At 40.7% G+C, this 59,554-nt stretch overlaps 1 protein-coding gene across 7 annotated transcripts; it reads right to left on the bottom strand.

Annotated features, from left to right (window-relative positions):
* Positions 1-1,462: 1,462 nt before the first annotated feature.
* WIPF3 (WAS/WASL interacting protein family member 3) lies at positions 1,463-39,917 on the bottom strand. 7 transcript variants are annotated; one of them, XM_063153755.1, is made up of 9 exons: positions 39,860-39,889; positions 37,199-37,305; positions 25,814-25,986; positions 11,791-11,923; positions 11,046-11,174; positions 8,815-9,561; positions 7,067-7,213; positions 6,245-6,346; positions 1,463-5,331 (listed from the first exon to the last, which is right to left on the bottom strand). In XM_063153755.1, the coding sequence occupies exons 3-9, from the start codon at positions 25,931-25,933 to the stop codon at positions 5,291-5,293; spliced, it is 1,419 nt and encodes a 472-aa protein (XP_063009825.1). In that variant the 5' UTR covers positions 25,934-25,986; positions 37,199-37,305; positions 39,860-39,889; the 3' UTR covers positions 1,463-5,290. The 7 variants fall into 7 exon arrangements, with proteins under 7 accessions (XP_063009825.1, XP_063009861.1, XP_063009816.1 ...); XM_063153791.1 differs by lacking the exon at positions 39,860-39,889 and adding an exon at positions 38,363-38,734 and having other exon boundaries at positions 8,815-9,558; XM_063153746.1 differs by lacking the exon at positions 39,860-39,889 and adding an exon at positions 38,363-38,733.
* Positions 39,918-59,554: the final 19,637 nt, after the last annotated feature.

Below are 59,554 nucleotides of genomic sequence, written 5' to 3'. Positions count from 1 at the left end.
AGTAACTCAGCACCTGACATTATGCCTGTACAAATTATCAGAATTCAGTCCCCAGGTTAAGTTCTGCCCTCACCCTCAGCCAGCTTGTGTTTGCAGTGCACCTAGCTGCTGCTCCACAACTGAGTCCTGAAGTGCAGAGCCAGCCTGGATCTGCAGAGATCTACACATACTGGCTCTTAAGATGCAATTAATAATGTGTCAGATTTATATACAAGCTACAGATTTGGAATCTTTTAAAGGAATAGATGCTGGACATTGATAAGTACCTGGCTATTCTCCATCTTTCTGCCTTTGTACTGCTGAACAGTTCCTAGTAATCTCTGCTGTGAGCCACATGGCTGATGAATCCATTAAGTACCAGTGAGTTGCTGGTGGGTAGGGCAATCCAGCTGGTTAGGCTTAGAAATGGCTGTCCTTACCTTAGGTGCTTCCTTACATTAGGTGCACTGCTGCAGCATGCTTCCCTTCCTCCACAGTCCTACAGGCAGACCTGCTTCTCATTGTACTTTCTTCTTGTGGAAGTGAGGTAGGGCAAACACTGAGAATTAAACCAGTAAACACCGTGTCCAGTGAAGATGGATGGTGGGTTTTTTTCATACATGAGGGTTGAAAGAGGACGTCCATGTCTTTAGTAAGTGGAAGTTAACATATGGGGTTAAAATTCTTCACTGTTTGAGAAAATGGATGGTGAAGAACTACAGGCTTCTGTATTGAGGAAGTAAAAGCTCCTTAGAAAGCAGAAACACCTCAAGTTGAAACTGTAAAAGTTGTGCATCAGGGAAATAAGTCATTGCCATATTGGCACACTGCATTCTCAGGATTTTTAAAATGAAATTGTTCCATTCAGACTCATTACTTTGGTATTGCCTTATATGACAAATGGCAATTGGACAAGAAAACATGGGGCCTTTTCACTTACAGAAAACAAGGAAGAATATATTTTCTCTTAAGGCTACCTAATAATCTCCCATTCACAATGAAATCCTCCCATGCTGTCTATCCTAGGAGCAACTCCTGTGTCTAAGTATTTTAAAGTGTAGACAATAGAAGGAAATATTCAAGTAAGATCCCTGAAATTTAGCTGCTCTGTGGGGCAACCAGAGGAGGGGCTGACTGCAAGAAGCACACTCAATTTCAGAAAGTATTGGGGGTATGAAGCCCACTGAAAGAGAGATGTGCGTTTTCCAGCTGCCCATAACTGAAGTAAATAGATTTCCCATGAAATCACATCTCCTCATAGGAGTAGCTGGGTATTTCTGCACAATCAGGGAACTGGAATAAAATGATTACTCCAGTAAGACGCCAAAAATTAGGATGTACTACTTCTCACAGTTATTTTGCACGACTTGGATCTAATCTTTGAGAGCTGGGAGGGAGGCAAGATGAAAGAAGTGAGTGCTCCTGTTTAGAGTATGTATCTTATTTGCCTGTTTCTTAAGAAAGAAGAAAGCAACACTTGCAATTATCTCATGGGCGTTTATGTCCTTATGTGGAACTGCTTATGTGACAGAATGAATAAATTGTTTTGAGCACAGTGATGCAGGTAGTAATTTTCTAATAGTGTGTTGATTTTGCTTTAGTTGTATAGTGCATTTAAAAACCAAAAGCAGCTGTGGTACAGCAACATGGCTGGGTGCAGTCACTAGAAACCAGAGCAACTGCATGGTCTTAGTATTTGCAGTGGTCTTGAACAGAGGTGTGTCTCAGTGGAAGGGCACAGTGGCACTTGTGGGATCAGCTGCCTCAGGATGACAGCCAGTGTGATCCTCTGTATCTCCAGATGCTTCAATGGATCTTGAATGACGAATGTATGGAAACATTTCAGAAATGCTAGCAAACAGGCACAGGATTTCTCATTTCATCCCTGAAAGATGTTATTTCTAAAATACCCAAACCATAATAAAAAATTGAGTTAAAATTTCTTCTCCTTTATATATCTGCTGGCAGGTAGTCTAGAATTAGTTTTAAAATCCTTAGGAAGGTACTTACTACAGAGCAGTACACAAATTCCAGAGTAGATGAGAGCCAACAATATGCCACTTTTAATAATACTGTAACAAAATAGTTTTTAAAACAGTATTCAACTTTTCCAGTTGTTCGAGAAGCAATGTAGATGTAGACCCCTGTTTGTTACTACATTCATGCATATTTATCAAGTAACTACAGTAAGTGACACTATTGGTCAAAGCATCACTACTTTTTTTTTCTTTTTTTCTTTTCACATGATGTACAGCAAGTTATCACAATAGGCTAAAAAAAGACTAATGTTGATTTAGGAGTTGGTTTAGGAGTCCTATGGGTGAAGAGCTTCTTACCCCTACACCCTCTCACACCACGAATGTGCATGTGTGGGAATAGTTACAGCATAACTGAGCTACTGTAACAACAAAGAGAAAAGCAGGGACGTAAAGATGCACTTAACTGTCTTTTCCAAAAAGTTTTGTTCAAAGGCAACACCATGGGGAAAGATCATCAATGATCTATAACATTATTACACCTCTAACTGAGGGGAATTGATGGCAATTATATAAATTAATACCTTAACTGTAATAGCCTGGCTGTTAGCACCAGACTCACCCTGGAACAGCAGTATTCTTTTTCAGACTGGTGAATCATAGAATCATTTATACTGGAAAACAGCTCTTGAGATGATCTAACCCCGCTTTAACCCAGCACTGCCAAGTCCACCACTAAACCATGTCTCTGTGATGCCGGGTGAAGGCTGACCTAGAACAGAGACTAGACAGAGTTAAAGAATAAAGCAGGTATTATTAGAAGGCCTCGATGACTACACCTTGGGAAATACACCCAAGATGAACCCAAAATGGTCACAAAATGGATGACCAGTCATGCAGTCTCTCACTTTTATAAGTTCTGGTCCATTAGCATATTGGAGTTAATTATCCAATTATAGCTTTAGATTATGAAGTCCCATCCTTCTTGTTTTTCTCTCTTCATTCCACTGTTGTTTATACTCTTGGGCCTGAAATTTGGATCATTTGCCCTTGGTCCCCAGAACCAAGGGTCCTTTGTCTACCTATTCTGTGAAGAGACCTTACTATTCCCTAATATGAAGCTCAGAATTACGCACTAAAGTGGTACAGAATCTGAAAAATGTAAAAGCTAAACCCTGAGGCATCACCTGAGTGCCATATCTACAAGTATTTTAAATACCTGTAGGTATTAAATGGTGACTTCACCACTTCCCTGAGAAGCCTCCAATGCCTGACCACCTTCCTGGTGAAGATGTTTTTCCTAATATCAAATCTAAACCTCCCCTGGCACAGCTTGAGGGCATTTCTTCTTGTCCAGTGCCTTGTTACTTGAGAGAAGTGACTGACCCCTACATTGGTACAGTATCCTTTTGGGTTACAGAGAGCAATGAGGGCCCCTCTGAACCTCCTCAAGCCAGCATGTTGTTGGCCTTCTTGACCACCTGAGCACACAGTGGCCCCTGTTTAGCCACTGTCAGCCAGCACACCCCAGTCCTTCAGTGTCAGGCAGATTTCCAGCCACTCTGCTCCCAGCAGTGCCTTAGGGTTGCTGTAACCCAGGTCCAGGAACCCAGAAAAGCTGTAAAAAGGGGAATCAAAGGGTGGTTGGGATTGAAAGGGATGGCTACAGGTCATCTGGTCCAACACCCCTGGCCAAACAGTCACCTACTGCCAGTTGCAGAGGACAAAGTCCAGATGGCTTTTGATGATCTTTAAGGAATGAGATTCTACAAGTTCTGTGGGCAACCTGTTCCAAAGCTTAGTCACTTGCACACACTTGACAAAAGTGCTGTCTGATCTTCTGACAGCACCTCTTGTGTTGCAGCTACCCATTTCCTCTGGTTCTGTCACTGGACATCACTGAAAAGAGTCTGGCTCCATCTTTATACCTCCCTTCAAATATTTATATTCATTGGAGAGATCCCCTCTGAGCCTTCTCTTTTCTAGGCTGATCAGTCTCAGCTCTCTCAGCCTTTCCTCATAGGAGAGATGGTCCCAGCCCCTTCATCACCTTTGTAGGACTGTCTCTTCAGCATGGCCATGTCTTCTTTGCACTGGGGAGCCCAGAATTTGGACACAGCACATGTGGCCACACACCAGGTGTGGCCTCACTACTGCTGAGCAGAGGAGAAGAATCACTTCCCTGACACCTCCCTGGCACCACTCCTCCCAAGGCACAAGAATAAGGGTAATAAATGCTAGAAATAGACATCTTAGGACCAGATTTGAACATCTGTGATCCAAATACCTTATCCAAGGTCTGAATATTAAAATCAGTAGTTCAAGTCTTGTCTGCTGCTAGGCTGCTACTTTTCCCAACCAACTCTATTTGAGACAAGAACCACTTTGGGGGCTGAGCATTCCACGTGGTGTGTTTTGGACAATGAACCTTCACTGCTAGTGAACAGTAGTAGCTCTAAAATGTAGGTTTTGGACCCCTCATGCAAAGGCTTTGTAATTGCTGGGTAAAGGCAATCTATCACAGAAAAGGTAAATCCCCACTTTGCCAGCAGGAAAAGATAGGACATGTGCCCTTACATATGCTCATCACGGCACATGCGGTCACACACACCATTTCTTCTTCTTGCTTACAGTACAGCAACTTCCTTTTCCTCTACTTTGGAAAGGTTCTGTCATCTTTGTTAAGTCCACGACCACCCTACCCAGCTGGGCTTCTTCAGACACTATCCTATAAGGATATGTAATCATTAGGAGGTAGGCTCATTAGCAGCCACAGCTCCTTGGCACCTCCTCTTCAAGCTTCATGAGAAAAGGGTTGTGGGCCCATCCCTTCATGAAAGTGACATCCTGCTGCAATCTGAGGCCAGGCAGAATGGAAGAAGTGAAGAAATATAAAAACAGACTAAAGATAGCATATTAGTTTGACAGTTCATTGAAAAAAATGTCTAAATAATAACCGGAGAATCTCCAAAAATTATGATGGAAGGGGAAAAAAGAACTACAGGCACGTAGCACAAAACATTCTGAGGTAACATTGTCAGCACAATAAGAATGAGAATTGTTTCAACACTACAAAGAATTTAAATTTTATGCAGCTTTGCTTAAAAAATATTCACCTATATACAGTAATTTAAAAGCCTGTACTAACATTCCTGTAGTATGTAGGCCAGTTCAAAAGGTATAATTTATATTGTTTTACAGTTTATGGAAATGTTAATATTGCAGTACTTGTGACTCAAGTACAATCTATCACTGCAACAGGGACCCCTTCTGTCTTATATAATATCTTGATATTCTTTTTTAATACTAGTCCAGAGAACATCAGAAGACTCTTCTCATCTCACGTGTGTTCTTAATGGAGGATTTTTAGAGGGATCTGTAAAGAGATAGGAGAGATTTTAAACAGGGATTTTTGGATGCAGTTATGTAGCAGAGATGCTGCATTTATCTGCTACCCCTGGTATATACATCTATATGTTTACATACATACACACACATATTGCTTGTGCTCTGCAGCCCTTCAGTAAAAAGTCAGAATATACAGCAGACAATTTAGCATTTAGCCTGACTGAGGCTGCTATGAAAAGTCATGCAAAGTACCTTAGCATGGAAACAAAAAAAAAAAAAAAGGTTAATTAAAAGTTGGAGATCTAATAATACAGAAAACTGGGTTTTATAAAAAAGCAGAATATGGGCATGAGATCTTTTGGCACTTTAAACTACCCATTTTCAAAACTGGATAGCTGAACTGTTCTTACAACAGTGACCTGATTCTAAGTTGCTAAGTTAAGAAAGGAGGAAAAAAATAAAGCAAGGTTCAGCCATTTATCACTTCCTGACAAAGTTCAGGTACTAAGTCTCTTTGTTATTCAGGTGTGTAAAACACCATGCATAGGATTCAAGTCACAATACATAATGGAAGACATGGATCAAGTAATCTTTCTCAGTGATTTCACAAGTTAGTGAACAAAAAAAAAATCGAACTCAGTAGCTGCCCAAATCTGTTTTTCCAACATGACTGTTTTTAACATCAAAAGTTTTGCAAATTTACCTATCTGAAAACACAGGCTACATGTCCAGCCACATCATTTGTTTTTACCTAAGACTCTAAAGTAACTAAGTGCTTTTCATTATATCTTTAGTCCCTGTTGCCACTGTGACAAATCTCATTCTTCTCTATGCCAATACCAGCAGTCCAGCTATGCTAATGCTGGTTCAGTTCTTTATTTTGCATCCCCATTTTTAAACCTCTTGATAGTGATCAGATCTTTCCATGTTTACACACTTACCTCTGGGTATCTTGCTGGGATATGTTTTCTGAAATGGTTTGAATTCATCAGGTGGGGGGAAATCTTCCACAGAATGGAAAGTAAATTTTGATTCAAAGTCATCTGGGAAGTTTCAGGGAAACAAACATTAGCTGATGCTGTTGTTAAAACAACAACAACCAAACAAAAATACCCAAAAAAACCTCCCAAAACCCCCAAAACCCAACAATGTTGCCACAAGTACTTTCTATTAAAAATGTTGGCTTATTTCCTCCTGAAACTGATAGTGGCTCATTCTATAGAAAACATCTTGATGAGTACTTCTGTGAGCCATCCAAGCTTTTTGCCTTAATTGCAATCACTGCCTGCTGTTAAAATTGAAGTTAAGTTTCTGTCTGCTGTTCCACTTTTCTGCATCGATGGTATTATGGTAATTGAGGTATTCATTGGTAGTTTGAGACATGTAGCTGTAAACAAAAATGGATGGCCAATTCATCAGACCACAAAAATAATTCTTACTGGCCGTTGCCCTATAGGAGTGAAACCTCTAAATGTCCATGATCTGGTTTGAGGAATGGTAATATAAGCACACTATGGGAACTCTTCATATTTTTAAGTAACTCTGCAGGTAGTGTGTGCTTTCTTTTCTATTGACTGAATTCAAATCTTTGAAAAAGTCTTTATTTTCTATAATTGTATAAGCTTGTACAAAAATGTTTCTATTATACTACCCTGTTATTGCTAGAACAAAGTCTTGAGTGAGTTTTTGAGGTCTGAGACACACACAGGCTTTTGTACTAAAATTATTAACTAAGGCCAAGAGATTTAATTTAATGGTATTACCAATGATGTGCATATTTCCATTTTTAAGTGGTGTGTAGGGGTCATGAGCTGTAGCCCAGGTTGAGACTCCAGACTTGCTTGTAAGTTCAGTTGTTGGGGATCTTGCAGGTGGCTGTGGAGGTGTGACCAGCTTCCCAGCACCGGTTCCTTTAAAAAACAAACCGGGAGACCAGCACATAAACATCATCATGACTTAACCCAACAGTAAACTACAAAAAAGTAGAGGGGTGTAGAAAGGATTGCAGTATTTGGGGCAAACACACCCACAGCTGTTGTTTGCCAAGCCTGACCACAGATTTGTAGCATGAAGTATTAAATTCAAGTCGCTACTGGAATTGGCTGGGGCTTTCCATTTCCAGTTCTAAGGAAAAGTGTGACATTCTGAAGTGTGGTTTTGTCCCAGTCTGGAAGGGAAGATTATCCTTCCACTTTCACAAGAAGAAGCAGTCTCTTTAAGCAAAGGAAATCAACAGAACAACCACACTAGGTGGTATGTCTAAAAGAAAATTTCCTGATGCTTTGGCAGGAAATGCAATAGAATTATCATTAGTCTTGTGCATTTCACTGAGGAGTTGCAAGGGCCATCAAAATTTACATCTGGAAGAATGCAGGAGTTGAGTGACAGGAAGGGAGCCCAAGGCCTCCAAGTTAGCAGCCTCTCAAAACATAACCAGGGACAGGCAGGGTAATTTTATGGAAAACACAAATTGAACTACCATGAGAAATGGGCAGCTCAGCATAGCAACAGTTCATCAGAGAGTTCTGAGCAGCATTAAGCACCACCACAAGGCACCTGACCTGCTGTACTTACATGGCCTTTCCCCTGGCTCTCAAAGGGAACCTGTAATCTTTCTCCTGACATCTGGCTGCTAAAATACAGGGCACAGAACATTCTCTTTCAGATGTTCCCTGTTAAGTAGCTGTCTCCATTTCTCAAACCCACACAGATCTAGGCTCATGATCATCTTTTTTATTATTTTCATTACATTAGAGGAGTCTAACATAATTTCCCTCTATCATCTACTCAAAGAAATACTGGATAATACCCCATTTCCCAAGTAGTTGGAGAAACCTTCGGCCCAACTACCTTGACTGCAGGAGGCACTGGCTGCTTCCTTTTGGTGAACAGCAGAGGGCTGCAGCCAGATTTGCTTTTGCTCACCTATGGCTGGTAGCTGCCCCATCTCCGTTTCATTATGTTCTCTGGTGTTTCCCAGCTGTTGCCAATATTGCTCCTGCATGGGTACAGCTGCAGATTGGTATCCTAGGCAGGCTGGCACATGAGCAGCTGCTGACCTGGCACACACCATGGTGTGTAGTCTGCTCCCCCACCTGAGCCTGTCAGGTACCACTGCTGGAGACACACCATGGCCAACACAACAGCAAGAAGCAGCCCAGCAGTCCTAAGACTTGTCTCCACTGATCAGCATGTCACTTCCAAGAGCGGCAGCTTAAACGATAAGGCATGTGTGCCCAGTGCTAAGAACTGCCTGGCATCTCAAAAAGCCGAGTGTTTCGGGTGTTCATCACGAGCCGTGCAACCTACGGGTATTCCTCCCATGTGTGCTCTTCATCCCCACCCCTCCTTGCTCTCCAGTCACCAGTGCAATAGAATGGTTTGGGTTGATAGGCGGCCTTGAAGAACGAAGTAATCTTCAAGGTCCTGTTCCAACCCAAATAATTCTGTGATTTTCCCCGCTAGCCGAAGGGAGGGAAAAGCCTTCTTCCTCCGGAGGTGCCTCTCTCACCTGCGCCTCGGCCGGGTCTCTTCTTCCTGATCTCCCCCACGGCTGCGGGCTGAGGAGGGCCGGGGGTGGGTGGCAGCGGCAGCGACTGGATGTTGCTCGGCTTATGGAACTGTGACAGCAGGTGGGGAGACTTGGGGGGCAGCGGAGGGGGCACGTCGGCACCGCTGAAGGCCGGGGAGGGAGGAAAGGAGAGCCTGTTCGCGGGCGGGGGGTGCGCGTGTGGCGGCGGAGGAGGCGGCGGGGGCGGCGGCGCGGGAGGGGGACAGTCCCTTCCCTCAGCCGGAGCGGCGGCGGCCGCAGAGGCCTCGGCGGCCCTGGCCGGCAGCCCGCAGGGGGGCACGGGGGGCAGCGGGGGGGGAGGAGGAGGAGGAGGGGGCGGCGGGGGCGGAGCGCCTGCTTGAGGCTTGGCGGGTTTGTCAGCCTGAGGGGGAGGGAGCGGGGCCGGGGGAGCAGCGCCGGGGGTCACCCCTTTGGCGGGGCGATCGGCCGGAGGGGGCACAGGGGGAGGAGGAGGGAAGGTGAGGGAAGGCTTGCTGGAAGCGGGGGGCGGCGGAGGGGGCGCGGGCAGGCTGGGCCGCCCGGGACCCGCTCCCGCTGCGGCTCGGGAGGTGCCGGCAGGCTCCGGTGGGACAGCTGCCCTTGGAACCTCGGCCGGCTGCGAGAGGGTGCTGCTCGCCTTGGCGGCGCCGCTGCTCGGCGGTGCGGAGGGTCTGGGCGATGCTGCTCGGCCTCCGGAGAGCTTCCCTGCTGGAAACCAGGTATCACATGTTACACACTGGGATTGCGCTCCCACTCCTCAGACAGAGCACCCATAAAGGCAAGCTCTTCATCTTCCCCTCCCCAGTGGATACCCGGAGGGATCAAACTCATTCACCCCGGCTGCCCACGCTGTAATACGACTTAGGAGGTGATGCATTCCAGTGGGCACCAGGGATTCTGCTTCGTTATATGACGACCTGCTGGGAGACCTTGCTCCCCCCTCCCTGCTCCTCAGCTTCTGCAGAATGAAACAGTTAAAGGAGAAGGAACTTTTCTGTAGAGCCTGGGGCCCTTCACACCAGCCTCATCTTGCCTGGTACAGCCCGCTGGGTATTGAGAGTCCCGGTGGAAAGTACACGAGCAGTGTGACACACATCAACTGGCATCCTTCAAGTTAAGTACTTGCTTAGGATCAAAAAATTCACACAAATGTTACAGAAACCTCAGTTCCACGGATAAAAGGCAAGTTTTTAAAAGCAACGCCTCAAAGGCTTTCCGGAAGGCACAGGTTCTGGTATTTCCTTTTTAACAGCAAATGCCTGAAAACTCTTGAACTTACAAAATGTCTTTTCCCGAGTAAATGTCAAGGATTTATCACAAAGCAAGATGTCAAAAAAGGCATCTCATTCGACACTCACATAGTCTGATAGGCATGGCCTGTAGTTTTAAGAACAACTCAAAGTAGTTACTGCCACTGAAGCTATGTCAAAAGCCCCACCACACACAGTGCTATGCATCTTTGGCTTGCCTTTTGGGAGCAAAAAACCTTCAGGAAGAGCCAAGTTCTGTCTTTCTCTACAAAAATCTACTTTGCTCTGTGCTTCCTGAGCCGGCACCAGCTGCTCAGCAGTGCCAGAGGTCATTACTGTGACTATAAAAGTAATTTCTTATTGATGCTGGCACTTCTTGAGGTGAAAGCAGCAGTGGGGCTCCCCATGTGCCTTCCTCCTGTCACTGTGAAGCAACAATACCTTTATTTTTTGGATCAGTAAATTACCTTGTTGGATCAAAGCTATACTCTGTAAAATCCAGAGAGCAAAAATCTTAACTATGAAGCTTTAAAGTCATACACAGGACTGTAATACCATAGAAATATACACTAGTGGAGGGAAGGAATATAACTTTGCCATTTGTTCTGAAATTGATAAGCTCAGATTTCAATACTGTATTCAAGACACAATTAAAAGCTTTCATTAAAATAATGTAAAAACCCCAGCTACAGAGATCTTTTTAATCTCTGTCTTACCAAGCGTGGAGATAGCTTTTTATTTATGTTTTAAGAAATAAGGCACCTGAGATCTAGAAAGGTGGCTTCAATCACATTATTAGTTGAGCCCTCCCTAGTCACAGGATGAACTAAGCATTCACAAGAAAACCCCAATAAAAATCAATCAGTAAAGCTCATCCCAAATTACTTTTCATCCCAAATTTCTGCCCACCCAGTTCTGCTTTCATACAAATGAAGCCCTTACCTGTCATGTCCCTCTGGCCTGCTGGTCTGAGAACAGGAAAGCCACCAGCAAATAAACCTCCCAGAGGCTGCTGAGAGCCACCTTTATCAACAGCTGGGTTACCTCCATCTCTGTTAGCTCCTTTGGGTTCTGTTAAAAAGAACGAAAAATGCAGGATATATCAGAAAATCATTTCATCCTTGTCCTGAGACTGCTAAGGCCTGGTGGCATAGAAGCCAAGGCTAAACTTTTCCCTGTGCTGTTATACAGGAACTGCTGTTCCTCTCTGACCTGTACCTTGGAGCACAGCACCCTCTGGTGCTCTTCAACCTCATGCAAATCATGACACCAAGAAGTAGCTGTGGTAGCTGTGTTAGGCCTAATACTGAATTTACGTTTCCAGAATTTTTCAGTGGTTTTTTTTGTTCTTTTAATCTAATAAAGAACAATGCTTCTGCTAGAGCCAACAATTCCCACCTAACTATCTAACTGAAATGCTCTTAAGGATTTCATAATTCATTATTTATTTTGGAACAAGGAATGCCTGTTAAGGTGATAACTAACATGAAATGTTAACAGTCATTGATCTCAGAGCAGGATGCAGGTTTAGAAAGTGTCCCCTCTCTAAATCCTAAATCCATACAATGATGCAGACCTTTGCTGATGTTAAACCTGCCCTTCCATTTGGAACTGTCCACCTGACCTCCACCCACACCCGAGGCTCAGCAAAGCTCCCCCAGGGCCTTGCTGAGGAGCCCATGCTCACTTTCGATCTGTGGCGCACTGCGGTCGTTGATTTGGGTCACTTTCCTTAGGCGAGTTCCCTGCTGGATATCGGCCAAGAGCGCGTTCCGTGCTTTCTGCTCGTCCTTTCGCAATTTTGGTACCTCTGAGCTTGCCTGTTGACAAGAAGAGCTTTAGATGGGAGGTACAGACAAAAACACATGTTTAGAAAGGATACACAGGCAAACACGGGATAGAAGATTTGAAATAAGCCCTCCCTGGCAGCTGTCACTCTCAAGCCTTTGAGTCGAATCAACAGGAGCAGCATTCGGTTGTGCAGGAGGCAGGAAAGCTGAAAGTTTAAATAAAACACAAAACCAATACTAGTTAGGCTAATACTGTTGAAAGCAAATAAGGAAGCATGCTTAAATGAAATGTGACCTCATTTGGCCATTTATGGCCTTTGTCCCACAACTCCAGCTCCAACTGCCTCTGGCAGCTCTTATCACGCAATTTACAATGCTTTACATCAAAATTTTTATATGTCAAAACATAATAAATACCTGGTTTATCCACCTTTCTTAGGGAAATAAGATAAATGCATGCTGCACTTGTATTTGAATGTGATCATTAATTATTTAGACTCTCTGTACTGGAGATTAACACCAGTTTAAGCAGAATGCCTTTAGAATAATACAATTATGTTTTTGTAACGTTTCTATCCTAACCAAACTTGGTAAGTGTAAAGTCAAGTTGTAGTTTAAAGTTCTTTAATAAAACAAACAAAATTTATTCTTTATTCTTACTTCAAGTTTATCGTTATATATATTAAAAAGGCATATATTTAAAAAAATTGGATGTTTCACTTTTTAAAAGCAGATAACAAAGCTGTTATTCCTAAACCTATTGTGATTAACAGAGCAGTCTAATAGAGGAGAATCTTCACATCAGAGGAGCAATGTTCTGCTTGCTTCCAAAATTCCCAGAGATTAGACAACTCCCTAAAGAGAACGAGTACCAGAAATGTTTCCATAGCCCTTAATTTTAGCACCATAGTTGTAATAAAGCTGAACAATACCATCACACTTGAAAAAACCCCCTAAGCCAACCCAGCTTGGTAATGGCATTCTGAAAGCAAAACAGAAACTTGAAAACACTTAACCAGCTGCTGAATTAATAATGTGTCTAACTCGTTAATCCCAAGTGAAGAATCCTATCAGCACGATATTATTCGTGGTTATTTTTGTACTTGCTAAAAAAACCCAAACCCAGCCAGCAGGATTTGCTCCGCCCCGCTAGATGGAGCTCCAGACCGCCGCTAACGCCACCGCATTCTCGAACCCTGATGTAAAAACTCGGAATTACAACCTGCTGATATGTAACCACGTGCTATTTTAAAATGTTAGGAAAATCCCCATTCTGTTACATTTTCCTCGTTTGAAATAGCGCTGCCTGCCCTCGTACTTGCAGAACAGGGAGTCCCACTGCCCATTACGAGGCCCCAGAAGAGCTGCCCGTGTCAGCGGTGTTGGACTGTGTACCAGCCACAAACCATTTCCACTCCCGTTCTCTGGAAGCTGACAGTACTTACTGTGAAAAATGGAAATACCATAACTGGAACAAGGGTGATTCCCTTCCTCACAAATGCTCTTTACCAGTATCTTCAACTTCTTGTGTCCCTACTCCCACTAATGACTTTGCTGTGGCAGGACAAGAGCTACGTTTAAAATTAGACCTAGCAGCTGTCTTTCATTTCCGGGTTCAAGTGTCCATTAATTATGCCAGCTGTCCACTTCACCTCCCAGATCTACTTTTCTGGGCAGACAGGCTATTAGAATACAAAGTCTTGATACCCAGACAGCTATTAGGTTAAATTAACCAACTTGTGGTGACTTGTGGCAAGTGACCCATAACTTGGTAGCAATGTAACATAAGCAAGACAAAAATCTGTGGCATAAAAAAGCAGGACTATTGTTCTGCCATCCCATAATGCAGTATAACAAGCTGCCTCTCTCTTACAGCAGATTCCCCTACTCCAAGCATAACTCCATCCCATGCCCCAGCTGTTTCTTCTTCCTCTTCATGTACATAAGAGATTCAATCTTCACTGCCCAGCCTGGTGGACTCAGATAATTGATTAACTGCTGAGGAGCTTGATATGGATTCTCTTTTTTCATTACAAAGTCAAGATGGTCTGGGGTGTAGTGTGCCTGGTTTCACAGCAGGCAGAGCTCCTTTGGATGTTTTGTTTGCTGCCCGCACTTCCAAGGCCAGTGATAATCCTTGCCAAGCCTCTTTTCACCGGGTAAGTATCTCACCATCTACTGGTGTCCAGCATTTGCAAATTTCTGAATTTACCATATTGTTTTTTGAGACAACCTTCCTTTCTTTGATGAAGAAATAAATCTTGGATTCACAATCATGCTGTGCTTGCATAGCACAAGCACAGACAACAAACACATAAGTTCTGCATCAAGAGAAAGAGGAACTCTTATGGCTGTCAAATCTTCAGCCCTGATCACATGCAATAGAAGTGTTTCAGCAGGAAGACAAATACATTTTAAGTCACAGAGGGAAAACAGCTGCAAGACAAAAGATGTAATTCTTAGGCTACTTTCTACCCCACTATCTGCAGGGCAGCCTCACTTATTTATAAAAAGAAAAACATCTCAGTATTTCAATGAAAATCAGAAGGGAAGTGGAGAAGAATGTGAAGATAATTTTTTTTATCAGATGCCAGAGCTGCCTCAGGTAACACAGAGTGAAATTAAATTCCATACTTTATTTACAGGAATTGGTAAGGGAATGGTTGGGTTCTCATTACCTTAGCAACCACTAGGTTATTCTGCTACTATTTCAGACACAATGAACGTCACGTTGAGTACATACTTAGAAACAGAATGGAACAAACCACACATGTAAATAGCCTGAACATAAGAATTACTTCCTTTTCATCTCACCCAACTCCACCACGTTTTGTCTTCAGCGTCCTAAATTACACACTCAGCTATGATATGCAGTAAAGTATAGGACTAATGTTTTGGCTATCTGTCAGGTCTTCAAAATACTTGTAAATAGGAAAATATCATCAAATCATATTTTTTAGAGTGATGTTTCAGACTGTAAATCATCAATGTTGGGAATAAACATTTCAGAATTTGAAGCTGGTAACTTAGACTAGTGGAACTATGAATGAGGACAGCATGAATATAGAGAGAGATCTAAATCAGTGCAGCTTGAGGTTGCTTGAAAAGAACAACAAACCAAAACATGTTTCCCCACTGCGACTTGGAGGGGGGAAAGGAGAAAGAAAATGCACAATGTAAAAACATCAAATGTAAAACTGAAAGTGACTATATTACAAATAATGGTCATATCTCTGAAACTAAAGCCTGCATTCCAAGTCCTACAAACCGGGACCTGGAAGGGGGCTCCAGCAGCAAGCCTGAATTAGCAGGTATGACAAGGAAGGATAGTACACTCCTCCAGTATTTCTCATCCTTTCAGAGAAAACAGTGTGAGCAAAAATGGAATCACAAGCTCAGTTCTGGTCTCCAGATTTTTAAAATTACATTGTGGAAACCTAGAGGTGCAAAAGAAAGAGCAAAGAAGTGCTCAAGACACTGGAGGCAACAGCTCAGATTTCAGTAACTCTGTTTTGACTGTCAGCCCTGAAGTCTGAGGGGTGGTCTGCCTGCACACGACAACCTGTACTGGGAATGGTGGGGCGGACTCAGCAGCAGAGGCAGGCATTTGGTGAATTAATGTGAGGTGCAAACAGACAAGCCACAGACAGCAGTGGATTATCAATCTCTTGATAACACTTCAGATCAAGGCTGGATCCTCTCTGGCAGAAGTGGTTTTTGTGAAGCACAAGTCACCAGGTCCTGTGCAGAGTTACTTGGTGAGGTGCAGTGCCCTGTGGCGGAGTAGCACAGCCAGGGATTTGTTAACTTCCAGTTAGGAGTTCTGTGAAAGTGGATTGCTTAGTTTAGAAGAACAAGTCTCTATTTTTACACTTTCTATACATGGACCACTCCAGGCTTGACCCTGAATAATCACAATCTTAATACCCTAAACTGAGTTGTATCAGACAAATTAAGAACTGAGAGACTTTTTCTAGGGAAAACTGACTGAAATCCATGGCAATGAGCTCCATTTCTGGGTACACTCTGCTGTGATATTTGCATCACCTTCAGAATGTCACTTTACATCCTGCAAGACAGATGGGAGCATCGACCTACCCTCTGGGCTCCTACGATACTTAAAATATTTAACAGATATATGTGCTCAGATGCTAAAGTGATGTAAATGCAGAAGACACCAGCCATTTGGAAAAATTTATATTAATACTAATTATAATCTTCAGATTTTAAAGAGTACCCCTGCACACAGAAAAGGGGAAATCCTCTGGACTCTGGACAGGTAGTTCAGTCACAGTTCATACATACTGTCCCATAAATGGCTTGTATTTACTCTGATTTTAAATATGCTCTTGAATGCATTTGTAAAGTACTGCAGGTAATACAGATCTACATAAACAGGACAGCTGCAGGAAAAATGTACCTCTAGCCTCTGGGACAACCCAATAGCCAGGCAGTCACGGGCCCTTCTATCTGGTGATGTGAAAAGATGATCCAGTACTAAAATGATCCAGTTCTAAATTAGATAGGAGCCATAAGTAAGATAAAATAAAGCATTATTCCATCCAAAGGCACTACATACTTTTACTCAGAGAACTTAAGAGTACCGAGTATTTACACTTCTAATGTGCAATGAATTGTATCATCATAGTAGATTCCTTCTCCTGGTCAAATTTTACAGGAAACACTGGGAAGACACCTGTGCATAAGATTATTTATTTATCTGAAAAAGATAAAAAACTAAAACAAAAAAAGTCAAAACATATTTAGCTTTTCCCTAATTATTTTGTGAGACATATAACGATAACATTTAAGACCAATCAATACATTTGCCATCGGAATTTTATTATGGGCAGAAGGAAAGCTCTCTCTTTTGCTGACAATATAAATTATTTCTATGATTCTGGTGGCAATTAACCTTCTTCTCTCCCATTACCAGTTTTTCCTCCTGTAGAAAAAATCCCCCAGATTCAATGCAGAGATCAAGCACAGGTACTGGCAGAAGGCACAAGCAGCATATATTTTAGTGGAAAGAGAGACTGAGGACACCCCTTGCTTTCTTATTTTTCTCTGCCATGCTCAGCCAAACTTGCACAGATCCAGGCTGAGGCAAGTGATTTTCACCACTGCAGCAAGAAACTCCTGAGGTTTGGCTTTTAAGAAAGGGAGAGAGAGTGCAGCAAGATAAAGGCTAAGCAGAAAGCTCTAGGATAAAGGATATTTGATCACAGAGACAAATATTTATGGGGGGGGGGAAAAATTGTTCCTGAGCCAGTCCTGGCCTTCTCTGGCATCCAATCTGTCATGATGCAGAGACACAAACTAAAAAATGCAAGAGAAAAAGCCTACAAACATGACAATGGACAATTAAAACCAGCATCTAAAACAGCAGGTAGGGCAAAACAAGCAAGAGCTGTGGAGGCAGTGTAGTCAGTAATGTGATAGTGCCAGCTCTGGTCAAAGAAAATGTCTGTCAATAATGAGAAACAACTAAAACATCTAAACCTTAAATAAGGTATGTCTAAAACATCAAGAAAGAGCAGAAACCACTGGAAATATAACAAAATTCCCCAAACATTATTTCAATATTAACAATAACCAAAATTCTGGTGTAAACAAATACAGATTTTTCAGGAAAAGAGGACAAAAAAGGTGAAGCTGGCTGCCTAATGCAGAATGTGCGTCATGTCAGAGATAGCTGAAATAGGAGAGAAAAACACAGCTTGTTTGTGGTTGGTAAATCATCTGAGGAAGGATGATGAATGTTCTTACTACCCATATGGCACCACAAGACTTTCCAAGCAGCAGAGAATGAAGGGAGAGATGATGACTGGGTCCCCATCCAGCCATAAATCTCCTACTCCTTTGAAGGAAGGGCAGGCACTGGATTGGTGCTTACAACAGTCTGGAAGGGCAGAGCTCTTGAGTAAGGGGCCTCAAAGGGCATGAGTGTGTTAAAATACCCTTCTGGGACCACTGATGATAAAAAAGAGTGGACCAAGAACAGGGGAGACCTGCTTGCAAGTGACCTACTCTGTAGCTTCCTTCCACTTAACCACAAGCTGCTGACCACAAGAGTTCCATAAGGAGAGTTCTGTAACCATCAGGACTAAGGTATTCAAACGAATTCAGCTCCTCAAGGACTGCATCCTTTCCAAAAGCAGAACTGACAGAAAAAAGTAATATTGCCAGTAAGATGCCAGAACAGTCTAACAACGTACAATGTCTAACGTTTTACTAAAAGAATGAGGTTCTTTTGGAACAAAGTAAAACATGGAAAGTTGACCAGAAATTTCAGTGTAAGCTGACCAGCATGTCTTCCTTGACAATGCACAGGATTATAAAAGTCATCTATCCAATTGTAGCTCAGCATGAAATCTGAAACCCCAGAGGAATTTGGAACTTGATTCCAAGATCAATCCACTATTACTAGTTTTGAATTATGCCAGGAAGCAAGGATTTTACATTTGCAGCAGAAACAGTTTGCCCAGCAGGCAAGAGCATTGCTTTTACAAAGAATTCTCAAACCAGCAGCTAAAGTCTTCACCGGGAATGTGCCAAGAAAAGCAGTAGCAACAAAAAGAAGAAGCTTATTAAAATAATAAACTGAGTTTCCAGCACATCACACAAACAGGAATACCATAGAGAAAAACACGGTCATCCTTCTTGTATTTTCATTACACATGCACTGTCAAATACAAAATAAAATAATCAAAATAATCCCCCCTTCCAGTTTAAGGAAAAATCTAACAAGTCTCAACAACAAAGTAGATGTCTTTTTTTATTTTAAGTATTTTAAACTGCTTTTTTCTAAACAAGCTTGGGAGATCTGGTACCTGACAGTTTTGGTTCTGTTCACAAGAGAGTGCTGACCTCTAATTTAAAGCTTTTTAATTATGAGAGACCTCACCACAGTGCATGACTCTACCTGCACAGTCATTTGGAAGACCAGAGCCACTTCTGTGTTTCTGCTGTGTGGCATAGGACGAGACCAATTAATTCTTGGCACGTGGTCTGCCTGGGCAAACATGGCACTCTCTCAGCCTTCCAGCAAGCTGAGCTTCAAATGCTTCCCATGCGAGGGGTCACTCTCCAGCCAGCTTTTCTGAGGGAACCCACATGAGGGAACCTGCCAAATTGCTTCCTGGCAGCTTATGAAATCATTGTTTCAACAGAATGACAGGACCAGCACTTGACAATTGCACCTACACCCAGCTCAGTACTGATCACCCATGATCTCAGTCTCCACGGCACAAAGTTCTGCAGTCTGAGCCTTCAGGTTGAAAAGGTCACCGAGCAATGTGTGTACTTAGATAGGCTGAGTCTACCCTGACCTTGTTTCTCAGCTCCCAGCCAGGGAAGCAGTGCAAAAGTTGTTTCAGATCTCTTCCTGGCACCACAGCCACCGCCTAGTCCTGGCTTTGGTCCCAAGCAGTGAGGCCTTTCAGTGTTAGAGAGCCTGGTGCCTGCTCTGCACCTGCTCAAAGCAACCACCACACACAATGGCAGGGAACAAACACAAAACCAGCATAGCAGGAGCAACTTTCTTCTAAATCTATGTTCCCAGTGCTCATTTTAAATACCACCAGGAATCAATGCCACTGCACCCAAGAAACCCTCTGTTCCTTATGCTAGCACCACTGTATCAGATAATATAAAATCTTGTATACTAAAGGGTTCAACTGCTCCTGCCTCAAATGGAGCAGGGGGGTTATTCACTAGGGTGCACTTAAGGTTTTCCAGTGTGGGTTGCTAGATTTCTGTACCTGAATACAAAAAATGCAACACAATAAGTAGGATCATTTGTACCTGCTGAGCTTTTCTGTAGGTATTTAACTTTCTGACACCCACATTTTAAATGTAAATTCTGACTATTCTTGTACTAAAAGAAAACATGCAGTAACAGAAGCCACCAAAATTAAGGCAGTATAAAATTTAAACTACTCTAAAAGTGTTTCCCAGCAGTCCAGAAAGATCACAAGTCAAATACCAAAAATACCCCGAGACTGGCTTCAAAAGCTAATTTTGGACTTCATTTATTGATTTCTAAAATTTTGTGATTCAAAGTCCCATGATAGCCTCTGTATCAATGAAAAGAAAGGGAAAACTCTTACATAAACAAGGAAATCTGAGGGCCTGGCATTGCAATGAAAATGTCAAACAGCACAAGGCTGAAAACATTGCCATGGGAGCTGGTGACACTAGCACTGTTTATTCTCTCTGCCTACCACTGCAGACTCCCCAGAATGACAAGGGATACCATTAGAAGGGGCAACAAAACCTTCAGCAGGTAACAACCTATACACATCACAATTTAATCTCTAAGAACACTAGGCTATTTCTCATACCCAGTTACCTGTGCAGAAGCTACTGATCATTCTAAAACTCCTTTTCGCATCCACACAAAATTATGGTTAACCCAAGAGAGAACAACGAGAAATTGGCATTTCTTGCACTCTCACCTTCCAGCCATTCAGAGAAGTCCTACTCAAGCGCTGCTATAATTTTGAGCTCCCTTTTAATTAAAAGGCTAAAAGTATAATATTAATTGACGGATGGAATGTAATATGTAGCCACTGCATACACTAGAGATGGGGTATTAAGGGCATTATTACTTTGTGGTAAGAATGGTAAATTAACCTGTTAGTTGTTTGCAGCTAGGCTGCTTCTGGTACCTGGGCTTGATCATTTACAGCTGGTAAATCCACTCTGCAATTTACATACCTGTATATTATACAGATGAAAAACGAAGAGAAAGAATGCTCTTCAAATGCATTCCATTCCACTCAGACATATGACATTATGAAGAAACCTGCAGAACATTCTCTAAATATATTTAAAATAGTGACATAAGAGTTCTTAAGTGAAGCATTCAAGAAGATTAGCAGGAACTACATGCAATCCATGCCCTGTACCTGTCCAGATGAAACAGAGCAATGACAGTCTAGTATTTATGTTTTCTTTTCATCTTTCCCACATTTCACAGCTCCCACTTACTCTTTCTGTGTTTCTCGACCAGAAATAGAGAAAGCTACAGCAGCAACACTTTGAGACACCACAGCTATGCAATCTCAATTTTCCAACAGCTGAAAATTAAGTCAAACCACACAAAACCACACAAAGATACAGCTTTTTTTTTTTCTACATGATTGACTCTCACTTCTTTATGAAAGCAGATGGTGTGAGATACGATATATTATTAAAACACTGTAAATCAGTATGCTTTATTTCATCTGGAACAAAGCACTCAAAAATTTCAGCTGTGCTTTGTCCAGGCCTCAGCACAGTCTGTATGATCAGTCAGTCAGCAACAAGATTACCAAGCCTGCACTTTTCCTCACTCTGGTGTGTCTTACCTATCAGCAATAAATACTGTGCTTTAGTATCTCCCTAGGCTCCATGACAAAGTACTAAATATGATCTTACACCTCAGATAAAATTTTAATAAACACATTCCTAACTATTTTGCTCTTGGCACCATGCACAATGCTGTTCTTTCAGTATTACACTTGCATGTCTAGGGGTCTGAATAGAAACTTGAGAGATTACTTTAATTTTTACAATAAATAATTAGCAAGCATGACCAAAAATTTATGCATATGAGTGCTCATATGTGCACATTCACTCATACTATATTTGGTAAGATCAAATCAAAATACCATAAATCATCATTATCTTCAGCCAAGATGTTTTACATATGCTGTTTGTTCTCTTTCCAAAGAACAGTAGTGCTAAATGTCAGAGGAGCAAAACCAACTCCCACACAACTTCAGATGAACACTGTAGCTCTCTGAAATTCTTGTGAAGCTGAAGGAAACAGCTCAGCAAGGTTTTCAATCTAACAACTTAGGAGGGGAAGGAGGGGAAAAAACACCCCCCCCCCAAGGAAAACTATCAGGTGATGTTTTTCTCAACCTCAGAAATCCTTCTGTGTAAATCAGGATTTTATCATAACATTATATCATGAGGAATTGCTTTTCTGAGTTTTCTGTTACAGAATAGAAAATAAGAAGAGAATAAAAAACTTGGTAAACACTGACAGGTTTATCTACAACAGTCATTCTGTTTTTAATTTTTTAGAATTCTTAGTAAGGATGAGGTAATTATTATGCTTAATCCACATGCTATTCTAGCATTCACCATTGTTTCAAGGTTCACATTTCTATCATCAAAGTAAGCATTTTACTTTCTCCTTCTGTTATCCTTGTTTCTAGTGTGCAACAAGGCAGCAAATAAACACCTGGTGCTACTTTATGAGCTTTAATTATCTGATCCATTGTGATTTTGGGGGTTAATTTCTATGCTAAGACTTTATTCATAACAATTCTAAAGAGAACAGAAGTATTTTCTTAAACTCCACAAACACATGAATCATTAAACAAACATCTCTGAGTAAGGCACAACCCAGCAGGGCTGCTACACATCCACACTTCCTCCAATATTAACATTTTAATAGGTGATGACTGATCTTAACATTACAAATTCATATATACAGAGGCCACACAGCAGTAAGCAGCCTTCCCTGCAGGTAATAAGTGAACAGGGTTTATCAAAGCAAAATTCTCTCTTGATCCTTTTCTTGGGAAATTAGGTAGAGAAAAATTTGAATCGTCTCAGTGGTGACACACACTCCAGAAAATATGACAAGCCAAAACTAACCTGGTTGCCTCATATGCCAAGTTTAAAGGCAGGACTGGTAAAAGAAATAGATTTGGAATAGAATTAAATTTTTCGTGAGCAGAAAGCTTTAAAAATAACCCACAACTACCAACCTCATCCCCATGACCACCAACAAAAACTACTAAAATAACCTACCTTACATGGCATGCCCATAAACTAAAAGAGCTTTAGAAAAAGCCTCCTGTGTAAGTGTGCTTTGTTGAGGTGTAGAGGAAAAGGGAACATAAAGAGAATCGAATTCTATAAGCCAGTGCCAGAAAATACATCAGGGCATAGTTTTATTCTGCCTACTCACCCCTCTCATCTCTATGACCCCCAGAAGGCAGGCATTTGAAGACATGGTCAATTAATCTAATTAGCTCTATTTGCATTTTGACTCAGCCACCTGCATCTGCTACAGCAGACATCCCACCATTCCCTCCTGAGAAATCCAGCAATTTGTTTCCTTTTAAGTTTGGTCTAACAGCCAGTAGTTTTTTTGGCTGTTGGGCACAGGTGGCTCTTAGCATGTCTAAAATACCATCTCCAAATCACTTTGCATTGTCTTGTAACAACTTTTGTGAACAAAATTCAGTGCAAGTACTTACAGAATATCAGCAAGTGCAAAAGTCTTAGAAAACAGTAGGGACAAGGCCAAAAAACACTAGGAAGGAAGTTTCTTCTGCCTTAAGAGTCAACAGGACAAAAAAGTTATGTGCCATCAGTGATTAGAATTTCCATGAAGTAAGGACTGCAAAATTATTTGGGATCAAGGCTCACAATATTAGCAAAGAAAATGTGCAGAGAAAACATAATGTGGTGACTACTTCTGCTAAAAATCTCTTGATAGTGAAAGCAAGAGGAAAGTATAGTTCTCATCCATAAATAGAAAAGCAAGACAAGTCCGTGGTACCCCTGCAATAGTATCATGAAAAACTACAGGTCCTGCGTGTCCACTACACACAGACATTTTTCTTTTAACATAAATCACATAAATTAAACTAGTGGCTCACCCACATATCAATAGTAAAATTAAAACCTAACTTTTAATTTCTCACATGCAAATCGTACTCCTATTTAATCATACCAGTATAATAAAAATCACTGTGCTGTTTACTTTGGAACTTCTCCAGCTGTTGGGCAAATAATAAGTTATTTGCTTTGAGGGTTTTCCTTAAAGCTATACGCCTGTAAAAATTTTTCCTTCTTCCATCCCCAACTGTAGATCTAGCAGCTGTAACAACAGCTGGGCAGATCAGCAACTGTAAAAGACAAATATTTCTAGAAAAGGGCTTACCAGTAAAAGAAAATAGGGTCTGAAGCAAGTTTCTGAAGACTCCCCAACTATAAGGTTTTACTCTGTAACTTGGCACCAGCTGGAGGGCAGCCTCCTACTCTGTGCTTCTGCTGAACTCACCAGGCAGATTCCTGATCCTGTCTCTCATTCAGTTTTGACAGGGAAAAGTAATTTTGCTGTTGCAGAAAAAACAATGTCCTACCATGCTATTTTATTAATTATTTGTGTTGATTCATGCACTCTTTTTAGTATCAAGACTTATTAAAAGCAAAGCTTCAATATCAGACAATAACTAGAAACACATCTAGTATGTATCATGTCACCAAGATGGAGCAGACTCAAAATTCTGCATGTCTTATACAGAGACCATCCATTTGAAACAGAATGATCCAACTACAATATGAAAACAAGCCATCTTGTATCAAAACCCTGCCACAGGAGTGGGTTTAATTGTCAGAAAAGGGAAGCGGAAACAAAAATCCTAAACTTGTTCATAATGACCCTTAAGGGTCCTTTTAGCTTTCTCTAGTCATTTATAATTGGTGTATGTTAGAGAAATCTAAAAATGTCTCTAGATACTTTACTGATCTAAATTTATTAGGATAAGAACATTTGTAGCTTCTGTTGAGTTTAACTGCAGTTGTGAGCATTAAGCTGCTCAAAATATGCAGCCCACTTATTTCAGCATCTAACTATAGGTTGTGTACCAGACCAGAAGAATTGCTAGTTGGAAACACTGCTCCTGGTGCCAAAGTTGAAGCTGAATGCTGAAAAGAATCAAACACTGCTTATTTGATTTGCTGTCTTTATCCTCCTCCTCCTCATCTCCACAACTCATGGGGAGTTTTACAAAATTGTTCAGCCTGTAAAGTAGCAGAAAGAAACTTGCAAAGAAACCTCCTTCTGGAAAAAAAAAGATAAAATAAGAGCATTATGAACAATACCAAACAAAATCAACCAACCTTCCTGGGAACAAAACAGGCAGAGATGCCAAGGAATGCAACAGAGAAATGTAGTTCTTAAAAAAAAATAAACTTGAAGTACATTTGAAGTACATTTTAAGTACCATGTACTGTTTTGCTACACAGTCTAACATACTCTGCAAATAACCACAGCAGTGACGGAAAAACGTATGAAAAAAAGTCAGGGGAGATTTTATGACTAGAACAAACCGTGCCAGGTTCCCTTTTTCAAAAAAAGTCTAAGAATTTCAATGCAGAAACAGGTTATGACCAACGGATCACAGAATTCAAAGAATTACTTAAACAGGTTTTACAATAAGTACAGTAATTGATTGTGAAGGTATGAAAATGTAATACCCTGAAAGTTCAGCCAGAGCATCCTCCTCTTATTGCAAACATGCTGGCAAGGCACATGTTCTACTTCATGACACACACAGTAATGATCTGCTACAAGCTGTAATTGTTCCTGCACATGTACAAAAGAATATTGTGCTGTATCCCCAGGAAGACACTGTGAGCTAGAAAGGGCAAAATGTACAGCTGAACACTGTGAGTCTTAATAGGAGCTGTAAGAAAAAGGAGGAAGAAATTAATACTTACCATCTGTAGCATTACCAATAGAAAAATGAATTCCCTTTGGCTGGAAAAGAATTCACAAATGCTAAATTCTCACCATATGCACTCTAATCATCTCAAAACCTTTTGATCATGCACTCCTAGCAGTAACAAAATTTTTGAGCATGCACCCCAAAACACATAGGTTTATTTCTTTATAAAATATTCACATATATGACTGAAGTTGCAGTATTTTCATCCCACATATCAATGGATCATCTCACACACCCCACTCTTGAGATCACTGCTGTAATCAGAACAGAATCAGTGCCAGCAAAACAAACATCTGCCCCAGATACTTGCTATGAATATCCATGCCAAAACCCTGTGGGCTCTGAGCTGACTACTACAGCTAAGCTTTTGCACACAGAAATGAAAAGTCAATCTTACCAGTGGTGGTGGTGGTGGAGGGGGCCCTCCCAAAGGTGGTGGTGGTGGAGGGGGCCCTGCAGAAGGTGGTGGTGGAGGTGGTGGAGGAGGAGGTGGCGGCGGCGGTGGTGGCACAGGCATCTGCTCGGATTTCTAGCTTCACCCAGTTGTGAAAAATATTGCCAGTCTATGTCCTTGAGGAGAAGGAAGGGAGGAAAAGGAAAAGTGGAAGAATAAAAAGAAAAACAGAGAGGAATGGGTTTATACACTGCAAGCTGAAGATCGGCCAAAATATCTAGCTCTCAGCAGAGTGAAGACTTTTATACTGCACTGCTTCCAAAAGTACAGCACGAGCAGCCTCATTACAGTTATGATGACAACATACATCTAAAGAACAAGTTCACGGATCTGGACCAGTGCCACGAGTACCAAATTCATAGATGCTAGCCTGTCCAACTATTACATCTTGCCTTAACCTAGCCCATAGCCTTGAAATGCAATTCTGCAGAGAACAAATCACAGCCGACCACATGTAGACGCTCCTGCTGGGACAAAACCTCAGCTGACTTTAAGCCAGAGGTTTGCTGCTCTAAGGAGAGAGTAAGGGACTTTTTAAGCCCCTCATGATTTAATAAATAAAGAAATAATTCTGCAAATTAATGCTTCAATTACCAAATTATATAATATCAAGGACCAGACATCTCAAGTGTTAAAGTCAAGTGGTTTTCCTGCCATTTTTAAATGTTAATTTCACAATTCTTTAGTAATACACTGACAAAAAGGCACATATCTTCCAACAATAGCTATATGCTTTTCTTTTTTTAAAAAAAATCTTTTGTAGAATGACAGTGCATCACTCACTGATTTTCATACCTAACCATGCCCTCAGCATGACTCAGTCATCATTAAAGTTAACAAGAAACCCCTGTATTTTGAAGTTGCAAATGAAAGTACTAGGCAGTGCCAAAGGAGGCCTATGCAAGCCATGCTTGAAATCTTTTGATAGTGACACTTGGATAAAGGCTCCAAACACATCTAATTTTACATCTTGTTCTACATCCATCATGTCATGATTATTTTCTGAGACTCTTCTCAATGTCATATGAAACAGTGTCAAAAGCCCTACTATAACACAAAATATGTAATATGCTCTGTCTTTTCTTTCTGCAAGGCTTTATCTTAACAAGAAATTACATTGGTTTCTCACATTTACTCTTTATACATCTCTCTAGGTCATAATTTGTTTCCCTGACTCCTGAAAGGTCTTAGAAACATTTTTCACATTTTAATGTTTTACTAGTAATTGATGTTAAGTTAAAAAGACCATAATTCCCAGAACCTATTCCCCTTCCTTCTCCCTTCATTTTTAAAAACAGGCATGCCATGCTTTTCCAGAATCATCTGTGTAGGGAGAAGGCATGACAGTTAAATTTGGAAAAGTTCGAGAGAGAAGATAGCATAGAAATGAGGCAAGTTATAGTCTTGAGTGGAATATTTGGCTGTTTTGCTAGAGGGTTAGATTGGAAGAGGCAGTGAAATTAAAATGTACATGCAGACTTGTTCACTTCCTACCTAGAGTACATGAACAATATCCCAATAATGTCATGAGTATTTTTCTCCTTTTCTATCTTGTAAAATACTTAATGAGAGATCAGTCAAAATTAAATGTGCAGAGCATCTGAAACACTCATTTTCTCCCTTGAGAGATTGCTGTGCAAAGGGCTGGCTGATCAAAGCACTCTGATCTGTAACAGAATCGGTTACAATCACTTTAATAATCTCTTAATGAAGCTTTCCAAGAAAGCTGGCATCACAGCATCTCTATCATTCCACCCTCATTGTTGCCCTATTCAAAAACCCATCATCAGAAGATAACTCTTTTCCTCAATTAAACCATTCAAAAACATGGACATAAGGAGAATGAGTCTTCCCAGCTAATAATATGTTTCGGGTTAGTATCTTCCTACCCTGCAATACAGGCCTTTTGTCTTCATTAAGGATTTAGAATGGGAAATATGCTCTTAGTCAAATTAGGAAAAAAAAATACAGCCCACGCTCCTGCGGCAGACCACATGAATGGCAGCAGGAGGTAGAGCACATTGGAGGCAAGCAGCAGTGGGAGAAAGGAAATGGGAATCAGCTCCTGCTATTTAAAAGTCACAGCCTGAAATGCCATCAGATGACTTTTCTAGCTGCCTCTCCACCAGTCCCTGCCCCAGCACTTGTTCCTCCAAATGATGCAGCCTAAATTCAAGGACTAGAAACTGTGTAGAAACTACAATACAAAATTCAGAGAAGAGGAAGTGTTCACCATGTATCCCAGTCCCATATACTTCTGTCCAGCGGCACTGGGGCTAGATGCATTCTGTGAGGCTATAACACATAGCCCTTGAATGAAATACTGGAGACACCATATAGCTTTCCTCTCATGTTTTTTCAAACCCTCTACAAATGAACCATCTTTCAGAAAATCCTGCTGACATGCCTTCTTTAGTCTCTTACCACAAATTTGGAGGCTCAATGTCCTGACCTTGGCATGCTTTTGTGTGCACATTAAAACTCATAGTTTTATACCAGAACTATTACAGGGTAATGCCTACACAATGAAGAACCACAGAGGCTTTATTTGTTCGAGTGGGCTTTGAAAGGAGCACTGCCATCTCACAAGTAGACAGTGTATGCTGATAAAGACAGGAATCTTCAAGCTAACTTACAATAAAAAACATTTGACTCTTAACATTTAGTCATGACTGCACAATCTACACTTTTTAATATGCAGGATTGGCTATGATAACTTCTTTTGTATTACTGCAGCAATATCACATGGACTGTATTGAAAGAAATTTATGGAGAAGGCTGCAGCACTTTCAATATATCAACACACATTACTTGGAGGCCTCTGTTCCTTGGTTAAAGGCTCTATTTCATTTGCCTCTCCCCTCACTATATTATATATACACACACAAACATGTATATATATATATATATATATATATAACCATAAAACCCATGGTCAGTAATTTCTCACAATAACTTCAGAACATGCCAAGTTTATGGATTTCCACATAACAATCAAAATAAACTCTGAATTAAAACCAAAAAAAGGAGTATCATATTGATCAGTTCCAGTGTCTGGTAAGAGCCAGGTAAGAGGGAAATGCTACAAAGGATCCTTAAGGTACATGTGCCCTTTCTCCACTCCTCTAAATATGCATATCTATAATTGGAAGAGAGGGGTCTGAACTATCCCTGAGGGACAGAAATAAAAAGATACAGTTCAAAAGGCTGGCAAAGTGGAGGGGAGAAGGCTGTATGTTTTGTTTAACCTCAGTTTCCTAAGGCAAGAAGCAATGTAAATCTTACCTTGACTTAAATATCATAGAACAGAATCGAGCCCAACAATTATAGAATTTATTGCAAACAAAAAAAAAAAAAAAGAGAGAAGAAAATCCAAAACCCTGCCTTTTCTAGTCCACTTCCCTACCAAAGCAAGGTTGTACATTTTTTCTAGTGCTTTCTGAAGTCTAATTTTAGGTGTCCCAAATAATGTGGCTTTTATTATTTCCCTTGGGAAGCTCTTTCCCAGTCAAATAACTCTTTTAGTTCAGATTGCCTGACACGCAGCCTAATTTCTCCTTCTCCTGGTTTGATCCCATTTGCACGCCACTGCAGATGACTCTACCTTGTTCCAAGCAAAATAGTTTCTCCTACTGCTGTGCATCTGCTTCGTGGAATATAAGCACTGCAATTCAAAAGTACATTTGCAAGGACTTGTTATACTTTTGGAATTGTTTTACTTCTCACAAGGCAGTGAACTTTTCATCACTCAGAGAACATTATTACTCTTCTCTGATCTCAAAACAATTGGTCTTCTTTTGTTCTGTTGGTAAGGATAATTTTGAACCTGGTAATTTCAGGTGTCACAGATTGTTCTTTGCGTGTTCTCACCGCATGAGCTTGAATAGCAGCTGGGTTAAAGAACAAGTCTGCAGTCATCAATGTAAGAACTCAAGCTCCAGATTTCTGAAGGCCCAAATAAAGTCTTCACCCAGAATTTAATCTGAAGTGTCAGACAAGACAGAGGAGGTGCAGATCTTTCTTCTTCACTAACTGCTCTCAGTCTTGTGCTGGATTTGCCTGTGGGAAACTCAAAACCTCTGCCTAAGCTTTTCTGTAGCTTTGGTCTCACTTTATTCAGCTACCAGACATGCACAAACTCCGATCCAAGCGCTTCCCAAAGGTCTCCTCCTGAAGCATCACTGCCACAGCCTCAGTGCAGGGCTCACACTAAAACAAAATCCTGTTGGGAGCAGAGATCCACACTAAGAAACAGTGGATTTTGGACAGCAGCTCAAATCTCTCCTGCCACACTGACATTCAGCAGAACCACCACAGGTATGCCTGCACAAACTATTCTAAAATGCCTTCACCCATCAAGGAAAGGGAAGGCACGAAACAGCTGTACCTTTAATTTAGTACAATGTCTAGAAGGGGAAAAGACAGAGGAAAAAAAATCACAATTATTTAAATGTGCATAATATGTATTTATGTACTAAAATTACTCTAAATAGGGGTATTTTTTTAAATGGCCAGTGTCCCTAGGTCTTTAGGTGGTATAGTCATTAACATGAAACGACACGGTTGGAATTGAAAATCTGACTCTTATAACCAAATTGGAGAAAGGACTGCAAAATAACAGATTCATTACCACTGGATTTGCAATCACTGCAGCTGCACACCCTGAAGTAGGTAATTCATCTTTGGGGAAAGGTACAGGTTTTCTTCCTTCAAAGGAAAAGCTGAGAGAGATATTTCAATGGTGTGCAGGAGAGCTTATCTATAGTATTCGTCTTGCTTTCTTGATTAAAAACTTAAGAAAAAGAGTAGACCACAACATGTTTTTACCTTTTAAACAACTTTTATATAATCAAGTATGATTTTCTGATAAACTGTACTGTTCTGAATTATAGCTTTTAAGCCCTTATATTTCAAAAGGAAAGTCAAATAATTTCAAAATTACCTGTGAAAAAACAGCATCAATAAGCATCTGCTCAACTTTCATGATCTCAAAGGTAGACAATTAGCATAATTGTTTAATTAGCAAATTGCCCATTTGCTCCTGTGAAACATCACTGAAGAACAGCTGAAATCACTGGTATGAGATCTCCACAGATCTTTTAAAGACAGTACAACACATGCAGATACAGGGAAGATTAAAACAGAGAACAGCAGATGTGTGTTACACAGATCAACTTTCCTGCTGTCACTATCACACAACTGGGAAAGACTTGGAAAAATCTTCTGTTTGAAAAGAGCTGGTCTAGATTCTAATTTTAAGATAATCAAACCATTTAATATTTAAGCAGTGGATGCTACATTTTTTTTCTTTTTTTGAGAGTGTGTATGACGTTTGAGAACCGAACAAGAAAGAATCAAGGTAGAGCCTCTGAATATCCTGCCTCTTTTTCATCCTACAATGATAACCCCATTCACAAAATAGTTGATAGTCTCTGCTGCATTTGAGACATGTAAGGACTGTGTAGAAGTGTCAAACTGTTAGAACTTTCATTTACAGAAGGAAAGCAAATACCATATACATACCCATCTTATATATATTAAGACTTTCACATGTATATTCCCACAGCTGACTAAGAAAACTCCAGCCTTTCACCATCTAACAGTTGTACATCAGAATTGTGTACACCTTGAGAGAAATTTCTGCTCTCAGTCATCATTTACATCACTGCCACTTAAGGCAGAATCTGACTTTTTCAATTCCATTGGAATGTGCAAACCTTAAGGAAGGGCTCTTTCTCCATTAAATACCTGATGAAACACTTCTAAGCAGCATTTGTCTTCTACAGGGTCTGTAGGACTGTCTCACAGGACGTAACACTATCCTGAATTTAAGCCAAGGACTGTAAGTTCCCCTCAGCTTGGACTATTTCCACCAGGCTTAATGCAGTTAAGGGCTGCTTCCCCTTTCTGCCTGAAAAAAGCCCAGCATGACTCTTATTCTGTCAGATGCCTGATAAAATTGCCACAGACTGTCCAGGACTGACCCAGCAGAGACTACAGGAATTTGAAGACGCCTTGCTTCCATGTGTGCTGTGGGCAGATCTCTGCTGGGTTCCCTGTGGTGCTGAGGCCAGAAATCACAGTGCTATGTCTTGACAAACCTCCCTTCAGAGGCAAAGCTGCACAGATGACTTCACATCCCTACATATGACTATTTCAGGGTGTAGCTTCCTCTGCTCCATGGGGATCTGTCAGAGAAGACTGATTGTAAGGGAGCAGAATAAGAGAATTCATCATCCTCTTTTAAATAAGGACTAAGAGAAAAGAACAACACATACCAAGAAGAAATATGTTGTGCCTGTAGTAGTGTTAACCCGAAGTTAGAGAGCCCAAAGACAAATGAGGTAAATTAGAAGTAATTAGAACTTGCACAAAGACATAAGTTTTCAAAGGAAACAATTTATACAAAGGGTTTCCTTGAAATTAAAACTGCATCATCCACACAAAGACAGACACAGCTTGTTTCACTGCCAGCTATACAAACAATGGTGAATTTGATATACAGCCATTAGCAAAGTTAATCATTGGCCTAAGCTAAAGAAAGTGCAGCTCAGTAGACATTCAAGGTCACAGCCACATTCTGAAGACAACTGTTTACTCTTATACTCCTCAAGAGTATCAGTGTGAGCAGTGCTTGATCTCTCTCTGTAGAGGTAATTTGATGTTTCAGGTTAACATCTGCAAATTTTGCAGCCTCTGCTAAGAAGCTAATTGTATGTTTTCACATCATTATTAATGAACTATTCCTTTATAGTTATTAATATATTGACTATCATTCTTATATTACCGAGTTGTTTGAAAAGTATACTTGTACACAGAATGGTTTCTACAAAAAAAAATTTCCAAACATTGTTTAATCAATTCCTTTAAGAGAAGAAAGTTTTGCTTTCCAATTAAGTAGCTAGCATCAAAATGGAAAATGCAAACGAGGCAGTATTCAGCATCTTGCTCTTCTATATTTGCTACATACAGCTCAAACCTTGTTTTAAACTGCCAGTCAAGTGAAAAGAATTTGCAAATATGGATATTGGAAGACTAGAAGACTTTAAAAATCCAGTTCCTAAATAATTCTGAAATCTCCACTTTCAACCACATGATATTTTATCAGAGCTCTGATTTTCACAGCTTTACATCTTGAAATGATAAATTTATAGAAACCTGCATGCATGTCATGTCATGTCAGGCTGATAGCTGTCAGCTTAAAAAACAGTCTAATACTGGCAATGCAAGAAGAATAAATTTTGCAATTCAACATGCACCATGCTTTCCTACAATACAGTTTTAGGCCCCAGCATGGACTGTGGTCAATGTATGTGCTAAGGAGAATTGCCTTTCACAAGGGATGTAAAACACAATGATCGGGTCACCTGCAGGAGTAAGTTGTCAGGGAAATCTTCACCTCAAAGAAAGAATGGGAAACTTTGATTCCAGTTTTCAGTGAAATTTGGATTACTTAATTTCTGTTCCAGTGGTAAAAATGTTAGCCCTAATGGCCTAAAAAATTAAACTTCTGAACATTCATTCTCACTTTCATGCCCTTTTCTGTCAATCCTGTTGAAGCTGCTGTCCCATTTCAGTGACATAACTGCTAGCTTCATCTCAGATGTTCTTTACACCAGGGTAAGGCTTCCATAAGTACAAGTACATAACTATAAACTCTTATGTTATTAAGAAAGCCTTGCTATGCTACCATAACATTGCATTTTTGTTATTTTAACTAGCTCATTGTTCTGAAAAAATAATATGCAATATGTTCTTATTCTCCCTTAAGCGTCAAAGCTGGGATCAAACTGCCTATGTGCATAAAGGTGTAAATATCTTTCTTGTACAGAAAATTGTTAGCTGTTTTTAAAGGAAGTGCACAAAGTACCTAGCTCCAATCTTACATCCATTTACTCAGGACAATGATTTTACTTTGCACAATGAACAGCAAATTGCAGTCATTTGCAACTGCAACAAAAAAAATTTTCCTGATAAAAGATGTTTTGATTTGTAGGCCTAGTTCTGAACTGCTAATAAAACAAAGTGCTGAGAGAAAAACAATATGAGTTTATTAAATTGAAGTTTCAGCCCTTTGACTTATGAAAGGTCTTCATTGGTAATTCCCTGGGAAAGGCATTATATTTAGAGAGGAAACTGTGATTGATACATTCCTGTACACATGGCATAAGCAACGAACATCAGGGATTCAAAAATACTCAACTAGCTTTGCTGCCTGATGAATAAGGAAAATTATTCTAGTGATTAAATGGCAATAGAATTTTTTTTTGCATTTGTATCTTTTATAGGCACAAAGGAGAAAAGTGGTGTTCTTTGAATAGCTCCCAAGTATACTTGCAGAGCAATCAGTATCTGCTACCATCAGACCAAGCAGGTTAAAGATGAAGACTCACTTGTTTCCATGAATTCTGGTGTCAAGTTTTATGCTGGCTTTGGCCTTCAGCTTTCACATTAACCAGCCTGGATCTGGCCCATCTTTTTTCTTTACTTCACTTTGTGAATATTTCTCCCCTTTCCTAGTGGTTTACCAGTCTCTCCTTTCCCACTCTTCACTTTCTTTGCCCTTGCCACCATTCACTGCACCTTTTGCCTGCTGTTGATGCAAGGCAAGGCAAGAAGAGGCATTTCACTTAAAAGGTACAGCTGTCTGCCCTGGGGAAAGAAACACTGCATATGGAGTAAAATTAAGTAACTCTGCATGATGATACTAAAGGTTCAGCACAGGCTACTAGTACTGAGAAAAACAGAAGGAATGCAGAGCTAGGCTGATTCAGCTCTGAAAAAAACCAGAAAATGTGATTCTAGGAGATATGAGGATATACATCCTGACTAGAACTGGTAAGTATTAGAGCAGATGAACTAAGCTCCACCTGATGGATTGGATAAAAGATTGAAGTATTGGAGAAAAACAAGAAGGTCAAACAGTCAGGGCAGAGGAAAGGAGCAAAGTAACCACAACATACTCATTTTGCAACTACTCCAGGCCTTTGCAACTCTTGGTACAGTCTGTTCAGAGCAAACCCAAGTACCCCCACATGGGACTGCATAATTTATCCTACTGTTAAGTCAATGTAAACTCATGATCACTTGATCCAAGGATATTTTGTACAATCTGCTTTTGCATAATTTCCTTGATACTTAGTCATTTCAAGACTAAAAAAGGCTTTCATTCTGCATTAAATGCCCTGCTAGGCCCCACATCTATCACTCACACAGTACCTTACACAGATATTTCCCACCCCCTCTGCCAATTTACTAATCTAGGGGCTAATCCATCTCTTATTTTTATATTGCCAATTTTTCCTTTGTTTTCAGTAGAAGTGAGATCAGTTCTTTAGGGTTTAACTCTTAAAATACTCCAGGATATATGATCTGCAGCAACAGAAGTAACATCACTAACATGTTAAGCTGTTCACACTCACACAACTGACCAATAAAAGCAACTTTCTATCCAAATCCTAGGCAGAATCTGACAGATATTTTTGCAGTAATTTACATATCCCCAAGAGAAGCAAACATTCCCTCTGAAAATAAATTGCCAAAACCCCAGTCTGTTTTGCTGGTATATAAGCCTGTCTTGCCTTTTATGCTTATGATTTTCTTTACGTGTCTACTCAACTAACACAGCAGATCCACAGATTTTGAACAGACATAGCATTATTTATTTTCTTCTTTAGCATATAAAAATGTTTAAGTGACTTGGACAAAAGCCAAAAACCTGCCAGGACTATTTTATACACATCAGTAGTGCTGCTGCATACATATTTTTCTCTCACACATAACTATGCCAGTTAGGAAAGCAGTAACATATAGCTTTAAAACAATGAGGGTACAAAAGAGGAACAAAACACCCCAAGACCTCCTTTGTGATTGCAGTACTATATTCTGTCCTCCTCTTTTTTCTTTTTTTTTTTTTTGTTACTTATAATGAAAAGAGGAAAACATGATATAGTAACTAGAAGTTAAATGGTACAGCAGTCATTTACAGACCTGTGAAAGGCAGCAACACAAAGGGGTTACTATCTCTAAACCTATTCATTCACTTCCTTCATTCTACCCCTCTCTTATGAATGAAGCATTAGCACTGTAAATTTCCAGCCAACACATCCATTTGTCAAGGCAGGCACGGCAGTTGCCACCAGGGTAAATGGAGGATATAGAATATCTATTACACAGAAGCTGCAGAGCAGACACACTTTGTTTAGTTTTCTTGGACACTTGTAAGAGCAGGGTCAGGACTGAGCAAGCGCTTTCATGCTGAATTTTCTGTCCTTATGCTTAGAGAACGTAATCACGTAGGGACTTTTGGCCCAGTTTTCCCCCACTTTTCACTTCAGCACTTACCCTGTAGCTATAGCATAGCTGCTATGTTGCTCTGCTCTGCCGGGGCTGGCTGCAGAGTGACACCATCCACACCACAGAGAGTTATCTATCTATTTGTAACAACAGGGAAAGATGACACAGGGTCAATGCAAAGAAGAATTAGGCTGTCCATGCATGACCTTATTTGAGAGGGAGATATTTCTGGTAGTGAAATCCATTTCAGCTGTTGTTTTTCATGCCAATTACTATGGCATGAAAATATGCTTCTTGCATCTTGTGGAAATCCTTTAGCTGTTTTACATTCTTTCAAAGCAATCAAAAGGCAGCTTTACAGCTGTCATGTATGTAATACTGAATGAGTTCACAATACTCAGAAGTCAAATTAAGGTGGGCGTATTCAAAAAAATACAATTTTGCCTAAAAATACAGTTTCTTTCCAATCTGGAAGCCCCAAGGACGTTTTATTCTGTCTGCAAATATAGCACTCTTTTTATCTTTGTTCATCCTGGCTATGAAGCCACCAGACAACCCTGATGCAGAATGACCACAGATAAAAAAGCAACTGTGAAGTACCATTAAGGTTTGCTACTATATGCCTATTTTCAGAAAGCTTCAGTCCCACAAAGACAGTTACTACTTTGTGTAAGAACATAGACTAATTGAGGAAGAGCTGTAAGAACAGTGTTAAAGGCAAACCAGAAAGCTGCATCTCAAAACTGCTTGGCAGCCACTGGTAACTCAGTGTAATGTGAGTACGAAAGACTTCTAGATAAAAGACTTTACTGGCTATCTCACTTGATTGTTATGTTTATTTAGATACTAATTTCACATACACTCTGAAGAAGATGAGAATTTTTATTCTGGTGCAGCAGAGCCTAGCATCATTTTCCCCAGAGCTTCAACTTTTCATCTGTGATCTCGTTTATTAGAACTTAAAAGAACTGCACAAAATACCCACATAATAATGCAGCAGATGCTCACACACATGCAGGATCAGTAACTTACAGGGCAAGAAAGCTGAGCTGAGCCTGTCCAGTCTCACCTACTTCGCATGACTGAACAGAACTAGTCCCAGCCACAGAGAAGAAAAGCTTCCACAAAAGCAAATGTGTCTGAAAAAATAATTATTATAGGTGAGTTATGACTTATAAACAAAGAGATTTCATATCAGTCTTTTCTCTGTTTTGCTTCCCTTTGGAGCTAAAATATTTTAAAATATTAATACGAAACTTTTTAATACTCAACATAAGTTAATTTTTTTAGATGTAAAATACTAAATTGTGTTATCCTACTTTGGAGTTCTCAAAATCTGTCTCTTAAAATGTGCAAATATTTTTCTATTTGTTATGACTAAGATATTTTTTGTTCAAGGTCTTCTTTTCAGAGGACAATGAGTTTCCCAAAATACAGACCTCATCAAGCAATAAAATTACTAAGATAAAAATGCTGATAACTATTAGCATCTGGCTATATCCTGTCAGGACATTCAACAAACAGTGCTGACTTTTATGCTGTGACTGCTGAGATGTGATAGTGCTATGTTTTGATTTACTGTTAAAAACCCAACTATCTACATACTTTCTGCAAGTTCAGATTTAATATTCATTATGTAGAGACTCCAAACATTTACTGTACATTCCCCTACTGCAGTAACAGAAATGGAGATGTTACAGGATCTTTATTTATATATATTTCCTCTTACAGGTGGAGAAGGAGTGAGAGAAAAAAAGAGGAAGTTGCTTTGTATTATACAAGATTTGATAAATACAGTCATATCTTGCCCTTTCCAGGGCAGTACAATCATAGAATCTGAATTTCAAGTGCATCTCAATTATTTTCAGGCATAGATCCAAACCAGCAATAACTTGAGCACTGCAGCTAATGAATTAAACATTGCATCTGCCCCTAAGCAACCAAAGTCTGTATGCAAAGCTGGTCAAACTATTTATACACCCCTGTCATTAGAGAATATATATCCTTTATTAAAAAAGAGAAATAAAAAAAGTTTCATACTTCAGTTGCAAGCCCCATTCCGTAACCTGCATCTTGTCCAGGAAAAATATCAACTCCCACAGCATTCTTTCTGGTCATGAGTCTAACCCAGATTTTGCCGTCATTATCTACAGCAAAACAGCCAAAGCAGTCTATCAATTAAAAAACCACACTTACGCAATCTGCTCTAAGTGTCCCACACTGAGCTCCTCATATGTTATCTTGCACATGGAAGCCGGTACCTGCCAGCAAAGCAGACTCAGCCTCTCCACTGCACGCAGGGCACTGTCCCGTACGAGCCGTGGGCGGCAGCACCGCCTGCGCATTCCAGCCGGGACACGCTCTGGGTCACAGGTTCACAGGGAACAGGAACCATCCCCACGCACACAAGTGCCCAGCAAGTGTCCCGGCTCCGAGTGCCATCACGCTCTAAAGCTGCATTCATTTCCTTCATCATCTGCCCCATGGCTTGTCCTTCAGTACAAAGCACGCGAACTGAAGATGTTAACAAAGACTGTACAAACACACGTTGTGAAATAAACAGGAACTTGCACCGCATACACAGATGGAGAAACTGAAAACACTGATTGTATCAGGAAGCAGTTCAACGACTCGATTCATGCAGCGTGCACAGTAACAGGTATCACTGCTATCGCAATTTCAGCAAAATGTCACTGTCTGAATCAGCAGGAGCACTTGCAGACTTTTGCCCATAAATCCAGACCATCCCAAGACTGTTCTGTGCAAAAATCATCAAACTTTACCTTATATCAGTTTCCTCTCCTAAATCAGACTTACTTTGCTATCTTTCAGAAACCTCGCTTAGTAATATTCCACTTTCAGAACCAAACAAAACAAAGGCACGCAGGTCTCATGTGTTCTCCCTATTCTCAAGCTCCTGAATTTCTTGAGCGACACAAGCCCGGCCCCCCTTCCCAACCCCAGAGATACAGGCTGTCACATAACCCATCATCTCTATGTCTTTGCAAACCCTGAGCATATCCAAAGAGAAATAAAAATCCGCGTGCTACCCTTTACCAACACATTCCCTGTCACTCTGAATTAGCAACAGCAGGCTGACGCGGAAGTCACTAGACTTTAGTCTCGATTTTATCCATGTTAATTATTATTAAACCTTTAAGAGCTTCTTTCCAACATCTCTCCAGCATTCCCCCTCCAATATGTACATAAGTAGTTAATACACGGTACTTTTCACAATCACTCAGCCCCGTTTTCTCGGCTGACCTATTCCAGCACATCTACTTCAATGACGAGAACTGGGAAAAAAAAACCAAACAACTTCTTGCCATCCACCGCCGCCGGAAAACAGCCCCTCTGCTTGACACAACACAGGAGCAGCACCGCGCACAGCCCGTGCCTGACCTCAGCCGCGCTTCCTCCTCCGCCGCCGGGAGCACCCACAGCCCAGGGGCGCGGGTGTCGCGGTCACCCGGTCCCCCGCTGCCCCGCCGGCCGGACGCGGCCCGGGGCCGGGGCCCAGCCGCGGCACCAACTTTGCCCGCCGAGTCGTCTCTGACCCCGCGGCACCGGGGAAGCCCCAGCCCCGGCCCGGGCCCCAGCGGCCGCGCCCCCGCCCGGCACTCCAGGCTGGCTGTGAGGGGGCCCGGGGCACCGGGGACCCCCAGCCCCGCCCCGCGCCCCCGCCGCGCCCACCTGCTCGGCGCCGCTGCCGACGGGGCCCGGGCGGCTCCTCCCGGGCAGAGGGCGCCAGGTACGGCGGCCGCCCGTCTCCCCTGGCGGGGGCGGGGAAAGCAGGGCAGGGATCTTAGGATCCTGAGGGGGGAAAAGCCCGCCCCGGTCTTCATGAGGGAATAAAAATAAATGTACATTTTTAAAAGTAGTAATTTAACACACATGCACGCACATACACAGCCCGCCCACCCGCGGGCCCCGCTTTCCACCCCCAGCCCTGGAGCGCGGCGGCTTTGGTGCGAGGGTGAAGTCCGGCTGCAGCCTGGCGCACCCTCCCACATGCTGGTGCCTCGGCAGAGCCAAAGCTATTTTTGAAAGCCCAGGTGGATGCCACAATGCTGCCCCATGGCAAGGAAAAAAGATGGCACTACCCCGTCCCAAACACATCCACCTGCCAAACCACTTCTTCCCTGCAGTGCCCTGAGGGCCTTGCCCTTGGAGTTGGATGGGCACCCTTGGCTTTTGTATCCCTGATTGCTAGGAAAAAAATTAAATCTTGTTTTCTTCTGGATTTATTCCAAGGCTGCTTTAAGATGGGAATATTAAGGTCTTGCCCTAATGAGCCTTCCATGTTTCTGTCAGGGCAAGGGAGTTGCAGTGGAGCAGCCTCCCAGACAGCTGGAGGAATGGGGCACCCCGAGTTTGTCATGTGCAAGTGTCTCAAGAATGATGATGCTGATGAATTAACTTAAAAATCATAATGTGGGCTCTGGTCTGCCCAGCAGCCTTTGGATGGTATTTTCAGCTGGCTGAGAGGCAGGCCCGTCTTCACTGGATTTCTCTGGAACACCTGTTTAGCTGTAGAAATGTAAAACGGTGTTTTTCATTGCCTTGCTTGCCTATAAATCCGTGTCACTTGGACCTGAATGATGGCAATGTCAGCCTGAGATTGGTGGAAAGTCAACAATGGGCTGTTGTGGTACTTCTGCTCATCAGGGCATGGGCATAAAAATCAATGCTCTAGATCTCCATGTTCTGTCTGTCCAGAGGTGTGACTTTGATTTATTATTCTGAAAATATTCTCTTGATTGCTTGCCAGACGAAATAATTTTAAGTCCTAAGTATCTGCTTCAGTTGCTTCCACAGCAGTCAGGGAGCACTAAATCCACTTCTAGCTGGTCACTAGTGTCACTAGTTTGAACTTCAAAGCACAAAACAAAGCCAAGAGGGACCTAGGTAATGCTCCAGAAAAATCAAAATATCAGCATTTACTTTAATATTTATTTATTTATTTATTTATTTATTTACATATAGATTTGTGTATATATATATAAAATACCACACTTGAAAACTGCTTTCATTATTCATGCAAATTAGTCTCAGCTGAGACTTGATTTTAGATTGCTATTGCTGAAATGAACTTTGTCCACCTTTTGGATTAGATAGAAAAAGAACTTCAGAGGATCAGGCTGCAAGAGCTGTAGGAAAAAAAGCTGGTTTTGTCCTGTTTCTTTAATTTAATTTCTTTCACTTTTCAACAAGGTCCACATAATTTCTGCAGAATTTGTCCAGTGCAGCAGCAACAATTTCTACCCTATGAGGCTGGACTGACCCAGTACAAAGGTTGCACACTGGTCTGGTCCACACATAATCCTCCTCCTCCTCCTCTCCTGCTTTTCTTCCTCCCAGCTGTATCCGAGATCACAGAAAGAGTAATGTAGCGGGGACAAAACTTACCCTACATTATCATATAGGACATGCTTTTCCTGAGTTTTATTATCTTTCCTGGATTTTATCATCATTACAAATTTAAGATTATTTGAAGTGTTTTAAAATACCGAAAATTTGCCTCAAACATATTTGCAGCTAACACTGATATGCTTTACAATCCATGGCCATAAATGCAATTTTATTTTCCACACATTCTGCCTGCATAACTACTAAAAATTATGTTGTGTATCGTAATTATATTTTTACTCTTGACAAATACTTTTCAACACAAATCAAACAATACATCAATCTATTTAGAGAGGGAGAATCTCTGTGTGTGTCTTAGACTTGGGCTGCTGGCTCTCTGTAGTTCCTTGGTACCATTTCACAAGCAACTGTAAAGGTTATTTTGAGTTTTGTCACAGGCTGGGAACATGTCTCTGAGGTTGATCTGGAGAAGATTTTCTGAGTGTCTGTGTTGAGCAACATAACACCCCTGGCCTGTCATCTTTGTATTTGAGAAAAAACAGCTGGTACTTTTCTCCTACAGCTGCTACACCTGGTACTTTTCTCCTACATTTCTTTCCTTTGCTGTGTCCTGCGCAGCTGAACCCCAGCTGAAGGTCTTCAATCTTGTCAGACTTAATGAGAAATTTTGCACCCTTTCCATTTCTGGTCCTGGCCCTTCTGCTGAAAGCCAAATTCATTATGAGCCTATAGTTTCTAAAACATAGCAAAAGTGTAGTCTAACAAGAGCACAAATGAATGTGCTCTACAGGAGGAAGCAGAATCTCTGTCTTCTTTACAAAGAAGTCACGGCCATTAAAGATGGGAGAGTTGTGAATGGCCTGTGGTGAGCTGCTGCAGTATCTGATGGAGACTGAGAAAATTTCATTTTGATTCACCATGTTTTTACTACAAACAAATATAAATTAGAACAAAACCCCACATATAACTTCATAGGAGTTTCCTCCAGTTCATAACTTGTTCAATACTAGATGATGATCATTCTTAGCAAATATATCATTGATCATCTCTAAGTTAAAAGTACTTTCCTGCACTAAAAATGTGTTTATGACACTCTCTTCTTCAAGACTACTTAAAATGCCATACAAGAAAATGAAAAGTACCTGAAATAAATGAAACCAATGAAAATGAGGTAGTGTGTCCCAAACAGAGAAAGAATCAGAACTATTTGGCATGGTTACTGATTTTGAGAACAACAATCTGTGAAGCTTTCCTGGCATGTGCCAACATAAATACTTGCCAAAGAAGTGCTTATACTTATCCTAAGTACTTACACTTCTTTTCCTCTCCAGACAATATAAGAAAAAGCTGAAAATCTTCTTACAGCATTTGTGCCTTGGTGTTTTGAATAAGAAGCACATGTAAAGCTTTCTGGTCACCACTGAACACAAACAAAACATACATAACTTTAACACACAAATAAAAAAACAACTTTGATCAAGGCTAAATATGTCTCAAAAATGTAAATTCATTTGTATTTGTCTTTGTTTATGCATGCATTTGTAAAATATAACAAAAATACCCAGAGGCCAAGGCATTTTTGACTAATGTAAAAAAAATTTTTGCATTAAAAATGCATGAAACTTACAAGCTTAAGAGCAAAAACAAAAAAAAGCTTCTTCCTTTCAGGGTGCCATTTGATTACACTGCTTGATAGCTTTCAACATTTGAAAATTGTTACAATAATAGTCTCAGCTATTGTGTTTGATGACTTTGTTAGCTTTAGAGCTAACACAATTAACAGAGACATTCCTATGTATGAACAGAGATATTCCCATATTTTTGTCTCCGAATATTTACCTTTCCCTTATTATTGGTAAAAATAAAGTATTTTCCATAGAGAATTAATAATAACTCAGAACTTTAATTTTCTCTAATACATTTTAGCAAGAAATTCCTAAAAGGGCATTATTTGCTTGTCACAGAACAACAGAGCCATGTTTACAAATGCAGTTTAGACAGCAATATTGAGGAAAGCTGTAGACAAATAATTAGTAGAGATGATTTCCCTAGAGAGGGGTATTAGTGTTTACTTTTTTTCTGTGTTTTTAATCCAAATCCTAAACCCTTACTCCTGATCTTGTTGAGCAAGCTGTTTGCTGAGTTCATTGGAAATGAAGTCTAAATACATTCAGGCTCCTAGTAAATAATTAGTGCCCAATGTCAATTCTTTCTCTAATTGCATTTCTTCCACTTATTTCTGCTTGTGCTGTGGGATGTCTTAAAAAGTATCTCTTAGGAAAAAACTTTGGATTTTCCTTGGTGCTTGGTTCTGCCATTCATTTTCTGCATGACCTCTGTGAAAGTACTTAATCACTTTTAATAGTGTGAGTGGAACAAGAATGCATTCATTAATATTTGTGAGGCTGCCAGATAGTATGCTGTTGCAAGCATTTACAGTACCTTAAAAAAAATTATAATTGCACTATCCAGCTGGTTAATGTTTATCCAGTTACTGAACAGCTAAACAAAAAGCAGAGAGGCAGACCTACTGTTTGCTCTCATTGGTATTGAATTTGAAAGGAATTTTTCCATGTTAAAACTGTAGAATTAGGCAGTAGATGAAATACCATTAGCAGGCTTCTGTAGAGAATAATGAGCTGAAAGCATGCCCGGTGCTAGTCTGCAATTAGGGTGAAAAGTGAAATAGGGCAAGAATCAGAATACCATTTCAGGCTCTCACTTTTCAGAGCGTGCCCTTTTCATCCCCACCAGGGGGAGCCTAATTGAAGTTAATAATTAGGAGGCACAAATAGTGTGTTTGAAGAGGATGCTTTCCTTTGCTTTCTCTTTTTTGAAATAGAAAGATACTTTGTGATCTTTTTAAGACTTTCCCCCCTCGGCTACCCCTCCCCTCCTTCCCACCCCGCCCCCTGAAATTCCTTTTGCTTCAGCTATCACACTGAAGCGGAGAATCAGCATGAATGTTTTTCTACATGCTGGGCCTATTATTCTGAAGACTTCTGTTTTTAAGCATTGATGTCAAGCACAAGATTTAGCTCAGAGTTTACCCAGAACAGCAAATGGAAGTCTCCTACACCATGGCATGCACAGCTATTAATGCTGCATGTGCAAGTAGTCAAAGTGAGGTGAGAGTTCACATCTTGAGTACAAGTTATCAGATTGTCCTTACAGCTCCTGGTGGTAACTCAGCCATAACTGATTGTTCTCAGCAAATTACTGTACTTCCTTGTACTCTGCCTCCAGAGTGCTCCTCTTCTCTGTCTAGTTCACCACCAGTCAAACCTGAAGTGCTGTTCAACTCTGCAGTCCTTAAAATCATGCTCATGTAGAGGGGTTGGTCTGTGTCGTTGGATAATAGGAGGCATGCGGGCCTCATGATTTATTTGCATAAGCAAATTTTCAGCTTTAACGTGTAGATATATTATTGAAAATCCTTCAGATTTTCTTTGAAGTAATAATTTGGCCCTTTGTGTCTAAAGAAAATTATAGCCTTGTTTGAAACTAAGATTTCTCTTTTGAAACTGACAAATTCTTTACTGTGAAGGTGGTGAGGCAGTTCAAGAGGTTGCCCAGAGAAGCTGTGGACACCCTTTCCCTGGAAGTGTTCAAAGCCACACTGGGTGGGGCTCTGAGGAATCTGGTCTAGTGAAAGATGTTCCTACTCATGACAGGGGGTTGGAGCAGGATGATCTTTAAGTTCCTTTCCAACTCAAGCCATTCTGTGATGTAAATAAAATGTTAGTAAATGCCTGTTCATAATTTCAGTACTTAACAACAAAATCTGAAATTTTACATTCTGCTGCAGATAAAAAACTTCCATAATATCTGTAGAAACAAGTGGGCTCATACATATTCTTTACAAGTGGTGGAATCTACCATTTAATATATGTTTAAAAGCATTTTTCTCTTTGAAATGTAGTTGCTGTCTCTCCCAGCCCGCTTACAGTACTTTAGACTCATTGTGGGGATCTGAAGACAGGCATGCCCTCTGCTGTGCTGTATGCAGATAGGAGTTTCAATCAGGTTGTTAAGGGGGAAAGATTGCACTTGAAGGACTATCATCAAGTTCACTGCCAATATTCTCAGCAGCAGCTACTATCACTGTCTCATTTTGCTGAAAGTGACATTATTATTTCAGTCATTCAATGAGGTAAAATTCAATAGTAATTTATTATCATGGACTACTTCTAAGTGGAGGATTTCTTTTCATATAAAGCAAATAATACAAGTTATGGTGTGGCATTCAAGAAATATTCCTAACAATATGGCAAAACTCAAAAAGATTAGAATGGATAATTGCAGGAGGTCTGGCTGGAGAGAGAATAATTAATGGGAATCATTGAGAATAGAACAGACATCTTGCACTTAGGAAAAAATAGTCACAAACCATAAGCAAGAGAGTTTCACAGCTGGGAATAAAGTTCCAGGAATCTGTTCCTCCTGGCCTGGGCTGCTCTTTGGAAAGGCACTACTTCCACAGAAGGGAGCCTGTGTCAGTGGTGAGGAGAGCCAGAGAAACAAGCTTGCTGAGTGTCAGAGGGCAGAAATGCTGCTGGACTGGAGTCCCAAAGGGAAATTACTTCTCTAGGTACTCCTGGGAGGAACTTGAGTGGTTTCCCTTTGTTTATGAGGTTACTGAAGGCACTGGGATGGAGGTAGCTATTGGAAAGAAGATTGCTAGGAAAGGGGGACAATCAGATAAGCATATGGAGGGAAATAATAATTTCTGTTTGTGTGTTCATTGTTTACTTTTCTCTCTCTGTAGTTGTATCCCTTTCAGGCCAGACCTTCAAATTACAGAGCTAGCAGAAAAATGGAAATGAGGAAACAGAGCAAGTATCTATGATCAAAATTATTTCTCTCTCCTACAGCAATCCTGAGCTCACTCATGCTATAGAAAATGCAGGAAGCAGGGAGATCAGTATAGAACAATGCATTGCATAAGTTTTCTTTCTACAAAACACTTTAGAAAGTCTTCAGAAAAGGTGTTCAAGGCCTCGAATGAGTGGCAGGAGCAGTGCAACTGATGTTTTTACCTCACTACTTTATTTTAGAATAAAACGACTACATGTTGGCAATATCAAAAGGAGAGAACTTCAATCTCTTCATTCTCTTTCTTCTGTAATCTTTTTCCCCCCCTTTCCTTTCTCCTTTTTCTCTTTTTTTTTTCCTTTTTTTTTTCTATTTATGGCAAACTGACACGATAATTTCTGGGAGTTGGTGGTGTTCCCATAGAAACAGGCTTGATTTGATGATATCACTGCAGGTTGCTGCTGTTATTCTGCTATGTTCTAATTAAAATAAAATCTTTGTAGATACATTGTATTTAAATCTTCAGACTCTTTTTTTCTATGCAATTGGGTGGTATAATCTCCATTTTTTTATGGCCAGGTTTGAACAGGGGCCAAAAAATTTATGATGATCAAGACGCTGTTCTCTTTGAAGCAATCTTTTTGTCTCAGTTCTCCAGAATTCATAAAGCCCAAGTGGGCTTTTATGCCTAATAATAGTAGTTATAAGTGGCTTTAAGTGATTTGTGGAATAAAAGCTGTAACTGTTACGTACCACTGAGGAGCTGCTTCTTTTACTCAATGTTTAATACTTTGTAATAACAACTGTTTTTGTTTCAGGATCTCAATGCACTTTCCATTATTATGACTTAAAGTGCTAATGAATTCTGCATTAAAAGCCAGATGTAAAAGTATCTGAGAAAAAAAAAATCTCCAGAGAAATAGTTCAATTGCCTGCAGTAACTGTCCTGCAAGTTACAAAAGGCATGGTGTGTCAAAAACACTCTTTTTCATCTTCTTGTTTGCATCCAGTTCTCCTGTAGGGCACAGAAAAGGCTTAATTGCCTACTCATCTGTTCAAGATACTGAGATGAAAATAAAATTGTGGGTTTTGTCTGGTTTGTGAAGTGAATGATGTTAAAGGATGGAAGGGCAAAGCAGGATTCCTTCGAGTTTGTGAGAGTTTGAGACCCACTACAGTTCTTATTGATGATGACAAAGACTCCTCACCTTCTCTGACACATGACAACTGCTGTTGCAAGTTTTGCTATCATCTAGTTGGAGGTGACAAAACACCAAGAATACAACCCAGCCCTCACTCTCTGATTTCTCCACCTGTGGTAACCTAGCCCAAATAACCACAAGCATTAGTGCTCCTCAGTAGAAGGCAACATGAGCAACACCACAAATTTCATCATTCCCTAGGAAAAACAAGATTAATAATCTTTTGCAGAGGAGATGGTAATTTATATAAATGCAGAAGTCCCACAAGTGGAAAACCTATTAACAGAATTTGGAGCAAGATATATTTTTCTGTTTTCTCTTTCAGAAACTTGCCAGTGAACTTCCTTTTATTTAGTTCTATTATTTATGCTTTGTCATTTGGTTTTAATCATATGTTTATCAAGCCACTATGTTCATCCTCAGATAAACTCTTATAAGTAAAGAAAACTTACCTGAACATGAAGTAAAATGGGTCAAAGCTGAACACATTCTTAGAAAATACTGGGAGATGAAGTGTACCAAGGCAGAGATCACATTTTTATTCTGAGACTGAAGGATGATATTTGTGGTAAGATCAGAGAAAACCGTCTGAGGATCCTTGATAGTACAACAGTAAAAGAATACAAGAATATTTTTCCCTTAGAAAATGTTGCAGAATCCAGAGCTGCCAAATCAACTCATCTTGTAAACATAGGATATACTTCAGCTCAAAAGCTAAATGAATGAACAGAACCAGCTCAGATGAAATAATTTCTAATTGAATTTCCAAGGTTAGCAAAGACAGTGTGCAGAGGAGCCGTTCAGCCCTAATCAGGCTGGTTATTCTGGTGTTCAGCACGACAGGACTTTGGAATGGGAAAGGCTTCCACCAAAGCTGCTCAGGTAGCCTGCAGTTCCCTTCCCCTCTAAGAAACTCTGCAGCAGGGCAGGTGCTAAACACCGCAGGTGCTCTGGAGCAGCAAATGTGGTGCAGAATGTTTCACCAGCCAAATTAGTCCTGACACAAAGGGCAGAGTGACCCTGTGGAAAACGAGCCACCGGCGCGTTGCTCGCAATCAGCCAACACCTCTGGCTTGTACTGCACTGCCAAGTCCATCCCAGCCAACTGGAAAGTCACTAAAAAAGCACATTTTAAATGTTTCCAGGCAACACGGTCACCATGTCTTCCTCAGTTATGCAGTTTCCTTTTTACCCAGCAGGCAACCACTTTGTCTTAAGAGCTAATTTCTGCCTTTTCTTTGCTTTCTGGGACTCTCCAGTGTATTGCATACCACCCTTTTCTCCTGCTGGGGGACACTTTTTGGAGGGCTCAATAAAAACGAAGGGATTTTGATGCAGAATCTGCTGAAACCAGAGGTTTCACACCAAATGGCTTCTACCTCAGCTATTGCTTTTAATGTACTTAGTGATCTCTCATGGATCTTTTTTCTCTACTCATCTTTGAGATCATCTATGTCTCTTTCATCCTGATTTATAAGATATTGCTCCTTTATTTCACATCTAAAATTTTCCAGTTTTTAATTTTTCTTTTGAAGAAAAGACAGAAAAATCCTTTTCACTTGACTGGAAAGCATGACTTTTTATTTTATAGTTTGTAAATATGCTGAGAATCAAACAAAACTTTTCATTTTTTTTGCAGATGGGACATTTCTTTGTGATCTCTTGTATATATAGTTTGGAATAAGATGAGATTTAATAAGCAAAAGAGTTGTACTTACACCAGATTCAGCTTAAGGCATCTCGGCAGCATCACAAAAAATGAATTTTCCTGCCTGCAGTTGAAGCCTAGGTTCATTCTACTACAGAAAGGGAGGAAGGGAATGAAGGGAAGGATAGGACTATGGAGAAAGTAGGGAGGACAATCCAGGAGTGCCAGACTTGCTGTTGCCAAAGGAAGGGGTGGGGATGACAGCTGCTTATTCTGAAATGGTTCATTCCCTGCTCTAACAGCCCTGATTAGGTTTTCAGGCTCCAACTTTAACAAAATGAGAAACAGGACCGTGGATGCCTGCTGCCTGTAGTACAGGTCTTGTTGTCTCTGCTGCTTATAGTTGACCTAAATCCACATGCAGCTCTCACTTAGGGTACAGGGAGATGATGTTCAGATCCCTTTCTTGTCTGATTTGAAGCAAGAAATTGTATTTAGGTCTGATGTTGTACGAGAGCGCCTTGGTAATTGATTATGGGAGTGTTTGAACTTCTGCTCTTGAAACAATCCACTTTGTTTAACTGTGGTCATTGGAGCTGGTGCTGGAAGACACACATGAGAGTCTTGAGCTGCACCAAGCTTTGGCCTCTGACCTGAAGGACATTTGACTTCTATGAACAAGCCCTGTGGGAAAAACTGAGAAAAAGTGTTGTTTCCATGACTCTGTCACTAAACCTGGATGTTGTTCTTGGTTCCCAAAGCAGAGATTTATTTTTTTATTCTCACCAAAACACTCATTTCCTTATTCTGCTTTTCACCCAGTTAGTTCAGCACACAACTGAAATTTATATTTAGCTTTACATGATGTTAACAACAACATCATTGAATTTCACTCTTCTTGTAATGGTTCCTTTCTTTTATGTCACACTAGTGCAGGGTTAAGGTGTTGCAGGAATTTGAAATGAGTCTGCAAAAAAAAATCCTGAAGGAACTGGTTTTGTTTCTCTTCCTGAACCAATTTTTGTTTTCTTTTCATGCGTTTCTAAGTTCTGTCTGTTTTTATGGAACTCTGCAAATCTGATCTAGTGTGTATTTCTGCAATCTTAGGGCTCATACATGTGACTGAGGTATGAGAGTTAAAGAAGTTACTGCACATCAGCTAAGCCATGGCAACTGCCCTGTGTTCAGGCTTAGCCCACAGCAAATGCGATATAATGTGAGTTATCTTAAGCCTCTTTCGAGACAGACTTATCTGTCCTGTGTGCTTTCCTGGGAGGCTGCTGGGTGTCATTATTCCAGCTGCACTGATTTGGCTATTTGGGCTATCAATCCCCCTACCCTGTGAGTAATTAAATCACCTCCTGCTATATATTTAACCTTGAAAAGCTTTCCTTTTTTTACTTCACTTTAATTGGCCGTTGCTGCGGATACCTTATCATACTTTGCTCTTACGTGGAAGCCTGCACCAAACACTACAGGCTGGTTAGAGGAAGGTTTTCAGTACAGAGGAGAGCAAGAACAAGAGTGGATGCAGACAAGTCTGTACAGAAGGGCACAGAATCCCTTTCTGAACAAATGGCTGCTGTATAACAGAGCACTCACCTGACTGCTGATGCACGAGACTCCAAAGGGCTGATCAAAAGTGATGGATGAAGAGAGGAGTATAATGGGTGCACCCAAGGGAATGACAGATGCAGGGTTGGGGTCTGCAGCTGCTGCTTGGGGGTGACCTTGGTGCAGTCTTACTTTGGTTATGGGGCAACTCTGGCAGGCACTGCCAGGGCTGCAGGCCCCTTGTCAGGTGCATTTGTGTTGCAAATGCTGGAGCTGCAGACTGCAGCCAGGCAGAGGTTAATGCAATGCAACAGGGGCCTGGAAAGCTGCAAGTCTAATCATTACAATTGAGCAACTGAAGTAAAGAGAAGAGTGTGACTTCTAAGGGCTCAAATGCCAGACAAATGAGCAGAATGTCTGTTGTCCATCCAGGGACCAGGATAAGCCCATCTACAGCCTTAAAAGAAGCAGTCTGACCTGCAGAGTACCTGTCATTGCTGAGACTTGGAGTTTGTGTGCTTCCTTAGGGCTTGGGAAAAGTATGTAACCCTTTAGAAAGGGAATGGTAAAAGAGAATACCCAACAATATGCTGCAAGATACAAGAAAGTAAATAAATGTATACAGAAGACACTTGCAGCTTGAGGGTTATGGAATTCCGGGAGCTGAACAACTGACCACTGCTCGATTGACAGTAAACATTTTCTGTTTGTTATCCTGCCTTAATAAAGTAAGGCTAGTCATAAATCTTCTGTCAGCCTGAGCTCCGTGGCTCAGCAAGGCTGGGAATGAATTTGGTTCCTGGGAAAAATAGGATTTGAAATCGATTTAGGAGCAGGCAATTGTGGCTTTGCAGCTGCACCCAGGGAGCCAGGAGCTGGAGTGAGGTCTGCCTTGGGGAGCAGCCAGGGCAGGGTGGGCTCGTGGGAAGAACTCATTTGAGTGCTTAGTTCTCATGTCATGAAACATAACAGGTATGAAACAAGGTAACAGAACTGCTTTTGAACAAACCTTGTCTTATCCACATTTTCAGCCCAACTAACACATAGAAGAGGGACTAAATCAATCCCAACACTCAATAATGCCCAAACTCAACTCTCTTTCCAAAAATGAGCTAAATATGGGCCAAATGTGGATCAAATTGCTTCATCTCAGGGTCTTCTCTGCAGCTTATAACTCCAGGAATATTCTTCCCCTATCAATTATGCAATGCAATGCAGCAGATATTTAATAGCCTTCTCCAAAATGAAGGTGAAGACCACCTATCAAAGACTGGTGGGACTGGATGCAGCAGAATCCTCCTGCCAAGCCACCAGGAAGCTGCCACATGTTCAAAAGAGATTAGGACAATCATGGGACACCTACAAAATCTGCCCCGGATGTGTGCAGTCAGGTTATTACTATCTGTTAGAGTTTTAATGTCTTCAACAGATTGTTCATTGCAGCATTGGGTCTGTGAAGAGAAGACAGTGTGGCTACATCACTATTTCATTACTTTAACACTAATGAAATAGTATAAACATATTATAATCAAGGGAGTTGCACAGTGAACAGCCAAACATTGCCTTAGACCCATGGCCAGATATTCTGAGACAGTTGCCAATATTGTGACTATTTTCATCGCAACAGAGAAATAAAATCTACGAAAAATATGTTAAATTTTCATTAATGTATATGAATATGTAAAAAGGGAAAGGTTTGACATAGAATTGTCACTGCTGTAGCAGAGTATACATGCACCCAAACACAGGAGGGTGCTGCTAAAGAAAGCTGATCCTTGTTTTCTGCTTCAGTCTCTCAATGTGGCTTAGACTGACAAAAGGATTAATAACCTTGTCACATCACAGAGGTTACAAGTCACAAACTGACACTGCTCCTATTCCCATCACTGTAGGAATGAGAATAAAGTCAAAGAGACTAAGAGACCATTTTGATAGTGGCGTTCATAGCTATTTATTCATTAAACCAGTAGGAGTTTAAACACAGCAGCATTGTTCAGCCCCACAGCCAAATTTCATCTGCTTGAGGTAGCCAGACTTGGCTGAACTGAAGTGCAAACCCCTTGTGGGATGTGATACAGGTCCCATCTGTGCTGATACACAGAGGCGTTTCACAGCTCACAGCTACCATGTCAGTGATCTTCAGCTCAAACTGTAGCAGCACAAAGGTCCCTGAGGTTTGTTTACCCCAAGGTCTGAGGTTCATCCCTCAATGTATCAGTCAAGGCAGCAGCCTGCACACTGGCTTCCATTGCAAAAAAGAAATTGCATATGAGACCTTGATATGACTGAGAAGATGGCCTAGTAAATATGATTAGACACCACCACATCCCAGACAGCCAAGATCAGCACCTTTCATGTAAAAGCTGTCCACACAGTAGACTGGGACATTAACTTTGAATGTACCTTCACCAAGCCAAGCTTTACACTAATCAAGGGATTACAACTGTGTGATCAATTTGAAGATGTAATTATTACAAGGTGCATAAATCAGATATTTTAATCCAGCAACAGCTACGTGAGTAGAGGACAGATAACACACTAATATTGAGGTGCTTTGCATCTTTATTCCCTACTGTTGCCCAGTTAACCTCTAGTATTTGCACTGTTTAAGCTGTATCAGCTTAAAACCAAATATAATTAACATGCTAGCCATCACCCTGCTAAAACAAGGCTGACTTAGTCCCTTCAATTTAGAATTTATTCCCAACCAGTATTCCTGTCCTGACCAAGACTGTTCCCATAATCCAGTATAATTCTCACAGATTTGTATGCACAAAGGGAGGATGGGGCTCCTGTGAGTGATGGAGTCTTTGTTTCCCACACTCTTTAGGACTCCATGCTGCTCACTGCACAACAAATTTCAACTGCACCCTGTTCCTTTAATCAACAGGAAGCAGGAAAATATAGGTCTGGCATTCCTCCCAGGTTTTAAACAAACACATACCTAGCTACATGGTCTTATGAACATATCCCAACACTGAGTAATGTTTGCATAACTACATGCATGATAAAGCATTGGGTATTTGAGTTTTGCCACAGTATTTTCAGGACATGAATTATAACAATGGACTATGGCATGGTGGCCACGTCCTGAGCACAGTCTCTGATGTCCACAGGGTGACTGGAGCTGGACCCTTTTTTCATGTTTGATTTTCAATGCCACTGCCACAAATCAGACTTAAGCATGCAGTTGGTTTCGAAAGATAAAGTTATTTTAAAAAGCAGCAATCCTTAAGTAAAATTTCTTTTGGGTCTGCTCCTGAGAGGCGCTTGATCCTTGCTGCTCAACAGGGAGCCTGTTAGCAACGTCGGTTGTTTGATGAAACACAAGCCAAGGTTCCCAAGACAAGTTTGTCTGTGTTGGATCACTGGCTCAAAACAGAGTATAATGTAGTTGGCAGGAAGCTCTTAATTCCAGGGAAAGAGTGAAAAGTTGTCTTGTGTATGTGTGTGTGTTTTTGTCTTTGGAGCTGGTTGCATTTGGTGATGTGTTTGGTCACGGTGCAATGAATCACCAACACGAACATTTCGTGATGGTTCATGGATCACTAGACATGTAGAAGACTTGCTTTGTTTAAGAGCCCAGAGGGAAGTCAGTTTTTGGCTTTTTTATTTTTTCTTTTTTTTTTTTCATTTAATAAATCACATGGAACTAGAGACTTGTCCCCCACATTGTAAGTGCCATTTAAAAAACCTTGGGTATTCAGAAGAGGATTAATGATTATGTAAGCACCGAATTTTGCAAAGGACAGGATCCTAAATGCCCTTGCTTTTGTTAGGTAGTGGAACACAGTCTGCAGAAGTTCTGGATGAAATGGTTTCTCATGAAGTCCAGGAACATGGAAGGGCAACTCCATGGACCAGGAACTGGCCACCTCTGATTGTGGATTCTCTTGCTGCACCTAAATACAAATTTCCTGAAGACATTTTTTTTGCGCATAGCTGTCTGGCTTTTATAAATAGCAAATAATGTTGGACCCCAGAAGGCCTTATTATTGCAGAGCCCTCCAACAGTAGTGTGGAACACAGGATGAAGGTGGTCTGAAAGTACTATTTAAAGATTACTTCAAAAAAATTGCTAGTTGTGATCCCAAGAATTAAGGTATCTCGAAATTATGTAAAAATTTGTTGGTTTTGCAGAAGAATCAATGGTGGTAATTTTTTGTGTGTTTTTCTGACTTCTGTTATAGAATACAGAAAATGCTTTTGAAATGGCAAATAAGAATAGATAAAGTAATTGCGAAGTTATATTTAGTGGACTAAACAGATTGACATCTACGTAGATGCAGCAAATGAAGGTCCTGTCACCTCTTATTTCAGGGCTTTCAAGTCAACAGTTTCCTTCTGCGAATCAAGAAATTCGGTTTCAAGCAATAGGTTCTGGTAAACTTGGTGTGGTAAATGGAAGAAGAGCTAGTTCCCAGATAACTTTTGAATGTCTCCAAGAATGGTGACTCCACAACCTGTGCCACAACCTGTGCCAGTGCAGGTGATCCTCACAGTGATGGCTGCACTAGGTGATCTTTAGAGGTCCCTGCCAACCCAAACCATTCTATGATATGAAAAGTGTTTCCTGACGTTCAGACAGAGCCTCCTGTGTTCCAGTTTATGCCCACTGTCTTGTCACTTGACACCACTGAAAAGAGATCCATCTTCCTTTGTTCAGATATTTGTACACAATGATGAGAAACCCCTGCTGAGGCTTCTCTTCTCTGGGCTGAACAGTCCCAGGTCTCCCAGCCTTTCCTCATACTCCGCAGCCTGGGATACTGTTGGACTCCTGCTGCAAGGGCACACTGCTAACTCATGTTCATCTTCTTGTCCAGGACCCTCTATGAGTAATCCTGTTCTCCCTGCAATCATAGGGTTTACAAGTAAAATTTATTAGGCCAGAAAAAATGTGACTAAATAACAGCATGCTAATTTTTAAGAGAGTTAGCTGCTTGAAACCCAGCCAGCTAAAAAGGTAAATGTGTTAATGCAATCATTTCTATTGAGTTTTCTAAATGGTGGTAAGTCACAGTTGTGCAGTTCAGGTGGTTTTTGTCTTCGTAATAACCAATGTCAGTGGTTCAAATAAAAAGTTACCTCCTTAGGACTGTTTCTTTTAAAGCAGGGCATGGTAGTGAAAGCTATGTCATCTACATTTAAATGGTTTACCTCCTTGATTAATTCACTCTAAAATAAGAACTACCTTTGATTGCATGATCCTTAATATTTACTTTGCATGTGTTATTATGGCGATATTTTGATCTGCACCATCATTTCTAAGCGGTGCCATACACCTGCTGCCTCTGGGAGCTGGAAAATGGTATTGATTCCCTTTTTCCACTTGGTGGCGATCTCTTAAAAATTATGGAAGCTAAAAGTATCTTGCTCACTCTTTTAATTTCGGTATAAGTAAAGGAAAACTCAAAGATAAGACTTTAATACATGAGAATAGCAGTCATAAGGTCTATCTAGGGGAAAACAATATTCTAGAGTCTGCTTTTTAGACATAAGTCATCCCAGCAGATCTGGCTATGCTGAAAACAATATCATTTTGTAATGCCACTTGTGCCAAAGTATGCAAGTACTACAGAGTTTATTATGACTTCTCAGAAGAAACAAAAAGATGTAATTCACAGCTTCGAGGAAATGTTTTAGGTGTAAATCCTCTCTGACTGGCATGTATTTCAAAGTGAATTGCAGCTGCTTTTCAGTCCCTATTGAGGCTTTTGTTGTCCCTGACATATATACACACAAGCAAAACTTTTCTGCTTGCACTCTGAAATGACTTTGTCATGACAGCAAGTCCCATGTACCTCTTTATTATAAGAATAAATAAAGATTTAGACTCACCTAGCTCTCTAGGAATGCAATGTTATATTAGTTAATCTACCTTTGAATTTGTCTTTTCTTTTATAGAGTTTTGCAAATACTATAGTACTGAGAGTGAATGGTGACTCTTTTCTTGCAAAAAAGTGTTGCTTCTTAATTCCAAGCTCTTCTGATTTTTGCCTCTTCTGATTACTTTCAGTACATGCAATGCTGCTGTGCATGTTCCTTATTATCCTTCTCTGCATTTAGAAGTAAGAATGGAGTACCTACCCAAAATACATTTAATCTCATTCTCTGATTATTGTCCAGATTAGGAAGCCACCAGGAAGGCTTTACCTTTAATGAAGACCTCCCAGCTGTGGTTCTGCAGGTACACCAATTCTTTTATCATACCCACAAAAAAGAAAATGGAGGAGGTGATGTGAGCAACAGGACAAAGAAAAACAGAGAAATCTTTTTGAGAAACCTAGCAATTAGCCTTTTCAATATATTGAGGGTATGTATTGTCCACAGATAGTATTTCTAAATGGGTTTATTTCATAGCCTTAAAATGGCACAGTCTGTATAGAAGCATGGTTGTATATGCCAATTTCTTTTAATGAGTTGAAGTTTAGTTGAGCTTTTCAAAGGAGCTGGGGGCTAGATAGAAAAGTAGCAGCTGGTCATGCATCCCCTCAAAAATCTCCCAGGTTTGAGAAAGTTTACAAAAATGATACCTCATAAATGGGTGCATTATTGTACTGCATCTATTCAAAGAAGTATTTGTAGTTTAAGGATTATTCTGATTGATGCTGACATATGATTGAAGAAGTCTTTTATTTTATAGTTATGCTTCTGGTGAAGTTTTAACAAGCGTTTTAAAACTTCAATGACAATGAGCTGCATAGCACTGCAGTCCTGCAGCAAAAAAATTGTATTTAAGAGAAGGTGACCACTACCTTTTCCTAACTCAATCAGCAGCCACAAGGCATGCCCATTTCCTTTTGACAACAATTAAATACAGAGATATGGATTTCAGGGAATAAGATAAATAAGTTGAGCCTGGACTCTGCCAACTGCAAACAAAAGCACACGAGCAAAGGTTGGCACCACACCCCACTACCCTTAGCTTGCTTGTTTTCATTTAGTCAGCTTAGTAACAGCTGAACAGCTTGAGATATGCCTTCCTCAGTCACAGGACATGCTGGGGAGATCAGCAGGACCAAATAGACATGGGTCTTTGGATCTCCACAATTTTCATCTCTTGCTTATCTTAATGAGATAAGAAAATGTGTCATAATTTTTCAAGTTCATAAGAAGTGTTCAAAGTATGAAACAATAAAACAGCAGTATCACGGAAGGCAAGAAAATGCCCTTAGCCTAGCTACAAGAAGGGAGGAGAGCAGCTCCTTTGCCAAAGGACTCTTTCCAAAATGCTTGTCCCTGTATAACATTATTATAGCAGTCATTCCTGCCATGCATCTCACAGAGTTACATCTTCATTGCTGGCTTTTGGATTTCTTTAGGAAATTTAACTCTCTGGGTGCCATGAAGATGCAGAATCACCCTTCCGAGGAATCGCTTGGCTTTTGGCCAAGACATTCTTGCTGTCACTGAATAAAATGGAAAGGAATTATGACCACAATAAAGCATTCAGCTTACTAATTGCCATGTAATTGCTGCTCAGAATTTCCATTGCATTAGCTAGCAATGACAGTGTTGCATAAGCACCTGAAAGCACCAGCTGACTCTTCAGGACGAAGGGAAAGGCATTCTGGCTGTGTAAGTTCGTGTGCATGTTTGGAGGCACAGGACAGAAAAAGGCTTCTCTTCCCCACTCTGCATGACACTTTGCCAAGAAGCATAGGGATATCTCCACCAAAGGTATAGTCACTGAGTCTAGGTGCCTCTTTCCTACACACCTAAAGTCCCCAGAGGACGTACATATCGTCCAATACAAGAGTTCTCTGGCAGTGGGCTTCCATCTTCCCAATGGCACTCACGGATTTTTTGTTTCCACCCCCATGCAGAAACACTCCTCTCAAAACGTTAAGCTTCATTAAAAATGCAGTCTGAAAGTGCAAGATGAAAAAGAGAATATTAAAACAAAAGCAGAGAAGAATCATTTACTTCTACTTCCCTTTTCTAAATGGGGAGAAGCACAGCACGCAGGGAGAGCTGAGGGAGACAGTAGGACTGGGACCATAGGCAGCCTGCAGTGCAATCCAAAGCCAGGACACAATCCATCAGGGGCAATGGCTTCCCACAAGCAGAGTGTGGTTGTGGTTATACTGGGCTGAGATGTAGCTGCTGGGCTGCATTTCAAATGCTTTCAGAGCAGCACAAATCTTGACGTGTCCTCAGTTGTGTGCACGTCAGGAGGGCAGACCTGCACTACCCATGCTCTCTATATCTCTGTTTCTGGCTCTGACAGGTTAATAGCTAATTCACATTATGTGAGTCTGACTTTATTGTCTTCTGCAGGCTCTAATAAAAAGAAGGAAAACTGATCCAGAAATACCATCAGTATTGTCCCATCAGCAAGAGTTGAGGTGCCTTCCCTATGAACTATGTGAACATTCCCTTTCCTTCTGCTCTCCTCCATCACCCTTCTGTGGCACAAAGCACATAGGCACTGCAGAGACTTTAGGAGGGCACTCACTCTGTAAGCACATAACACTGACAGATGTCCCAGTGAGGTGTGGGTAACATTTTGCTTAAGGTAGCATTAAAGACTACAAAGATTTAAATTTATTTTCTGTCACAAGCTTCCTGTCTGATTTTGGTCAAATTACTTCATCTGTCAAACAGGGCATAAAATAATTTCTTTTAGAACATGTTTGGGGTACAGACTTTCTCTCTGAAACATAGATGCATAGTATTGACTACAAAGAAATGTGGATTTTATTGAGAGCCTCTTGAAATGCTTATAACATATAATGAACTAATAGAACAGTAGTCATGGGAAATTTTCTTAGTAACCCATAGATTATCTGGGTT

Source organism: Melospiza melodia, chromosome 1, assembly GCF_035770615.1.
Source record: "Melospiza melodia melodia isolate bMelMel2 chromosome 1, bMelMel2.pri, whole genome shotgun sequence".
Taxonomy (NCBI): domain Eukaryota; kingdom Metazoa; phylum Chordata; class Aves; order Passeriformes; family Passerellidae; genus Melospiza; species Melospiza melodia.
Note: the sequence above shows the minus strand (reverse complement) of the source record. Positions and strands in the feature narration are given on the sequence as shown.

What these genes read in the sequence shown, in the direction of transcription:
- WIPF3 (XM_063153765.1), bottom strand. Translation starts at nt 25,933, where the DNA reads ATGCCTGTGCCACCACCGCCGCCGCCACCTCCTCCTCCACCACCTCCA. An exon ending in CTCCACCACCACCACCACTG is followed by an intron (nt 11,924 to 25,813) that starts GTAAGATTGACT and finishes TCTTGTCAACAG; the next exon opens with GCAAGCTCAGAGGTACCAAA. An exon ending in TCCCAGCAAGATACCCAGAG is followed by an intron (nt 5,332 to 6,244) that starts GTAAGTGTGTAA and finishes ATCTCTTTACAG; the next exon opens with ATCCCTCTAAAAATCCTCCA.